Here is a 72,089-nt window from a genome sequence, read left to right as displayed (position 1 = left end):
TTGGGTCTGACCGTGAATCGTACACGAATAGCCATAGCGGTTAAGGCGACTGCTCCCGTAAAGCGGGAAATCCGAGTCACGTGCAAATTTTCGTTGTCGTCATTTCCTTATACAGCTGACGTTTGTTTTTATTCGCAACTGCGAATTCATTTCACGTAAACAGTTTGGGAGAGGGAGGGGGGGTATGTTGAGAGGCCAGACAAAAATGTAGTTCCTGAAGAGGGGCAACAGCCATTTCAATAGTTGCAGTCTGCATGAGTGACTGAAATGGCCATGTAACGTCAGCCAACACGGCCTTGCTGTTCTGGTACTACGAATGGTTGAAAGCAAGGGAAACTACAGCTGTAATTATTTCCAAGGGCATGCTACTCTACTCTAAGTGATGATGAAATCCTATTGCGCAAAATATTCCGGAGGGTACACAGTTCTCCATTCGGATCTCCAGACTATCTAGTGTTAAGGGAGATGAAGGTTTGATTGTGATGAGGGACTGTAATTCGATAGTTAAAAAAGGAAGTGGTGGAAAAATAGCAAGTGAATATGGACTGGTGTAAAGGAATGAAAGAGGAAGCCACCTGACAGAGTTTTGCACAGAGTATAATTTAATCATTGCTAACACTTTGTCTAAGAATCGAGAACGAAGGTTACATACGTGGAAGAGACCTGGAAACATCGGAATGTTTCAGATTGATTATATCATGGTAAGACAGGAAGTACTAAGGAATGACAAGATACACTTGAAACTCTCTAAGGCTATAAGTACAGCAATAAGGAATAGCTCAGCAGGCAGTACAGTTGAAGAGGAATGTACATGTCTAAAAAGGCAATCACTGAAGTTGGAGTGAAATACATAGGTACAAAGAAGGTAACTGCGGAGAAACCAAGGCTACAGAAGAAATACCTCATTTATTCATTGAAAGAAGGAAGTTCAAAAATGTTCAGGGAAATTCAGGAATACAGAAATACAAGTCTCTGGGGAATGAAATAAATAGGAAGTGCAGGGAAGCTAAGACGAAATGGCTGCATGAAAAATGTGAAGAAATCGACAAAGAAATAATTACTGGAAGAGCTTACTCAGTATAGAGGAAAGTCAAAACAACCTTCGGTGCCATTAAAAGCAAGGGTGGTAGCATTAAGAGTGCCAGCGGAATTCCTCTGTTAAATGCAGAGGAGGAAGCGGATAGGTGGACAGAGTACATCGAAGGCCTGTTTGACGGGGAAGGATTGTCTGATGTGACAGAAGAAGAAATAGGAGTCGATATGGGAGAGATTGGGAATCCAGTAATAGAAACAGAACTTAAAAGAGCTTTGGAGGAGTTAAGATCAAATAAGTCAGAAGGGATGGATGACATTCTATCAGAATTTCAAAAAATCATTGGGGGAACCGGTAACAAAACGGCTCTTAACGTTGGTGGTGGTGGTTAGTGTTTAACGTCCCGTCGACAACGAGGTCATTAGAGACGGAGCGCAAGCTCGGGTTAGGGAGGGACTGGGAAGGAAATCGGCCGTGCCCTTTCAAAGGAACCATCTCGGCATTCGCCTGAAACGATTTAGGGAAATCACGGAAAACCTAAATCAGGATGGCCGGAGACGGGATTGAACCGTCGTCCTCCCGAATGCGAGTCCAGTGTGCTAACCACTGCGCCACCTCGCTCGGTCTTAACGTTGGTGTATAGAATGTATGAGCCCAGCGAAATACCATCTGACCTTCGGAAAAATGCCATCCACATAGTTCCGAAGACTGCAACAGCTGACAAGTACGAGAATTATCGAACAATCATAAAAGTTCCTGACAAGGACAAAATACAGAAGATTGGAAAAGAAAATTGAGGATGTGCTAGACGACGTCAGTTTGGATTTAGAAAAGGTAAAGGCAGCAGAGGAGCAATTCTGACGTTGCGATTGATAATGGAAGCCAGACTAAATAAAAATCAAGACATGTTCATAGGATTTGTCGACCTGGAAAAAGCGTTCGACAATGTAAAATGGTGCAAGATGTTCGAAATTCTGAGAAAAGTAGGGGTAAGCTAGAGGAGAGACAGATAATATACAATATGTACAAGAGCCAAGAGAGAATAATAAGAGTGAACGACCAAGAACGAAGTGCTCGGATTAAAACATGTGTAAGACAGGGATGCAGGCTTTTGCCCCTACTATGCAATCTGTGCACTGAAGAAGCAATGATGGAAACAAAAGAAAGGTTCAGTAGTGGAATTAAAATTCAAGGTGGAAAGGGTATCAAAGACATGATTCGTTGATGACATTGCTATCCTGAGTGAAATTGAAGGAGAATTACATGATATATTGAATGGAATGAACAATCTGACGAGTACAGACTATGAATTGAGAGTAAATTGAAGAAAGACAGAAGTAATGAGAAGTGTCAGAAATGAGAACAGCGAGAAACCTAACATCAGGATTGATGATGTAGATGAAATTAAGGAATTCTGCTACCTAGGCAGCAAAATGAACAGTGATGGACAGAGCAAGGACGACATCAAAAGCAGACTAGCACTGGCAAAAATGGTATTCCTGACCAACAGAAGCCTACTAGCACCAAACATAGGTCTTAATTTGAGGAAGAAATCTCTGAGAATGTACATTTCGAGCACAACATTGTATGGCAGTGAAACATGGACTTTGGGAAAACTAGAACAGAAGAGAATCAAAGCATTTGAGATGTGGTGCTACAGACTAATGTTGAAAATTAGAAGGAGTGATAAGGTAAGGAATGAGGAGGTTCTGTCAGAATCAGAGAGGAAAGGAATATATGCAAAGCACTGACAAGGAGAAGGCACAGGGTGACAGGACATCTGCTAAGACATCAAGGAATGACTTCCATAGTACTAGAGGAAGCTGTAGATGGTAAAAACTGTCGAAGAAGTCAGAGACTCGAATATATCCTGCAAATAATTGAGAACGTAGGTTGCAAGTGCTATTCTTACATGAAGAGGTTGGCACAGGAGAGGAATTCGTTACAATTTACTGGTTCTGATCCACACATGAAAACTGAAGAAATTGCAGTAAGGTAGCAAGTTATTGAGAAGGGACACAGATAATTTGAAATAACCAGAGGTTGTTGAGAATTTCAGGGAAAGCATTAGACAACTATTGATTACAATAGAGGACAGGAATACATTAAAACATTAATGGGTAGCATTGAGAGATGACAAAGTGAAGGCAGCAGGGGGTCAAATAGATAAAAAGTCAAGGCCTACTACAAATCATTGGATATCACAGGAGATATTGAATGTAACTCATAAAAAGAGAACATATAAAAATGCAGTAAATGAAGCTAGCGAGCGGGAATACAAGTATCTAAAGCATAAGACTGACAGGAAGGGCAAAATGGATAAGAAGGAATGGCTAGAGGACAGTTGTAAGGATATAGAAGCACATATCACTGGGTGAAAGAAAGATGCCGCATATAGGAGGAGAAGGTGTACCAACCCAACAGTCTATAACGCCATAGACAAAATCTCTATCAAGAATGAGAACTATGTAGGCACACAAGTCATCTTGCACGGTCCATCAGTTTTCTGTGGTGGAGTTCTGAACTTTACCCTTAGGAACAATGATGCCAATCAGCAAGGTAATGGCTGGGTCACTGTTGCTTTAGTATGTTGACCTAAAGTCGATATAGTGGCAGGACTTGAGTCATTCAACAGCCGTGACATCATTGCATATTGGACATTCCTGATTGCAGAGCTCTACAGTAGAGATATGGGTAAATTCTATTACCTGTCATCTATGCCTTTCATTCCCAGGACGAAGAATCATCGTAAAATAAATGAATCTGAATCTGGGTTAGTGTGTGTGAAAGGTGTTGACAAATGTAAAAAAATTACTGTTGTCTGTGATCTCACTCATTATGACAGAAATTAAATAAAGTATTCCCCATCCTCTATTCCTACCAAAAATTTATACTTAACCAGAAGAATGCAGAAGATTGAAATTAACAATACAGATAATCTGCAAAAACCAACAGAGTTCTCTAACTGGGGAGGTATCAAGAATGGTGTCCCACAGGGTTCTGTCTTGGGTCCCTTATTGTTCTTAATATATATTAACGACTTGCCACTCTATATTCATGAAGATACAAAGCTAGTTCCTTTCGCTGATACAAGTATAGTAATCACAACCAAGAAGCAAGAATCAGCTGAGGAAATTGCAAATAATGTCTTTCAGAAAATGGACTCTCACTAAATTTTGAGAAAACACAGTTTATACAATTCTGTACAGTAAATGGCATAACACCATTGATAAATATAGACTATGAATGGAAGTCTGTTGCTAAGGCAGATTATTCAAAATTTCTAGGTGTGTGCACTGATGAGAAATTGAATTGGAAGAAACATCTCGATGACCTGCTGAAATGGTTATGTTCAGCTACTTATGCTATTAGTGTTATTGCAATTTTTAGTGATAAACATATCAGTAAATTAACCTCCTATACCTATTTTCATTCACTGCTTTTCGTATGACATCATATTGTGGAGCAATTCGTCATTAAGAGAGAAAGTATTCATTGCTCAAAAGTGTGTAATCAAAATAATAGCTGGAGCACACCCAAGATCACCTTGCAGACATTTATTTAACGAACTTGGGATAGTCACAGAACCTTCGCAATACATATGTTCGCTTATGAAATTTGTCATTAATAAGCCATCCCTATTCAAAAATAACAGCGAACTGCATAGCTAAAACACCAGAAGAAAGGATGATATTCACTATTCCAGATTAAATATCACTTTGGCACAAAAAGGGATGAATTATGGTGCCACAAAAATGCTTATTCATTTGCCAAATAGTATTAAAAGTCTGACAGATACCCAACCAACATTTAAAAGCAATTAAAAGAATTTCTGGATGACAACTCCTTCTACTTAATAGATGAATTCTTAGATATGAAGTAGTAACTGTCAAAAAATAATAATAATTAATTAATTAATTTGTGTAAAGAAAACTTATGTTAAAGTGACATGTTCCACATCTTTATGAAATGTCGTATTCAAGATCTACAGAACAAGAATTAATATGAATGTAAATGTAAATGTATTACTGCTGTATAAGTTGATGTTGGAACCTCATTATGTGATTTGAAGGATAAGAGATATACTGTACATGATTCTACTGTACATGATTCACATATTATTCAACTTTAATTGTGCTAAGACTTGAGCTGCATATATAGTTAGATGATTTATATTTTGGTCTAAAAATGTGTGTTCTAGAGAAGAAGAAAGAGTACTACTTTAAGGTTACTTGTAGTGCAGCGAAGTAAACAGAGAGGATGTAGAGGATATGTCTTGTAGTGACAGTAGTTACTACAATTGTAGACGATGTTTTAAGTTAATAATACCAGAAACCCTGTTGGTCTATCACCTCGTGGATGGGAAGAATGGCTGGCATTGCCACTGACATGCATTTGCTCGGTGTACATACAAATAATGACAATAATTTTTAGACGATGTGATACACCAGTACTGACAACAAACATTAACTGATTAATTATTTTATTTATTTATTTACTTAACCTGATCTGATTTGTGCCATTATGCTCTCTTATATTGCGCCAGGGTTTCACATATGTGGTATCAGCCTTTTACATCGTTGTTCCCTAAGAAATAACAGTTTTAACACGATAAATAGTATTAAAATGATTTGAGTGTTTGAAATGGCCATATGAGTAAATTATACTGACAGTTAACCAATAAAGTTAATACTGGCAGCTTCTGCCACTAATAATGACGTAATAATAATAATGATGATGAGAATGGTAGAAATAATGATAGTGGCAGATATAAAAATAATTCATAGATGTACAAGATACATGTTTTCTGATGCAGCAAGTTCTAGGAAAAGGAAATTTAAGGAGATTGTACCAGCTAAGAATATTGAAAAATGAGGAAGATCTGATAAGAAGAAAGGATGTACAAGGATAACAAGTGTGTGCAGGGACAATGATAATCCTTAATATTGCTATAATAGATATGGCATTAACTGTTTTCTGAAGCTGGAAATATTATTCATTTCTTTAATATACTGCAGGAGATTTTTTCAGAGTGAGGTTAGTTCTATTGAGAAGGAATGCGAGAAAGTAGCTGAACGATTGAGTAGGATAGGAAGGAATTTGCTTTGATGGATACCTATATTTCTACCATGTTAATCAGGTAAGAGCGTTAAGACGGAGGAGAGACATGAGGGACTGTGTTAGTTGGTAAAACAGTAGATAAGACAGTATGGAAATATATGCACTTTTCTGCACGCAGCCGGGATAGCTGTGCATGATGTTGTTGTTGTTGTTGTGGTCTTCAGTTCAGAGACTTGGTTTGATGCATCTTTCCATGCTACTCTATCCCGTGCACATTTCTTCATCTCCGAGTGACTACTGCAACCTAAATCCTTCTGAATCTGCTAAGTGTATTCATCTCTTGATCTCCCACTACGATTTTTACCCTCCACGTTACCCTCCAATACTAAATTGGTGATTCCTTGATGTCTCAGAACGTGTCCACCAAATTCCTCTACTCCTCAATTATATTCAGCACCTCCTCATTAGTTACGTAACCCATCTAATCTTCAGCATTCTTATGTAGCACCACATTTCGAAAGCTTCTATTCTCTTATTGTCTAAACTATATATCGTCCATGTTTCGCTTCCATACATGGCCACACTCCACACAAATACTTTCAGAAAATGGAATGGGAGTAAGGAATGAAAGAGGAAGCCGCCTTGTAGAATTTAGCACAGAGCATAACTTAATCATAACTAACACTTGGTTCAAGAATCATGAAAGAGGGTTGTATACATGGAAGAAGCCTGGAGGTACTGGAAGGTTTCAGATAGATTATATAATGGTAAGACAGAGATTTAGGAACCAGGTATTAAATTGTAAGACATTTCCAGGGGCAAATGTGGACTCTGACCACAATCTATTGGTTATGAACTGTAGATTCAAACTGAAGAAATTGTAAAAAGGTGGGAATTTGAGGAGATGGGAACTGGATAAACTGAAAGAACCAGAGGTTGTAGAGAGTTTCAGGGAGAGCATTAGGGAACGATTGACAAGAATGGGGGAAAGAAATACAGTAGAAGCTTTGAGAGATGAAATAGTGAAGGCAGCAGAGGATCAAGTAGGTAAAAAGACGAGGGCTAATAGAAATCTTTGGGTAACAGAACAGATATTGAATGTAATTGATGAAAGGAAAAAATATAAAAATGCAGTAAATGAAGCAGACAAAAAGGAATGCAAACGTCTCAATAATGAGATCGACAGGAAGTGCAAAATGGCTAAGCAGGGATGTATGGATGTAGAGCCGCATATCACTGGGGGTAAGATAGATTCTGCCTACAGGAAAATAAAAGAGACCTTTGGAGAAAAGAGAACGTCTTGAATAACTATCAAGAGCTGAGATGGAAACCCAGTTCTAAGCAAAGAAGGGAAAGCAGAAAGGTGGAAGGAGTATATAGGGGGTCTACACAAGGGCGATGTACTTGAGGACAGTATTATGGAAAAGGAAGAGCATGTAGATGAAGATGAAATGGGAGATACGATACTGCGTGAAGAGTTTGACAGAGCACTGAAAGACCTGAGACAACATTCCATTAGAACTACTGACAGCCATGGGAGAGCCAGGCCTAACAAAACTCTACCATCTAGTGAGCAAGATATATTAGACAGGCGAAATACCCTCAGACATCAAGAAGAATGTAATAATTCCAATCCCAAAGAAAGCAAGTGTTGACAAATGTGAAAATTACCGAACTATCAGTTTAATAAGTCACAGCTGCAAGATACTAACACGAATTCTTTACAGACGAATGGAAAAACTTGTAGAAGCCGACATCGGGGAAGATCAGTTTCGATTCCATAGAAATGTTGGAACACGTGAGGCAATACTGACCCTAAGACTTATCTTAGAAAATAGATGAAGGAAAGGCAAACCTACTTTTCTAGCATTTGTAGACTTAGAGAAAGCTTTTGACAATGTTGACTGGAACACTCTCTTTCAAATTCTGAAGGTGGCAGGGGAGAAATACAGGTAGCGAAAGGTTATTTACAATTTGTACAGAAACCAAATGGCAGTTATAAGAGTCAAGGGGCATGAAAGGGAAGCAGTGGTTGGGAAGGGAGTGAGACAGGGTTGTAGAGTATCCCTGATGATATTCAATCTGTATATTGAGCAAGCAGTAAAGGAAACAAAAGAAAAATTCGGAGTAGGACTTAAAATCCATGGAGAAGAAATAAAAACTTTGAGGTTCGTCGATGACATTGTAATTCCGTCAGAGACAGCAAAGAACCTGGAAGAGCAGCTGAACGGAATGGACAGCGTCTTGAAAGGATGATATAAGATGGACATCAGCAAAAGCAAAACGAAGATAATGGAATGTAGTCGGATTAAATCGGGTGATGCAGCGGGAATTACATTAGGAAATGAGACGCTTAAAGTAGTAAATGAGTTTTGCTATTTGGAAAGCAAAATAACTGATGATGGTCGAAGTAGAGAGGATATAAAATGTAGACTATCAGTTAGGTTAGGTTAGGTTAAGGTTAGGTTAGGTTAGGTTAGGTTAGGTAGGCAAGGAAAACGTTTTTGAGGAAGAGAAATCTGTTCCCATCGAGTATAGATTTAAGTGTCAGAAAGTCGTTTCTGAAAGTATTTGTGTGGAGTGTAGCGATGTATGAAAGTGAAACATGGGCGATAAATAGATTGGACAAGAAGAGAATAGAAGCTTTCGAAATGTGGTGCTACAGAAGAATGCTGAAGATTAGATTGGTAGATCGCATAACTAATGAGAAGGTATTGAATAGATTTGGAGAGAAGAGAAATTTGTGACACGACTGGAAGAAGGGATCGGTTGGTAGGGCATATTCTGAGGCATGACGGGATCACCAATTTAGTATTGGAGGGCAGTGTGGAGGGTACAAATCCTAGAGGGAGACCAAGAGCCAGATTCAGAAGGATGTAGGTTGCAGTAGATACTGGGAGATGAAGAAGCTTGCACAGGATAGAGTAGCATTGAGAGCTGTATCAAGCCAATCTCTTGACTGAAGACCACAACAACCACATCTTCAGAATTTCAAAGAGCATATTGCTGTCAATTTTGTCAAATGCTTTCTCTAAATGTATAAACGCTGTATACGAATGTTTGACTTTCGTTAATCTATCTTCGTATATGAGTCGTAGGGTTAGGATTGCCTCCCATTTTCGTAGAGTTCTCCGGACTCCAAACTGATCTTCCCCGAGCTCGGCTTCCACCAGCTTTTTCAGTCTCATGTAAATAATTCATGCCAGTATTTTCTAACCACGACTTATTAAATTATTGGTTCGATAGTATTTACAACTCTCAGCACCTACTTTCTTCGGAACTGGAATTATTACATTCTTCTTGAAGGCTGAGGGTATTTCGTCTGTCTCGTACATCTTGCCCACCAGACGGGATTGTACAGTGATAGTCCATGGTTCTCTCAAGGAACTCAGTACTTCTGAGAGAATGTCTCTGTTGTCAAAATTCATTGCAGTTTGGGAGTAATGGATATATTCGCCAGTGTAATACTATAAGAAAAAAATGATCTGTACTTCTCTTCGGTGAATCTAACTTTGGTACAGAAAAGAGTGAAGTACTTAGCTATAAAACCCTTTGTTAATCAGACCTTTGAAATAAAATATCTCACAGACAGCAGAAGTGTTTTCAACTGTATATTAAAAACGTCTCACCTTAACAACTCCTTCTATACCATAGATGATTTCTTGAATAGAAATAACTAGTCAGTTATAAACCGGTAAGTGGCCAGCATGATGTTTGTCATGAGTGTAATCTATGGAACATGTAGCTAAGTATCCATTTCAAAAAGCAACGACCCTGAGACTCCTTTGGGCACTCCTTCGATCATCTTTTCGTGTATCCATTTTGTTCTGTTAAGAACGATGTCTTTGGTTTTTAACTGTAAGGAAGTCCTGAATCCAATTGAAAAAATCGTACGTTGTTCACTAAACGACGGTGGGGAATTGCTTGGAATGCCGGGCTGAAGTCGAGGAACAGGACACTGAACTGGACGCCGTTGGCTGCAGCGCTCAAACTGAACAAGCTGAGTCCCAAGAGATCTCTGTTTTCGGAATATTTGCTATTTCTTATAGATGAGACGTATTTTTTTGCAAAAAAGTCATAATGTGCGAGTAAAGAGCATGTTTCTTATTTCCTCAAAAAATTAACGTCAGTGTTAGCAGTCTATGATTAAGCATATCTGTCCCAAGACCCTTCTCGAAGAGGGAAATAATCCGCGCTTTTTTTCGATACGCTAAGTACTTTTCGTTTGCTTTAGTGACTGCCATGAATGCGGTGTTGTAATTGGGTTTTTCCTTAGGCGCAGATACTTCCTCGTATTGAAACTTATATTACGAGATGAGTTCAATAAGTAATACATACCACCTTACTGGGAGGTCCAGTATGCCCGTATGCTACCACTCTCCTAGTCGACCTCCCCATCATCCACGTATTGTTTCCCGTGGAGTGCTTTCTTCATTTGCCAAACAGAGGCTCTTTATGGTCTTCCGTTAGGTGGTGAGGAACCCAGCGGGACCCCATATGGTGGACGAGCGTGTCAACACTACCAACAGAGATGTCTAGTTGTACAGTGAGCTGTTTGACTGCGATTCGTCGATCACCTCGGATGAGAGTGTCCGCACGTTCCAACACTGCAGGAGTCACAGATCTCTGCGGCCGGCCGGCACGCGAGAGATCAGACAGGTTCGGGAGACCTTGCGATGACGAGACAGAAGCCTCCCCCAACGACTGGCCGTGCTTTCGTTCACTGCCAGGTCTCCGTAGACATTCTGCAAGCGCCACTGAATACCTGGGATGTTCCGGTTTTCCGCGAAAGAAACTCAATCATAGCTCTGATTGGAACGCATCTACATCTACATGTATACTCCGCAAGCCACCTGACGGTGTATGGCGGAGGGTACTTTGAGTACTTCTATCGGTTCTCCCTTCTATTCCAGTCTCGTATTGTTGGTGGAAAGAAAAATTGTCGGTATGCCTCTATGTGGGCTCTAATCACTCTGATTTTATCCTCATGGTCTCTTCGCGAGATGTACGTAGGAGGGAGCAATATACTGCTTGACTCCTCGGTGAAGGTATGTTTTCGAAACGTCAACAAAAGCCCGTACCGAGCTACTGAGCGTCTCTCCTGCAGAGTCTTCCAGTGGAGTTTATCTATCATCTCCGTAACGCTTTCGCGATTACTAAATGATCCTGTAACGAAGCGCGCTGCTCTTCGTTGGATCTTCTCTATCTCTTCTTTCAACCCTAGCTGATACGGATCCCACACTGGTGAGCAATATTCAAGCAGTGGGCGAACAAGTGTACTGTAAACTACATCCTTTGTTTTCGGATTGCATTTCCTTAGGATTTTTCCAATGAATCTCAGTCTGGCATCTGCTTTACCGACGATCAACTTTGTATGATCATTCCATTTTAAATGGCTCCTAATGCCAGCTCCCAGATAATTTATGGAATTAACTGCTTCCAGTTGCTGACCTGCTATTTTGTAGCTAAATGATAAAGGATCTTTCTTTCTATGTATTCACAGCACATTACACTTGTCTACATTGAGATTCAATTGCCATTCCCTGCACCATGCGTCAATTCGTTGCAGATCCTCCTGCATTTCAGTACAATTTTCCATTGTTACAACCTCTCGATATACTACGGCATCATCCACAAAAAGCCTCAGTGAACTTCCGATGTTATCCACAAGGTCATTTATGTATATTGTGAATAGCAACGGTCCTACGACACTCCCCTGCGGCACACCTGAAATCACTCTTGCTTCGGAAGACTTCTCTCCATTGAGAATGACATGCTGCGTTCTGTTATCTAGGAACACTTGCACCTCTATTATAGACGTCATTTTGAAGACTACGTGTGGCGCCCCACCTACCGCAACTTCATGAAACTACAAGTGCTGAAGCGGGAATGTTCCACGATGTCCCACAACAAATTCAGCATTTTTTCAACCGAAATTGGCCGAGAAAAAAATGTGTCACATGACTTATTGAACGTCCCTCATATTTGCATTCGTAAGTTGGTAAGTCATTATCTGATATTAATCTGTCAGTCACTTCGGAAGGCAGTACATTTCCCTCCCCAGTGGCTCCCCCATCCCTCGCCGCTGACGAGGCAATTACTTAGCGTGGCCGACCAGATTAATAGCTTATTACGTAGCTTTTAATGTGACTTCGTAACGCAGAAGCCGAGGGCGGGATAATTAGCGGCTAATCGAAACAATGGTTACTTGTCTGAGATGGTAGCCCGTCCGGGGTGGCTCTCGCCTGGTGCCGCGGCTGCAGCCGCCGGTCGTGGGAGTGGGTGGAGCGGCTCGGGGGTTCTTTAGTCTGGAGGTGGCGGGTGCGAGCTGGACCCAGGCTCAGTCATCTGATCGCGCGCCCGCCGGCGAGGCAATCGATCGATAGGCGAGAGTCGGGCGCGTCGGACTGGGGGCCGCGCGTGCGCGGGGGCGGCGAGTCGGCGGAGGCGGCGGAGGCGGCGGGGGCGGGCTCGGTCCGGCTGGGCGTCAGTGGACGCGCGCTGGCCGCCCGCCGCGGACCTGTGCCGTGCTCTCCGCCTCCCTGCCTCCCTGCCGCCGCTGCCGCCGCCGCCGCCGCCGCTGCTGCCGCCTCCGAGACGCCGACCGGCGTCCAGCCTGCCGACCGCAGGTACTCTCTCTCCTTGCTCTTCCTCACACAGTCCTCTCCACCTTCCAGCAGCTACTCACAACCTGTCCTGTCATACCATCTTACCTTTGGGCCTTCCTCTCTATTCCTTCACACTTTGCTTGTTGCCTGCTACTCTCCCGGTAATTTCGCTGTTTTCCTTGTGGAACTCAGTTTTATGAAATAGCCTCCGTTCTGGTACGTCAACAGCAAGCAAAGCTTTACCGAGAATGACAAGTAATAGGGCTATTCAGAAATTAACGTCTGATCATCGGTATTAAAAAGAAAGAAGTAGGAAGGCTATTCGGGAAGTATGGTCAGATATGTCGCGAAATGGAATCAACAGCGAAAATTCGACGAAGCTTTGCACGGATGAGTTGGCCAGTGTCTCTAGTACGCCTGTCAGTCGTGTCATACCGCTCTTTTCAGTTCTGAGCACACACTGACCACATAAAGATGCCTAGAACAGTAATGTCTCTCGCTAAGTAAGAGTGACTGCTACGAGGTTTCGCCTGATTTCATGTAAACTCACATATCTGTCACGCATTTCCTTCTTCGTGACAATTCTCGGCCGCAATGACGCCCCTGCAGCGTTTTCGCTGGGAATTGTTTGATCACCCACCCTACAGACCCTCCGATCTTCGTCTCTGCTGACATGAACCGCTGACTATGAAGATAACATTTCAGCACAGACAACGAGCTGTAGAGCAGCGTAGAGAAATGACTGAAAGCACAGCAAACAAGGTTGCAAAATAAGTAAAAATTTTTACTTGTTAGAGGTGTTCATTATTGTATGTCTGCTCTGGATTGTATCTGTCTTCTTGAGCAGAATTTTATGAGACTTGTTATTTTACAGCATATTGTATAGTCCTCATTTGACATAGTAATGTAAGCACTGTAGTGTAGCTGCCACCGCCCGGTTTTATGTGTCTGCAATTTTTGTCACGGAGCTGTTGTATATACCCTACTGCATTTATTTTTCGACTGTAATCCTGTAACCTGGACATATTTTCTTCTTATAGATTCGAGGGTGGCAATACGTAATGCCGAAATTAGTAATCCGGTGACTGTGTTTACATTACGACCTTGGAAAATCAATTACTTTTCAAACGAAGGTTACAATTAAAAAATATATAATTTTTGTTAATATACAATCTGTACTTCCCTTCTGACATAATTTCTCCACATAGTTGCCACTGAAACATATGTCGTTGCGTGACACCAGCATTTTACACATTCATCGGAGAAAGGTGTCACGTGGTGCTTCAGCCAGCTGTTGAGAACATCTGTAAGCTCAACGTGAGTCATGAAGTGTAGAATAGCAAGTTAGGCCTTCATCTTGGGGGAGAGATGAAAGTCGCTTTTTGCCAAGTCCGGAATATAGGGAGAATATTGAAAAATCTACCAGCCAAAAAGGCTGAATTTTTTCTTCGTTCCATTCACAGCGTAGATTCGGGCATTGTCGTGAATCATTCCTTCCGTAATCATCGTGCTTGTTTCGGATTGATCTTCGGAGCTTCGTAAGGGTCTCGCAATGAACTCGAAATGTCAGAGTATTCTCAGGCGTTACTCTCATGAAATCTGTTGTCAAGATTACTCTATGATCTCAGAAAGATTGTTACAATCATTTTACCGACTGACAACGACTGCTTGAACTTTTTTTTGGGGATTATTGGGAAAACGAGTGTGCTTTCGCTATTCGAACTGTTCGTCAGTTTCAAACTTTTCGTACCGCACCCTTGTCTGGTCTCCAGTCAAGGTACTGTTCCGTAAGTCCTGCCCCTCTTCATGGTAGCAATGAACGAATGTCAAGGTACAACTGGTGCCTTGAGTTTTGTGAACATAGGTGAGACATGTTGGTACCCACCGTGGATGAAACAGATGATAGCCTAACTTCTGTGTGACAATGTTTTAGGGTGCTGGTAACTGAAGAAAACTTCACAAGCCAAGGTCGCCAAAAAAAACTTTTTATTGGATGACCGGTTTGGACAGAGCTATACTGTCTTCACTGGATGTAATGCTTAAAAATATGACAGCATATTCTACATCAATGTTGAAAGTCGTTTCACATTGCAAGTACACCTTCCACTATCTTGAAGATGGTACATATGCAATGTGAAACGACTTGCAACGTTGAGGGACAATATGTTGAAATATTTTAAGGAGTAATGCTATTTTAGCGATCTCGGGTTGTGCAGTTTTCTTCCGTGACCATACATTGCAGATGGCCCCATAGTGACCATGTCAGGAGTGTGTTGTAGAGGGGTATCCTGGAAATCTGAGGTAGACCCTCAGAAAGCTTAGAAATTGTGAAGCGACGTCTCAAACATACAATCTTGTCAAAATGTTGCACAATTTCACGTCACATCCGAATGTCTTCCGCGACCACTTCCATCTCGTGCCTCTGTGCGAACAGCCTTGAATTACCTGCAGCACTCCCTCACGAAATCGTCACTAATAACCCTGTTCCGAGACACATGAATAACCGACGATGAATCTCGGCGGCACTGACTCGGTCCACTTGGAGGAAGCGAATGGTAGGACGTACCTCACAACTGGCGGGAGATGCAGCAACACCGTCCATTTCAGTCGGTTGCTGCTCACACGCTGAGAAATGTTTTTCTTGCAAACCCCATTGTGCTTACCATTAACAACAGAAAGACCCACTATACACTTCAACCTCGAGCCTGCATTCGGTACAGTTCGGTTCTGCGTCAAGTTTGTTTTTTCGGCAGTGTTAGTTGTACGTTGATGCATAACGGTATGAACAGGCCTATTGAAGAAGATTTGGCCGATAAATGTCTCGTACATCGATTCACTGAATGCAGTAGAAGAGATACACAACGACACTATTCCGAGTTATTCCCACAGCTACGGGAACAACATTATAGTGCTGTTTTATCAGTGTTGTTGCATTACTCTGTTTTCTGTTGTTCATTTCAGTGGCCAGATATTACAGGCTTTTACACTGTTGTGAGGGTATTTTCGCAGAAACAAAGGAAACTGCAGACACCAATTGAGTAAATAATGTTGTTACTTTGTAACTAGCCATCGAGGACAACACGTCCCATGTAGAAGTTGTAGGGGGAGAGCAGGGCTTGACTACCAGTAAGAAGCCTCAAGAGGCTCCACATTGCAAAGTTTATGTGGAGATAAAAAGCTTGCGCAGGAAAGACTGGCATGGACAGCTTCGTCTTCTGACCAAGGACAACAACAACAACGAAACTGTGGAGTGACCTCAAAGATTCTTTTAATAATTTTGTCTTTAACTATACCAGTATCTTCGTTTCCATCCTTAAAATATTCCTTCTCTACGTTTTATCTTTTACTCTTTAGTTGTGTAGAGTTTTCAACTCTTCCCTCGTATAAGGGCGTGAGCATTAATTCACCATCAGTGGGTATGAAATCATTTAATAACGAATGGGGGCATACAAACAAACTAATGGTCACTCGCAGTACTGTTTATTATATTACATTTCTGACCTAGCGTATTACTGCAATTGCTTTAATTTTATGCGTTTGTGAGAAAATATTAGATCACACAAAATTAGTTTTAAAGTAGAACATATTCTGAAATTCTTTTTCTTTCTTACGTACCCACATAAAAAGTTCAGTAATTTTTGTACATTATTAAGTGGTATCAGACATCCGATAAATAATGGAAATGTTAATTTATTGTTAATGTTTGTATAACTCTTCTCCTTGGCTTATATGACCTGGATAATATAAACATCTTCTGGAACGTTTTTATATTTAAGGACGATATGGGTAGATCGTCCAGCATACTCAGCTGTTGAGCTTAATGCCTTCACTTTTAGCATTGTACGAATACTTTCCGAAGAAAAGCCAACAGATGAAAATTTAAATTTACGTAGTTGCATTTTGTTTCGGACGTTATTGAGTGCCAAATTGCGGAACGGTGCTCACTTTAGCAGACCATGTGTCTCTTCGATTTTACATTTATCTATCGGTTCCTTAACTTAACGTGCATGTTAGAAGTCTGGAAATTATGGCTTGTAAGATGCTAGATGATCTCATTCGTTAGAAAAGTAAAGAATAAGAACACAGAGGCAGGTGGTGTTTACCCTTTCTGTCTACGCAGTGGTATCATTTGAAATGATACATGTGTAAAATTTTATTTTTCAAATAATTAATGACTTTTTACAGAATACATGATAGATTAATTGTTTTGCGAAAACTACGTTGAGAGTAGGATCTCATCGACTGCCACGGCCTTCTCAGAAATGACACCGTTAGGTATGTTTCAAGTTGTATCACTTGTGCCATTGACAATAATTACGTAACACATTTGCGCAGATTTATCTGCTGCTCACAGATGCTCATCGGCGACATCGAACAAAACGAAACGGAGGAATTGTGAATATTCAAGCGTATATGATTCGCTTCAGCAACGGCATGTTTCACTTGAAAAGGTCGAATTAGGAATGAATAAGCACACAACAATAAGCTAATAGCAATGATAGTTTATTAGCATGTGTCAATCGGTTCCACACACTTCCAGTAAGGAAATATGGATTTGTTAATAATATTTTCATTTATATTTAACTTTCTGGTTCGAGGCAACTCATCAGAGGTATTACCGGCACCTGTGCCATGCCTGTAAGCTTACGCAAAGGACAGATGCTTCAAATGGTGGAAAGAGTGGCAGTCTGCTGGCAATTGATTTGTTGACTGTGGCAGGTGCGAAAGCGTCTGATAGCGAAGTTCTGTAATTTATGCATTCATCTTCTTTCACATGCGTCATTGCTTAGTCCAAAAGAAGTAGAAGATCATTTCTGTCAATGAAGGACTCCAAGGGTGGGGATGGGGGAGGGTGGGCTGTTCAGGCCTTTGGGTGGCGGGGAGAGATAATAGGGAGAGGGAGAGAGAGAGAGAGAGAGAGAGAGAGAGAGAGAGAGAGAGAGAGGCGGATACGTAAAACTTAACATCTCGAGTACTACGTTGGTCAGACAAGCCTGAAGTCACCGGAGACTTTAAAGGTCTCCTTCAATAAGCAGTGACCGCAGATATTGTTTCTAGGTACATTTCTTACAGCGACCACAAGCAGCAATGCTTTTTACTTATGTAAATATCTACACATCTAAATTGTCAATTTAGTAGTGCTATGTGGTAAGAAGTCCCCTCCTGTTAGATAGATATAAGACAATTGAGGTCAAGATATATAATTTTCACTTTGTTTCGCATCAGATATGTCACATAAGTAAAATAGACAACAGACGTAAATTACATAAAATAAATTTTTCTCGAGGATGTTAGGGTCGACAATTCGTATTAACCTTGCATTCAAAGGCAATGCACGCTGCTTGGTACTTCAGTGTAATGTGCAGCACGCGTTCACCGAGGCGTAGTGGACTGTGGAAAATATTCAGAAAGCTCTTCACCATAGTGACGCGTCTTGAATTTCTTACACTGGCGCAAAACAGAATAGATGAGGAGGAATTGAAAGAAATGCACTGACATTAAATTATACCACTGAAGTGTGTTTCGAAGAAGGTGAATTGTAATGTAATAAATTCGTCACGACAAACGTAAATCTGTGTGAGGCCGGGATTCGTGTTTTTCGTGAACTGCAGCCTTAGCCATTGGTTTATAAGACCACGCCTCCAAGGTCTCTCCAAATCTTCTTTGTCACTGATGTATCCTCCAATTACTTCCGAACACTACAACCCGAGTTTCTTCCAAGAAGTGTTTGGGAATAGCATCAATGGGGAAAAAGAAATGGAGGAACGTCATTGCTTACACACATCGGCCCTCTATGGATGTTTAGTACATGAATTCAGTTCACTAAAATGAAATGAATTGAGTCAATGAAATCAATGTAGATACAATTTAAAACGATGTCGATTAAAACCTTTCAAATATGCTGATCCTGCAACATAATGAATATGCCGCCACAAACGAAAAGTTTTACCAGATCAGAATTCGAAAAAGCTGCTGTTCCCACATACTGAACTGGACGAAGAGTTCAAAGTAATGGGAGGAATGTTAATGGCAACAAAAATCTGAGGCAGGCTAATGCAACCAGTTATTGCGCGTGAACATGTAACTCCCGTCCTAATCCGACTGATTGAAAACATCGGTCAAGGATTGTAATATCGTATGACCAACATCCATAATCCGGCCTTGAAAACTAGTATGCTATCGGCTTACTACGATGTCGCTAATGAAACCACTTCCACAGCAGAGCTCCTCAATAAACATACCCCCTACTGTAAAGTACGCTGTTTGATCCCTTCCTTGCGGCCGGCCGCGGTGGTCTCGCGGTTAAGGCGCTCAGTCCCGAACCGCGCGACTGCTACGGTCGCAGGTTCGAATCCCGCCTCGGGCATGGATGTGTGTGATGTCCTTAGGTTAGTTAGGTTTAAGTATTTCTAAGTTCTAGGGGACTGATGACCACAGAAGTTAAGTCCCATAGTGCTCAGAGCCATTTGAACCATTTTGAACCTTCCTTGCGCACATCTTTGTCAGTGTAGACCAAACACGCGTGTTGAACTGGACATGGAAAAAATTAATAGTCGTAAACGGAACAGCTGTGCAAGAGCAAATTATTACTCCAACCTGACTGGCATTTGTACCCAGCGACCATACACAACGTATGTGTACCTTGTCGGTCAACTTGTCGTTTAGATGATCTCTACAGAAATTCCAGAGTTATAAGATAGGAATAAGTGGATTTATTTTATTTAGCGTATGGCTGCATCTCAAACAAATAATATTGAAATTATCTCAAACTACAAACTAATATCCAAGCCAGGATTATATCTTCAAAAATCGCTCTGAGCACTATGGGACTTAACATCTGTGGTCATCAGTACCCTAGAACTTAGAACTACTTAAACCTAACTAACCTAAGGACATCACACACATCCATGCCCGGGGCAGGATCCGAACCTACGACCGTAGCGGTCACGCGGTTCCAGGCTGAAGCACCTAGAACCGCACGGCCACACCGGCCGGCGGATTATATCTACCGATCCCTCTGTTATCACCAGGAACTATGTTGGATCGCTACGGAAAGCTGTCAGAGAATATCCTTGAATAACATGGCGGCCAGTCTGATTTTTCAGCGCCACAGTCACAATTTAGTGAAGCTATTTTGTTTCACTTGTGCAAAGAATCGGTACGCCTTCCAGTATTGGTTCTTATTCGGTTAACAGCCGAACATATGTAGCGTGGCAATTCAAAGCCAGGTGGCTTGGTCGATATGCGTGGCATCTTAAGTTGTTTTGACGTAGCATTAATCTGCCTTGTGTGCCTCCAGCAGTCATCAGTATTAACGGCATTATAATTAACATTCTTGCGGTTTCCAGTGATGGGTGATGAGAGCGAAGCCTACCTTTGCTGATGTTTGAAATGTCTACGTGAACTTGCCCGCAGCAGAGATGGAACTGGTAAGTAAGGGTAGCCAACAAATAGGTGTGTGTCTGATGGTACCAGTTGCAAGACGCATAGTATGGCTGAGTTCTATTCATCCAAGCTAGTGACCAATTTTCCGTAATTGGGTAAACAAATCGCGGAGCTGAAATACAGAGTGTTGATGTAGTTGATCCTCACGGTGTGCCATAAGTTTCTGAAGGATGTTATTTCGTGTTTTGATTTTGACAGCTGTTGTTAGCAGATGTTTGTAACCGAGCGTTCTACCAAACGTTCACTCTAGATATTTTTGGTTTCTGTTAAGTCAGAGTGGTCTTCCTTCAAGGCGGACGTCTTATTGTTTAGGTGAAATGTTGAGACTTCTGTGCACTTGGCTACAATCTCCATTCGTGGAAATATTTAACAGGTAGATCATTTGTGTATACGGAGTCAATAACTTCAAGATCTCCACGCCTCGTTGCGAGTGTCCAGTCGTCGGCATACCCAATCTTTCACGATGTTGTTTCGTGCATACCTGCTAAGTGTAAACTGAACAAGATAGGGACCAGGACAGATCCTTTTCGTAGCCCACTGTTTAGCTTCATCTTTAGCCTCATCTTGTTGTCCCTTAGTACTTGAAAACATCGGGTACTGAGCATATCATTGATGAGATTGACAATTTTTAGGCTTGAAGTGACTTGTAGGAGCTTCAGCATGACACCTCGCCTTCAGGCTGTGTCAAACGAGGAAACCACTGACAAGAAGAAGTGAGAGTATGATAAGACATTTATTGAGGGATCAGGGAATAATTCCCATGGTACTAGAGGGTACCCCGCAGAGGTGCATTAGCATCTAAAGAAGACTCAATTTACTGATTCTAAGGAACATGTACGGAACTTTTAAAATGTAGTGTTACCACTTTAACAACCTGACTCGTGGGTGTGACGCTTTTTCTTTTTGTGACACACAGTTTCTAGTTTTTGCTGTTCATTACGCAACCACATCGGAATAATTTTCTTTATTTCTTACATAACATTTGGCCTTCCCACCAGAATAGTAGCAGCAAGAAGATGCCATCTACAGACACATGAGCTTTTGTTTGCCTTAGCTGATTCAGCTCGCAATTGTGGCTCTGACGCAAAAAAAGCCATTTGGTAAGGCCAACTGGTGGATAGTAATTTGAACCCCTCCATGTGTATCTTTAACCTATCTGTCACGTTCTACTGCGGGTTGAGAGCCATATTACAGATGAGGGCTTCTATTGATCTGACTATAATCTTGACGTGAAGCATGGTCTGATGGCTGTGAACCTGGGTTTTAGGTGTTACCTAATTTTTCATGAAAGTGATGAAGAACTACAGAGCTTTATGAATTAAATGAACAATCTAAAGACACACAGAAAAAGGATTGAGAGTAAACCAAAAGAAGACAACATGATTGAAGAGTAGTGGAACTGCCGATAAATTCGTCAAAATTCTGGGCGACCAAGTAGACGATAAGAAGGAATTCTGCTACCTTAGAAGCAAAATAACACACGACGGACGAAGCAATATAGACATAAAAAATACTCAGTAGCTCAGGCGACAAGGGGATTTCTGCCCAAAAGAATCCTACTACTATCAAACATTCGCCTTAATTTGAGGAAGAGATTTCTGGGAATTTACGCTTGAAGAAAAATATGAATCACAGACTCAGAAAACTGGGAAGACAGGTGTGCTACAGCAGGATATTTAAAATGAGAAACGAGGAGATTCTCTGCAGAATCCATGAGTAAAAGAGTAGGTGGAAAACACTGATGAGAAGATGGGACAAGATAGATTTATTAAGAGACCAGCGAAAAATTCTCATAGTCCTAGAGGGGGCTGTAGAGGGTAAAAACTGTAAGGGAAGACAAAGAACCCAATATATTCAACAAGTATTTGACGATATTGGGTATAAGTGCTACTCTGAGATGAGGAATTTGGTGCAGAAGTCGCGGTGAGCTCAGTCAAACCATCCAGAAGACTGATAACCAATTTTATTCTTTCTTTGGAGATGATGATGTGTTTGTCGTTAAGTAACTTACTATTCCGCTCTAGTTCTGTCACCATATCTCAGATCTTGTGAGGTTTAGGGGCCCGCGTCCGTCACCTGTGTTTGAATGGCACTACAGGTCCGCCTATGCGTTAAAACTTCCAGGACCATGTGTTTGTACCAGCTTCTGTTGACAGTTTTCGTGTTGAGCAACCTTTCTTCTGGCATCCTTTTTCTCACCACAGAAGTGAAAGCTGTAGCAAACATCTACGTCTACATCTACATCTACGTGATTACTCTGCTATTCACAATAAAGCGCCTGTCAGTGGGTTCAATGAATCACCTTCAAGCTGTCTCTCTACCGTTTCACTCTCGAACGGTGTGCGGGAAAAACGAGCACTTAAATTTTTCTGTGAGAGCCCTAACTTCTCTTATTTTATCGTGATGTTCATTTCTCCCTATGTAGGTGGGTGCCAATAGGCGGAGAAAACTGGTGATTGAAATTTCGTGAGAATATCCCATCGCAACACCTTTGTTTTAATGAATACCACTCCAATTCACGTATCACGTCTGTGGCACTATCTCCCCTATTTCGCGATAATACAAAACAAGCCGCCCTTATTTGAACTTTTTCGATGTCATCCGTCAGTGCCACCTGATGCGGATCCCACACCGCAGCAATACTCCAGAATAGGGCGGACAAGTGTGGTGTAAGCAGTCTCTTTTTTGTAGATTTGTTGCACCTTCTAAGTGTTTTGCCAATGAATCGCGGTCTTTGATTTGCTCTACCCACAACATTATCTATGTGGTAGTTCCAATTTAGGCTATTTGTAGTAGTAATCCCTAAGTATGTAGTTAAATTTACAGCCTTCAGATTTGTGTGACTTATCGCGTAATCAAAATTTAAATTTCTTTTAGTACTCACATGAGTAACTTCACACTTTTCTTTATTCAGGGTCAATTGACACTTTTCGCAGCATACAGATATCTTATCTAAACCATTTTGCAATTCGTTTTGGTCATCTGATGACTTTACAAGACGGTAAACGACAGCATCATCTGCAAACAATCTAAGACGGCTACTCAGATTGTCTCCTAGGTCGTTAATATAGATCAGGTACAATATAGGGCCTATAACATTTCCTTGGGGAATGCCGGATATTACTTCTGTTTTACTCGACGACTTTCCGTCTGTTACTACGAATTGTGATCTTTATGACAGGAAATCACGAATTCAGTCACACAACTGAGGCGATATTCCGTAGACACGCAGTTTGGTTAGAAGACGATTGTGAGGAACGGTCGAAAGCCTTCTGGTAATCTTAAAATATGGAATCAATTTGTATAAAGAGGTAGTTGTGTTTCGCAAGAACCATATTTTCTGAATCCGTGCTGACTATGTGTCAACAAATCGTTTTCTTCGAGATACTTCACAATGTTCAAATACAGTATATGTTCCAGAACCCTACTGCAAATCAACATTAGTGATATGGGCCTGTAATTCAGCGAATTACTCCTATTACCCTTTTTTGGTATTTGTGTGACTTAAGCAATTTTCCGGTCCTCAGGTACGGATCTTTCTGTGAGCGAGCGGTTGTACGTAAGTGTCTGTGAGCGAGCGGTTGTACGTAAGTGCTAATAATGGAGCTATTTTATCAGCATACTCTGAGAGGAACCTGACTGGTATACAATCTGGACCGGAGGCCTTGCCTTCATTAAGTGATTTAAGCTGCTTTACTACACCGAGGATATCTACTTCTACGTTTCTCATCTTGGCTGTTGTTCTTCATTGGAATTCAGGAATATTTACTTCGACTTCTTTGGTGAAGGAGTTTCGGAAAACATAGTTGGTGCCTACCAATTTCCTTGAATTCTCAAATCTGAATTCAGTTCGTAGCTTTTATCTCCTGGATGTTCGTTTCTTTTATGAATGCCTTACGTCCCGATCCCACAGTACGTACCTGTTTCTTGTGCGAGTTGACCGCAAATTTTACGTATACCCTGTCCCACACATGCAGCGGTCGTGCGCTCGTAGCGCTGATATTTGTTATCTACGGACTCCCATTCAGGTGTATATGCCCCGTATTCAGGCAAAGGAAGTGAAATTAATGTCACTACAAATGTAACCGTATTCTCTAAATCGCCACTGTTCCTCTTCTTTACATTCCTCACATCAGTTACGTTTTACCTTTCCCATTCATCGCCGGCCGGTGTGGCCGTGCGGTTCTAGGCGCTTCAATCTGGAACTGCGTGACCGCTACGGTCGCAGGTTCGAATCCTGCCTCGGACATGGATGTGTATGATGTCCTTAGGTTAGTTAGGTTTAAGTAGTTCTAAATTCTAGGGGACTGATGACCACAGCTGTTAAGTCCCATAGTGCTCAGAGCCATTTTTTTCCCATTCATCCCTGAGCTCTTCCATGTTTATGTGCCCTAGGTCTCTGCTTATTTGAATACCTTTGCTACACCTGTTTTCTGAAGTTTCGTGGCTACTAGATACGCGCTCCATTATTTTCAGTTCTGCATTACCATCGTCTGATGTTTTATAGGTGTCCCGACTTACAACATACCATTTGCAGATGCTTCTCAGATTTCAAGTGCGTCTGTGCATGGGAAACTTATTTGTGCAAAACGTGGACATATTATTTCCTGAGCTGGAGGGCTCTCAATTGTATGAGTGTTAATGCTCCTAAATCACAGGCTCATACCATTATTGTCGATATGCAGCAGGATTTTGGAACATATATTGTGCTCGAACATAATGATTTAGCTCGAAGAGAACGGTCTAGTGAAAAACAGTCAATATGGTTTTATAAAACATCGTTCTTGTGAAACACAACTATGTATTTACACACACGAAGTATTGAGTGCTATTCACTCGGGATTTCAAATTGATTCCGTATTTCTAGACTTTCAGAAGCCTTCCGACACCGTACGTGACAAACGGCTTGTAATCGATATGCATGCATATGGAATGTCGTCTCAGTTATGCGACAGAATTCGTAATTTCTTGACAGAGAGTTCACAGTTAGTACTAGTTGACGGCAAGTCATCGAGTAAAACAGAAGTGATTCCTGTAGTTCCCCAAGATAATGTTATAGGCCCTCTGCTGTTCCTTCTCTACATGAAAGATTTAGGAGACACCTCTGAGCAGCAGATGATGCTGTCGTTTACCGCATAGTAAAGTCATCAGAAAATCAAAACAAATTTCAAAGTGGTTTAGGTAAGATACCTGTATGGTGTGAAAATAGGCAACTGACCTCAGGCGAAAGTTACAATTATTTCATTCAGGCAGTGAACACTAAAGAAAATATGGCCTGAGTTCAAGTAAATATTTCACAAAGCTCTAGAACAAATTTGACCTAACCCAGTTATAAAAGTTGGTACACATCACTCTCGGTATACAGACAATATCAGGAAGCTGTGTAAAGGAAGGCGACTGCTGCACAAAAGATACAAACAAAGCAAAATACGCAAATAGGCAAATGTTAACTGGAAGGGCAAACATCAAATGTTCAACGGTTACCCTAACGAAATATTGTCGCATTACTTCGAAACTATTTCTCTGGGTGAGAATTCCTTGACATCAGATATATTAGGATAACTATATTACGTAATAGTGGCATACGAAAATTTGTGCCGGACCGGTACTCGAACTCGAATATGTGGTTTATCGCGAGAGGTTGGTTTAAGTACTTTTGAAACTTATTTTTTATTATTTTAATTTTTTTAATATAACGAAAGTCAAAAGAAAACAATCACCTGCACCACATTCCCAGCAGCCCGCGGTGATGCATCATTAAATCTTGCGTCAAGTGCGGTAAACTTAATTATCTCCGCCAATGGGGTGGCACCTCTATTTTGGCTGCCGAACATTTATCGGACCATTATGTGTGTCGTAGTAGCCGTGCACCATCGTTCGTAGGATTAGCAAACACTATCCAATCACATAGGGCGCCAAACGCAGGACGCCAGTCATCTTCTCAATGTGCTATATGTCAACACGCATAAACCGTGTACATTATCTTCTTTAAACGTTCGGTCTCACGAGTCGTCTCATTCTTGGGACCCCCAGCTATCAGGTGGATTGTGAAATACTCTTCCTAGATAATTGGCAAAGTAAGTTCTGTATCTCGTATGACAACGTATGAGCTCATCACAGGAAATACATCTCGATAAAACATGTATTGCATCGCATGTCCAGCGATCCAGCTCACTGCATGCGTGTTGTGTTTGGGAAAGAAAGTCGTGTCCGGGAGAAAAAGTGCGTCTGACATGACTTCTGCTTCGGTGGTGCTCCGAAGGAAGTCCAGTATAACACGCGTCAGCACCCAAACGTCCCTCGCCGCGCCGCACACAAAACCATGTTCCTTCGTGTCCAGAAAACCATAGGTTATGCAAAGGGGAGACTCAACGATAAGAATTTCATGCAACCGGTTCCGTGTGACAGTTTTATGGCTGACGAGGATATGCCACTTAGATCGCGCTGCCGTTGACAGCAGTGGCGCACGCACTACGTGCCTGATATGTTGCCAAGCTCTAGTTGGATGTTTGATTTCCATGACATTGCGGCCGTGGTTATTCCTCAGGTGGCGATAGATATCCTGAGCCTTGGGTGTTCTAATGGAAGATACTTCCGGGCAAAATAGCTATAATTCACTGAAAATGAGGCTATGTGAGGAAGTGAAGGCGAGATTTTTCCCACCGCTGTCGAAGTTCATCTATCAGAGCCGATGTCACGTTGCCAATTCCGGACGACCTGATACTTCTGGTCCGCTGCGTCAGGCTATTGAGCATCTCAGTACGTACAGGATGGCGACAAATTCAAAAAAATGGTTCAAATGGCTCTGAGCACTATGGGACTTAACTTCTTAGGTCATCAGTCCCCTAGAACTTAGAACTACTTAAACGTAAGTAACCTAAGGACATCACACACATCCATGCCCGAGGCAGGATTCGAAACTGCGACCGTAGCGGCCGCGCGGTTCCAGACTGTAGCACCTTTAACCGCTTGGCCACCGCGGCCGGCTGGCGACAAGTAGTGTCGTTGCAATGCCAAGCACGACAGGTGAATAAGGTCTCATGTAGCGTTATTCCAGCGAGAGAACGTCACACAACATGCGTCAGTGGCTAGAGTGATATCGCAAAAAAACACCTTTGAAGGCGTGCCACCTTGTTGGACAGTGTTGTTAATGAGATTTGAAACCACTTCCCACATCAAAGGTGATGGTAAACGTTAAGGTAAAATCATGGTTTACCTTGGCGAATGCACGATCAAAATCCACTGATATTAGAGCTGCTCGCATTCGAGGCATTTTTGCAAGGGCTATATTTACTTAAAGTTGAGTGGATGTTGCTTCGCACCCACAGACATGCATGATCAGGGGAGACAGTACGCAGATAAGCTAGATGGTTTGTAAAGGCAGTGAGCAGTCGTGCAAAGATTTTTTCTTTAGCGTGGTGGGCGGCCGTACTGCGACTCCTTTCATATCCAAACACTCTGGGATGATAATGGCATTGAAACAGAGGATGACACGCGTAAAGCTGAAGTACTAAACACCTTTTTCCATAGCTGTTTCACAGAGGAAGACCGCACTGCAGTTCCTTCTCTAAATCGTCGCACGGACGAAAAAATGGCTGGCATCGAAATAAGTGTCCAAGGAATAGAAAAGCAACTGAAATCACTCAACAGAGGAAAGTCCACTGGACCTGACGGGATACCAATTCGATTCTACACAGAGTACGCGAAAGAACTTGCCCCCCTTCTAACAGCCGTGTACCGCAAGTCGCTAGAGAAACAAAAGGTTCCAAATGATTGGAAAAGAGCACAGGTAGTTCCAGTTTTCAAAAAGGGTCGTCGAGCAGATGCGTAGAACTATAGGCCTATATCTCTGACATCGATCTGTTGTAGAATTTTAGAACATGTTTTTTGCTCGCGTATCATGTCATTTCTGGAAACCCAGAATCTACTCTGTAGGAATCAACATGGATTCCGGAAACAGCGGTCGTGTGAGACCCAACTCGCTTTATTTGTTCATGAGACCTAGAAAATATTAGATACAGGCTCCCAGGTAGATGCTATTTTCCTTGACTTCCGGAAGGCGTTCGATACAGTTCCGCACTGTCGCCTGATAAACAAAGTAAAAGCCTACGGAATATCAGACCAGCTGTGTGGCTGGATTGAAGAGTTTTTAGCAAACAGAACACAGCATGTTGTTCTCAATGGAGAGACGTCTACAGATGTTAAAGTAACCTCTGGCGTGCCACAGGGGAGTGTAATGGGACCATTGCTTTTCACAATATATATAAGTGATCTAGTAGATAGTGTCGGAAGTTCCATGCGGCTTTTCGCGGATGATGCTGTAGCATATAGAGAAGTTGCAGCATTAGAAAATTGCAGCGAAATGAAGGAAGATCTGCAGCGGATAGGCACTTGGTGCAGGAAGTGGCAACTGACCCTTAACATAGACAAATGTAATGTATTGCTAATACATAGAAAGAAGCATCCTTTATTGTATGATTATATGATAGCAGAACAAACACTGGTAGCAATTACTTCTGTAAAATATCTGGGAGTATGCGTACAGAACGATTTGAAGTGGAATGATCACGTAAAATTAATTGTTGGTAAGGCGGGTGCCAGGTTGAGATTCATTGGGAGAGTCCTTAGAAAATGTAGTCCATCAACAAAGGAGATGGCTTACAAAACACTCGTTCGACCTATACTTGAGTATTGCTCATCAGTGTGGGATCCGTACCAGATCGAGTTGACGGAGGAGATAGAGAAGATCCAAAGAAGAGCGGCGCGTTTCCTCACAGGGTTATTTGGTAACCGTGATAGCGTTACGGAGATGTTTAGTAAACTCAAGTGGCAGACTCTGCAAGAGAGGCACTCTGCATCGCGGTGTAGATTGCGGTCCAGGTTTTCCAGAGGGTGCGTTTCTGGATGAGGTATCGAAATATTGCTTCCCCCTACTTGTACCTCCCGAGGAGATCACGAGTGTAAAATCAGAGAGATTCGAGCCCGCACGGAGGCTTTCCGGCAGTCGTTCTTCCCGCGAACCATACGCGACTGGAACAGGAAATGGAGGTAATGACAGTGGCAGGTGAAGTGCCCTCCGCCACAAACCGTTTGGTGGCTTACGGAGTATAAATGTAGATGCAGATGTAGATGTTTGGAATGGAAAGAATAAAATCCATCACAAAATCCTGCGACACGCTCAAGTCAGTGTGCAACAGTTCACTGTAGATCTACACCCATTGTGGCATTATCATTTCCGAGAATATCCGATAAAATTCTAACTTTATCCCATCCGATCCTGCGGATTTATCTGCCGCACCTTTCTTTAGTGTTCCCATTATTTCATCTTTTATGAGTGGTTCCTTTAGTGCAGCCTTATCCATCGCAATCAGACTTGTTGACAACTGTTACAATATGTCCGCCCCACCCCGTGGTCCGTCAGTACATCGGCATTGAGGTGGCGGAAATGCTAAAAAAATCCAGCCACTATGTCCTTTTGTGTCATCAGCAGATGTCTCTCTGAGTCATGGAGCACTGTGATTAATGATCGGCGGTAACGTTTGTGTTCTCGCATCACATGGTGCATCTAGGTGCGTTCTCCAGCGATGTTGTCCAGACACCTTGCCCGGATCGGGTGCATTATATTTGACGACGGATTATCTAGAGGATGCGTGCCTTGATACGATGAACTCTTGCATGATGCTCTGGAGCCGGATCCCGAAATGAAACTCACGGAGCTCGTTTGATGATAATCAAGAGTGTCCCTTATCCATCTCGTCTCACCCCGACCGTATTCTACAAGAGCTCTTCATACCGTCGGTTCAACACATTTTAACCACCAATGCAGCGCCGAGGCGTAAGCTGCAATGTGGCGTTAGCACGTCACCCTTACATCCTATACTTGCTGATGACATTCGGAGTCCGTCAATAGCGACGAATAGAGCTTTCATGTCCCGCGGCTTCCCCACACATTTTGTTGAGAAAGGGACATAGTACGCAGATAAGCTAGATGGTTTGTAAAGGCAGTGAGCAATCGTCCAGCATCGACAACCTTATCTCGTAGTCCAACAGAAATAAAGCAGAAGCTTTGAATTAAGGTTTCGGGTTCGAGTCCCGGTCTGACACAAGTTTTCATATATCACCACCGGATGGTAGATCTGTCATATAAATATTATTTCTTGCTCAACATTCCTCTTTCCCAACACATACTAATCGCACAGAGATGAATGATGTGCCGTTAGAAAGGTTATTTAACCGGCTTGTGACATTGCATACCGATTTTACGCTGAAACTTACTATCTGTAGAAAATTTTAACATAAAAGAGACTGTTAACAATCATAGGAAAATGGGAATCATGGATTCTCAGCTTCATACCTGTATTTTATGAAGCTAACTTATTAGTCACGAAAGAGAGATACTCGATTTTCATGTTATCTTACTACAGATACCATTTTATTTCTTTTAAAGTGCTTGATAACGAGATAATTTGTATACATCAATGTCAAAGATAATAGCCGTGATCGCTGGGATAGTCCATCATCTGTGCTAGTCGTACAAATTGACTTTTCTCAAAGTATATACTTCTCGACAGAACAAACATATTTATCATCGTCGCCTTGAATTGTGATTTACCTATTTCTACTACGGCCTAATGTGCTTACGTAAAGTGCGAAGTACAATTAAAATAGCAAAATACAGATAGTTATCGAGGTCTTAGTGATGTATTAGGTAAGATGTGAACACTACGTTCTATCCTAAACATTTCGCATTTATTTACTTCTTTGTATTCTGTAATCGTATTTCTCATTAAACATCTCTTCAACAACATGTAAATATAAATATTACGGTTGACAGTTAGAAATCACTTACAATAACGCCTAGAAATGTATGTACAAGGATCCATCATAAATGCATGGTTATTATTTCACGTTTCGGTTCATTTTTATAGATGTTTCTCTTCATTCTCACAACTACCCTTATCCCAACGGCTCTACTTATTCCAAATACGGTCATTACACTGAGGTGACGAAAGTTGTGGGATAGCGATATGCGCATATACTGATGGCGGTAGTATCGCGAACACAAGGTATAAAAGAGCAGTGGATTGGCGTAGCGCTCATTTATGCTCAGATGATTCATGTGAAAAGGTTTCCGACGTTATTATGGCCGCATGATGTGAATTAGCACACTTTGAACGCAGAATAGTAGTTGGAGCTAGACACATCCATAGCGTCGAGAGTGTACCAAGAACACGAAATTTCAGGCATTATCGCTCACCACGGACAACACAGTGGCCGACGGCTTTCATTTAACGGCCGGGAGTAGCGGCGTTTGTATAGAGTTATCAGTGCTATCAGGCAAGCAACACTTTGTGAAACAGCCGCACAAATCAGTGTGGGACGTGCGAAGAACGTATCCCATAAGACAGTGGGGCGGAATCTGTTGTAAATGGGCCACGGCAGTAGACGACCGACGCGAGTGCCGCTGCTAACTGCATGACATCATATACATCGCCTTTTCTGAGCTCGTGACCATATCGGATGGACCCTAGACGACTGGAAAATTGTGGCCTCTTGAGATGAGTCCGGATTTTAGTTGGTAAGAGCTGACGGTAGGGTTTGAGTGTGGCGCAGACCCCAGGAAGCCACGAACCCAAGCTGTCAACAAGGCAGTGTGCAAGCTTGTGGTGGCCCCATACTGGTGTTAAGTATTTTATGGCCCAACTGAACCGATAAGTGACTGGAAGTGCTTATGGTCGGCTCCTCGGGAACCATTTGCAGCCACTCGTGGACTTGACGTACCCAAACAACGATTTCATGCGGTTGGTTTGAAGAACATACTGGACAATTCGAGCGAATAAATCTATTTATGGGACGAAACGGAGAGGTCAATTCGTGCCTAAAATTCTGCACCGGCAACACTTTCTCAGTTATTGACGACTGTAGAGACAGCGCGGCTCAGTATATCTGCAGGGGACTTCCAACGACTTGTTGAGTCCGTGCAACATCGAGTTGCTGCAATAGGTGGGGCAAAAGGAGGCCCTAAATGATATTAGGAGGTATCCTATGACTTTCGTCATATCAGTGTATTTTAAAGTACAAAAGTGTGAAAGTTTCACACGAGTCCGTTGGTACCTGATACAAATGACGTCAAGGTATTCTCAGTTAGCGAATTAATTCCCATATCTTTCGTACATCTGTCAATCGTCAACAGTGCCTCTTCTTTCAGACATGAGTGTGATTAATACATTATCTCAAAATCAAAAGAAAATGAATTGTGGGTAGTTCTAGACGTTCCCTCCAGTACACCAGGTAGCACATTTGCACAGTATCTCTTCAAATTTGAATTTAATGTCTTTGACTTTTTACATACAGTTCAGTATTCAGTGTGGAAATAATGATTAATAGTTCGAACGGATACTATACACAGATCACATAACGAAACGCAGTAAGCACGTTATGAACACAACTAGTAATCTAATCGCGCCACCTCGCAGTTAATGTGTTTTCAGGGACTGTGAAAATCAAGTCTCATTTTACGCTTCATTAAAGTAACATTGCATATTTAATTGATCCCCGCACTCCACTGCGCTTCTCGTTAGCTCTGCGAATCATGTCCCCATTCTTATTTTACTGGTGGCCAGGAAAGTACAGGAGGCACTCTATCTTGAAATCCTGCTCCCTACTTTCGTCATTCAGGCGCCCTGATGGGAGGAGATTGGATTCCCTGAAGTGACAGTCTTGTCGATGAGGAGATCACCAGCGATGGAGCGCAAGCTCTGCTTGGGAAAATGTACAGAATGTACAGGATACCGCACAAAGTGGTTTACGCTGTTTGAACTTTAATAATTGAGAAGGTATTAACGATAACCTGGTCCAGTTGTGATTATATGAGGCTCTCATGAATAGTGAGCATATTTGTTTCTTTTCAGTTCCCAATAACCACATGTAAATAACGAAAAGGATGAAATACACAGAAAGTGTATTTTCAAGCGTCTCTGGAAATTTGAGAACATGAAAAAAGTGCAGGACGATGGCGGGCAGAGTTTGATGCTGCGCCATCGTCACGTGTAACGAGAACAAAATTACGCGACCAATTTGAGAGTGAATACAATGTACGTGATCTGAAGAAGTGACTGTTTAGGAGGGAGGAGTCATTAACGGATGAAAGAATAGTGGACGCAAAGGTACAAGCTTTCACAAGATCTCTAAGTAAGTTCATACGGCAAGCTGCGCATGATCAGGTGTAAGTAAATCAAGTGTTTACCGCATTTCAATGGAAGCCCTGGACTGATGTCGTTGTTCGGTCTAACGTGGCAACGTTTACATTCAATGGAACCGTTGATCGCCATAACTGTGTGTACTGGGCAACAGATAATCCCCATGTTATGGAAGCTGTTAATCTTCCTGGATTGTCAGTGTGGTGCGACACGTCTGTGAGAAGAACTGTAGGGCCATTCTTTTTTGAAGTCACTGCGACAGGTGCAAAGAACTCTACCGTGTTATAGGGTCGAACTGTATCAGCTATTCACCAACTGCAAAAATGTTCAAATGTGTGTGAAATCTTATGGGACTTAACTGCTAAGGTCATCAGTCCCTAAGCTTACACACTACTTAACCTAAATTATCCTAAGGACAAACACACACACCCATGCCCAAGGGAGGACTCGAACCTCCGCCGGGACCAGCCGCACAGTCCATGACGGCAGCGCCGTAGACCGCTCGGTTCACCAACTGCACCAAAATGAAAATCGTATTTTTTTTCCAACAAGAAGGTGTACCGTCACCTTGCCATCGCTAAGAGCAGCAGTTCCTGGATGAAACATTGAGTGAGAGTTGGATAGGCCGATAAGGGAGTTCTCCATCTCTAACGCCGTTAGATTTCTTTCTCTGTTTGGGGATGTTCGAAGGACAGCATTTACGCCACAAAGCCATGTACACTGGATGACATGAGGTAAGTGATTGCGGCTACATATGGATCCATTCCAATGGCAGCCGTAGCACATGTGTGTCGATCTGTTCCGCAGCGGTGCAGATGCCGTATTTTGCTGGCGATGGAGGACATTTTGAACCTTCAGCAGTAATACATCATCTCTAATGTCGTGATCATCTATGTGACTTAAAAATTCATAGTTTTTGTTATTTTTCTTCGAGAAACTTCAAACAGTGCTAATAAGTTTTTTGTGTGTAAGGAAATTGGGCTTGATATTTTTAAAGTAAGCATCCTAGCGTTTGCTGTAAGTGATTTGGAGAGTACACGGAAACCTGAATCTGGATGGTCTGACGACGATCTGAACCACCGTCCTTCAAAATCGAGACCTGTGTCACCTCCTTCATTGAAATTGACATAACTTCACATTTTAATGGAAACTGATTGGATTTCCTAACTTTTGGATCTTACAGGAAGGAATCATAACCTTCGATACTGTTATGTTTCCTGACGTGTGGAGACATTCATTTTCCTGCTTCCAGTTTATCGATGTCATTGTCAATGACTGCTGATACATGATGACACAGTTCATTCTCAACGGCTACACTGCCAGTTCGATACTGTTCGTTATTCAATACCCTGAAGATGACGTTAGGTGTGCAGCGAACTGTTAGCTCATCCATAGTTCAACCACATCATGTCAGACAAATACTAGAAATTAGTAATGGCCCTAGAGCACCTACGACGTCTTATTTTAGTGTTTCGAGAATAATGTATTCCTCTGCTAGTAATCACATCGCTGCACCGCCCTATTTCTTACATTCTAGTGTATATTCAAGATCATTCTGTAGCTGATAAGGATTACAGTAAGAAAAATAAGACGTGCGTAGTGAAGTGTGCAGACAATCCGCCTCTTGTATTGCCATCTGGTAGTGGTTGTCATGTGATAAAAGGTAGACCGGGATACTGAGACGATAAATGATGAGTATTAATCACATTAGATATACTGCTTGTTCCATAGACCCGTAATGAAGGGATTTTCAAGAGCATGATACATCTTAGAAAAAGCAAAATTCTCCTCGGCACGATGGGATGAAGTAACAGGCCAGTACAACGTATCACACAGCTCGCAGAGCACATGGGTGGTTCGAAGATGAGTATACCGTATACTCCTGGCCACCAAACTTCCCGGATTTAAACCCAATCTACAATCTGTGGAACCACCTCGATCGGGCTGTTCCCATCATGGATCCTCAACGGAGAAACCTAAGCGCAACTCGCCGTGGCACAGGAGGCGGCATGGCTCCACCACATCCCTGTCGGTACCTTCCGGAACTTCACTGACTCTATTCCTGCACGTCTCGCGCTGCAGAAGATGGTTATTCAGTTTTTAACAGATGATCACATTAATTTGACTGGACAGTGCATACACGTCTGGGAATTAAAAATGCAACACCAAGAAGAATAACAAATAACGAAGAATGCATTATTAAATTTGCAGGGGATTTGAAGGTGTACAGTGCACGAAATTTAGTACATAGATCTGTCGCCTCTTGCAACAACCTGGCTGGACATCCAATGGAATAGAGCATCTATGACAGATACAGGTACGCCCTACAATGCTGTTTCACATCTGTGGCAGTGTCTCAACAATCCATAACCAGAATTATTAAATGATGGAGAGATCTGGAGAACATGCTGGAGAGGGAAATGATCGAACATCTCTGTGCTGAAGTGGTTAATGACAGCACAGAAAACATGTGGTCTTACTGATGGATTAAGTCAGGGAGACTTCGAAGACTGGCTACAGAGACTAAATTTCAGACTTTATAAAAGTAACGGCTGTTCTCCAAATGTTGTGCTACGTGAATCAGAGGTGATTACGTCAGGTACTGTGCTCGTTTGCAGTTTGGCAACGTTATTTCGCCCACATGGGCAAGTCTTTCGTGATGCTGTAAGCAGAAGTGAGACTCGTTTGCAATGAAGACGTGCCATTCCAGCGTCCAGTATCGTTGTTGTGCGTACTACTATCTGCACGCCTCTGGTGCCACGTCAAAGGAAGCGGCGATAATGGTCGTCACACTGTCCTTATGAATACTTGTCTTGCTGCAAACAACCTAGCCTCGTTGTACGGTCCTGCACAACAGAGTGAACAATGTGTGTGTCCTGTCGGGCGCAAGTCGCGTTGAGCTGTTTGCCCGTGCATGGCGTTTAGTTTGAGCCTCTTGAACACATCGGTTCCATATTTGCATGACAGTCGTGGGATCCCGACCAATGCGAGCAGCAGTATCGCATAACGATAAACTGCAATCTCAATAGGCTCGAATATTGCAATTGACGAATTCCAGTACGTGCTGGTAAAAGTTTTCTGCAGGCCGTAGTCGCCGAGTGGTTCTAGGCGCTTCAGTCTGGAACCACGCGACCGCTACGGTTGGACGTTCGAATCCTGCTTCAGGCATGGATGTCCTTAGGTTAGTTAGGATTAAGTAGTTCTGAGTTCTAGGGAACTGATGACCTCAGATTTTAAGTCCCACACGAGACTTAACGTGAACTTCTCACAAGCAACTAACACTCAAATTAGACGTTTCAATGAGAAACCCGCTGCGTCATCTTTCTTTACGTACAGAGTGATGGTCTGGTTACTCCTATTTACTTTGTGTTCAGGACTGAAATGCTTGTCATTTCAACCAAAAGCAGGCATTGCCAGCAGATCCATACACCTAGTGGATGTCATGCTAATTTGACGGTTGTTTATGTAGTCTATAAAATGCTGCAATTTTAATGGCCAGTCATGTATATGTGCAAATGAACTAATATGCTTATTTCCTTTCCATAGTTCCAACGTGAACTGGTAGTGAAGGATGTGCTATAGGTAAAAATATTAAGTATATTTTGGTATAGAAATTAAAAAAATAGTTAACACAAACATAGACGTAATTGTATGTATATTAAATTTGGTAACCCCTGGGGTATTATAGACACACACAAAAAAGAAGAAACTGATCATACTACTACGCAGACGAAGTGGCATGGACAACTTATTAGGTTGGTGCATAAGTTCGTCACATTTTTCCACAATTGTAGTAAACGCAACAGACACACATAAGAACGACTTTACTCATCAATAATATATTCTTCTTCACTATTTATAACAGCCTAATTTTTCGATTCCCTGACAGTAGAAATCACGTGATTTTGAGGCGAACTACTCGTCTAGCCATGTTCGGAATATATTTTCATCCAGAAAGGAAGTTTCTTGAAGGTTGTTCTACAAAGAGTGGAAAAGGTAAAAATCTGAGGGCGCAATATCAGGTGACTAACGTGGGTCCCGAATGACTTCCCAATCCAACTTCTGTGTAATGTTAGTCTAGCAAAATGTTGACGGGCGTTGCAGTGGAGTAGCATCAATTCACGCCGCCTTCCTGATCATTGTTCTTAAATTGCGTCTGCAAGACGTCTCATTTGTTGACAATCAATGTCAGCATGTCAGTAGTGATGACTACTTCTTGGAGAAGCAATTATTAGTAGATCACACCATCGCTGTTCCACCAGATACGTAACATTACCTTTTGTGGATGCATGCAGGTCTTTGTACGGGAAGTTGCTGCTTTGTTTGGGCTCAACCATTCCTTTCTTTTCCTAATGTTAACGTAAAGACACCATTTCTCGTTACTACTAACGATACGGCATAGGAATCCTCGGTGTTGTTCCGAGATAGTTGATGAGGAGCAAGCAGAGATGCATACATGGCCAGCTGCTTATTTTTGTGATTTTGACTTAGAGCAGGCAGTGCCCACACACCCGTTTTTTGAACCTTCCCCATTGAATGAAAATGTTGCACGGTGGTGGAATGATCACACTTCATCAAATTTGCCAGTTCTTGAGAACAATGACTCGGATTGTGGTTTAATGCGTTTGAACGATCTTCAACAAACCCCAAAGGTGTTCCTGAATGTGGAGAGCCATTAATGTCAAAACAATCCACTTAAAACGAGAAAACAGTTTTCTTACCGTGCTCTGTCCAGTGGCATTATCCCCATACACGGTGCAAGTGTCTCTGGCTGTCAACGCTTTGGACACCCCTCTGTTGAACTCAAACAGAAGAATATGTTGGAAATTTTCCGACTTCTCCTCCTAAATTTCAATTTTGCAGCGTGCACAGCTTTACTCACTATCTCTAGATGACAAAATGCAATATGTAAACTCAAATAGCAACAGTGAACTATAAATAAAAATGACAAGGGATAGATCGACCATGGCAACTGGAATACCAAGATGTAAAGAAAAACGCTACGAACTTATGCACCAACCTAATACATTCTAACATACTATAACCTGAATCTCGTAAAACAGAAATGTAAGACTACATCTTAATGTGAAACAGAAGCTGCTACGATGTTCAAAGTGCTTCTGTCGTAAATTACAGAAATCATAGCTCTGTTGAACCTGTGGGGTGCCGTTCCAGTATCGGTCTGAGTGACCTTATTTTCTTTGTCAGACATCCACTTGACATTCTACACCAGTATAATACATTGCACAGCGTATTTCATTTCCTGGATCTGTCCTCAATAATTAAGTTGCTGTTTACATTAACGGTTCACTGCGTGGTGCTCGGCCGCCCCGTTAAATTACCTTTCCCATTTTGTGTAAATGAGATAACTAATCAGCGCGGCACACAGAGTATTCGTGAAATTACAGTATTTTACTTTTAGTCTATTCTGAAAAAAAGTCCAGGTCAGAGGAATTTCAGAAAAAATCATCCTTTCTGTTACGCATAGTGTTATATCAACAGGTAAGTCACTGGTGTACGTGTTTTAAACAGAATAAGAAATATACTCAAACTGAAGTTTAATAGGAAATCGTAAAGAAATAAGAGCCTTTCATCTTACAGATTTTTATCCTCCGAGATTCACAAGTTAACAAGCGTCATTTGAAATGTAGATCTTATGTATCTGAGATCGTCTAACCCTAAAGAGATCTGGTCGTATGGAGCAGTTTTGAATTGATTTATATACCTTTATTTGTTCTCGTGCATTACCTGGATATTCCCAATTACACAGCGACCACTTTGATCACCACTGCATCCAGAAAGTCAACGTTAAACGTATGTACAGAGCGAGCAGTTAACATATGCTAACTCGATACAGTGTAAATCTTTGGGACAGATAAATAGGGTCACATATGTGTAATGTAGTTGCTGCAGTGATTTCTGTGGATGCCAGGTGTCCTGGACCATTGCGACTTGAAATGCATAGAGCAGTGACGAAATGGAACCACTACCTATTTACCAACAAAAACTGGCAGACAGGTGAACGTTTACAACGAGAGTACCAAAACAAAGGCCTTTCTGCGAGTACTTGCTTTTCCACATAAACAGGAGAGTGGCAGCCTTCCCAAGTGCTTAGAACCTTATAAACTTTATCTAGAAGCAGTTTGTGTGCCAGTAATTATCATTCGCATGGCAGCCAATGTCGTGCTAACCTGTTCTCTGTTGTGTTTTCCATAGATTTCTATTTTCACATATTATTTTTAATACCTATTAATTTCTTACTTCAACGTCAATTTAATTTTTAACATTCTTCGACAACATTATATTTCAAACGCTTCCAGTTTTTTCCTCTTTTTATTTCGGTTGGCCCTCACACCACTTTCATACAACGTTGTGCTCCAAACGTACACTGTCACGAACTTTTGCTTTACTTGTGTATCAACATCTGACAACATCTTTCACTGATGAATGCTAGCCTCGCCTGTACACATATATTTCCGACATACACTGATGAAAAAAATCACAATACCAAAGAATAATTAAAGTAGAGAAAGAAATTTCGGGAATGCATTAGTCCAGGTAACATATTAAAGTGGTTAAGATTGCAAGATCACAGGTTAATGTAAATGCGAGACAAGCCATTGCAAATGTGAAATGGTGGTACGTTAATGACCAGCGCAATCGACAGAACGTTGAATGGAAGCATGCAAATGTGCGTGCAGTGTTTTGTACAGGTTTCGGATGTCAATTTGTAGGACAGAGTTCCACTTGGTGGGTCAAAACAGGGACGGTTAATGCTGGTTATGAATAACGCTGAAGTCGTCGTTCGAAGATCTCCCATGCGTACTCGATTGGAGACAGATGTGATGATGTAGCGGAAGAAGGCAACACATCGACACTCTGTAGACAATGTTAGGCTACAACAGAGGCATGTGGGCGAGCGTTATCCTGTTGGAAAACACCCCTTAGAATTGTGTTCTTGAATGGCAGAACAACAGATCGAATCGCCAGACTGACGAACAAATTTGCATCAGGGTGCGTGGGATTACCACAACAGAGCTCCTACTGCTATACGAAATCACGCCCCAGACCACAATTCCAGGTGTATCTAGCACACAGACACGTTGTATACAGGCCCTCAACTGGCCTCCTGCAAACCAATAGACGGCCATCACTGAGACCGAGGCAGAACCAGCTTTCATCAGAAAACAACAGACCTCCATCCCGACCTCCAATGAGCTCTCGCTTGACACTGCTTAAGTCGCAAATGACGGTGGATTGCACGCTACGGTGCGTCTGGCTCGGGATAATACACTTCTGGAAATGGAAAAAAGAACACATTGACACCGGTGTGTCAGACCCACCATACTTGCTCGGGACACTGCGAGAGGGCTGTACAAGCAATGATCACACGCACGGCACAGCGGACACACCAGGAACCGCGGTGTTGGCCGTCGAATGGCGCTAGCTGCGCAGCATTTGTGCACCGCTGCCGTCAGTGTCAGCCAGTTTGCCGTGGCATACGGAGCTCCATCGCAGTCTTTAACACTGGTAGCATGCTGCGACAGCGTGGACGTGAACCGTATGTGCAGTTGACGGACTTTGAGCGAGGGCGAATAGTGGGCATGCGGGAGGCCGGGTGGACGTACCGCCGAATTGCTCAACACGTGGGGCGTGAGGTCTCCACAGTACATCGATGTTGTCGCCAGTGGTCGGCGGAAGGTGCACGTGCCCGTCGACCTGGGACCGGACCGCAGCGACGCACGGATGCACGCCAAGACCGTAGGATCCTACGCAGTGCCGCAGGGGACCGCACCGCCACTTCCCAGCAAATTAGGGACACTGTTGCTCCTGGGGTATCGGCGGGGACCATTCGCAACCGTCTCCATGAAGCTGGGCTACGGTCCCGCACACCGTTAGGCCGTCTTCCGCTCACGCCCCAACATCGTGCAGCCCGCCTCCAGTGGTGTCGCGACAGGCGTGAATGGAGGGACGAATGGAGACGTGTCGTCTTCAGCGATGAGAGTCGCTTCTGCCTTGGTGCCAATGATGGTCGTATGCGTGTTTGGCGCCGTGCAGGTGAGCGCCACAATCAGGACTGCATACGACCGAGGCACACAGGGCCAACACCTGGCATCATGGTGTGGGGAGCGATCTCCTACACTGGCCGTACACCACTGGTGATCGTCGAGGGGACACTGAATAGTGCACGGTACATCCAAACCGTCATCGAACCCATCGTTCTACCATTCCTAGACCGGCAAGGGAACTTGCTGTTCCAACAGGACAATGCACGTCCGCATGTATCCCGTGCCACCCAACGTGCTCTAGAAGGTGTAAGTCAACTACCCTGGCCAACAAGATCTCCGGATCTGTCCCCCATTGAGCATGTTTGGGACTGGATGAAGCGTTGTCTCACGCGGTCTGCACGTCCAGCACGAACGCTGGTCCAACTGAGGCGCCAGGTGGAAATGGCATGGCAAGCCGTTCCACAGGACTACATCCAGCATCTCTACGATCGTCTCCATGGGAGAATAGCAGCCTGCATTGCTGCGAAAGGTGGATATACACTATACTAGTGCCGACATTGTGCATGCTCTGTTGCCTGTGTCTATGTGCCTGTGGTTCTGTCAGTGTGATCATGTGATGTATCTGACCCCAGGAATGTGTCAATAAAGTTTCCCCTTCCTGGGACAATGAATTCACGGTGTTCTTATTTCAATTTCCAGGAGTGTAGTTCGTTGTGTCACTGTCGTTCCAATGCTGCACAAATCTCTGCTGCAGGTGCAGTACGATGTGACACACCCATACGCAAAACACGATGATCTTCCTTCTCGGTAGTGCCAGGTGTCCGTCAGGAGCCTGGTCTTCTTACGAGCAGGCCGCAGTGGCCGAGCGGTTCAAGGCGCGTCAGTCTGGAACCGCGCGGCCGCTACAGTCGCAGGCTCGAATCCTGCCTCAGGCATGGATGTGTGTGGTGTCCTTAGGTTAGTTAGGTTTAAGTAGTTCTAAGTTCAAGGGGACTGATGACCTCAGATGTTAAGTCCCATAGAGCCAGAGCCATTTGAACCATTTTCTTCTTGCGAGCAACATTCTCGTGGCCACAGCTGCCAGCTATCATGCTCAGTGGCTGTATTCCTTCCAGAGTCTTTCTGCAACATCGCAGAAGGAACATCTAGCTTCACGTAGCCCTTTTACACGACCTAATTCAAACTTAGTGTGTTGTCGATAAAAACGTCTTTGTCGTCGTGAAGGAATTTTTGACCAACATCAACTCACCACTTTCAATCCCAATGGAAGTTAACGGTCACGACTGTAACAGCGTGAATTTATAGCAAATCTGATTTGCATCCTCATAGCGGCACTACTAGCGCCACTCTTATGCGACCGGCGCAAAATCTGAACAGACATCATCTTTCAGATGTAGAAACACGCCTACCAACTTTCGTTTATGTAGTACAACTCAATCTTGGTGTTGCGATATTTTTTTCGTCATTGTATTCAGCCATTATGTGTAATCTTACCTTCCTAGGTTGGAGACTTCTTTCTCCTCTTCCACTCCTCTCTCGTTCCTGGTGTTGATGTTCAACTTGTCTTACTCTCCTTCCCCGTACGTTTCATAATATCTTTGTTTAGCAAAGTGATATTCCGTGCTAAGTAGACTGTCATTCCAAAAATTTTCGAGACCTGATAATAAAGAAATAGAGAAACGTTAAGATGGTTCTTGCTGTACTTCGGGTGCTCTACATAGCCTCGACTTGAGTACTACGCACAGAGCACTTCTACAACCATGCGAAACAGCAAGAAATGTCCTTGTTTGGGACTTGTTCAGCTCGCACGTCACGTTAGCTTGAGTGACGGTTATGCTTTCAAACCATTGACCTTTCATGTGAATTCCTGCTCTTTGTCGTTTTGTGTAAGTTCGTATTGATAACATCAGGTCTCGCCACTCGCGATAATTTTTTCCAGAAAAGAATTTTCCAAGTATTGCATATCAATTAAGTCCCGGAAGATGTCATATCGTCGTTGTTTGGGAGTGAATGTGTAGGGGACAAACTTTGCACAGACATTTTTCTTCTTCAAAACATTTGAGAGAATGTAATAATACTGTAGCAACAGCCGTTATTTTGGTATTCTTTGATCAGGCAGCCTGTTCCGAAATTTCAATCACGTCACCGTCAAAGGAAGGTAGGAAGGAAGATTGGGTCTGACGCCCGTCGATATCGAGATCATTAGAGACGGAACACAAGCTCGGGTCGCATGAATGATGGGGAAGAAAATCGGCCGTGCCCTTTTAAAGAAACCATCCTGGTATTTGCCTGGAGAGATTTAGGAAAATCGCGCAAAACTTAGACCTGGGTGGTCAGATGCAGGTTTGTACCGTCATCCTCCCGAATGCGAGTACAGTGTGCTAACAACTGCCCCACCTCGCTCGGTCACGTCATCTTCAGGCATGAATGACACCAAGTACCACTCGTGCATGTACAAGACAAGGCATCAATATTCCTATCTGGTTCCATAGATATCCGAGTTTCATGAGGAAGCGTGCTCTTCAGACATGCGATAACGCCTGTAACATGATGTGACTGGAAGGTCGAAAATGGTTTCCTAATGAAACAATATAAAAATAATGGCTGTTGGTACAGTATTATTACATTTCATCGGCCAGCCGCTGTCCCGCGCTTTTGAGCCCAAGATGGTGGTACTTTCCGGAGAGTGTCTCGAACACATGATTTAGAGATGTTGCCCTACTGCAATTTGTTACACAACAACGTTGGCTCACTACGGCCGCGCGACCTCTACCTGTCACTGCCTGCCCACAACTGACTGGTCGAACGCACTACTGTTGTTTGTAGTTGTTAGTTCAACTCCTTCAACTCCACCGTAATTGCGGCGCTGCCGTCGCTTGCACGCCAGGAATAAAGTCAGTCTCGGAACTTTTTGATCAAACGGTGCACGTTGTCCACTCTTTTCTTCATGTCTAACACTTTTTTTGCATCTGGAAAGCAGATCCGTGTCGTCTGCAAACCTTAGCAATGATATCACCTCCCCTTGCAGTTTACTCCTATTCAGAGAATTTTATCGCTTATTTTTGGCATGTGCAGAATATAATATGAAAATATCTTCTAGTGAACCTAAGTCAAATTTTGTAAAGCTGTCGCATTGCCAACTGTATTACATGGAAGTGCATCGTGGCTACTGAATAAAAAGAAAAAAAATACAAGAAGTAGAAATGGGGTTTGTTACAGCGGCGAGGGGATGAAAAAGAAAAGATAAAATGGGAAACGAAGGTATTCGACAGGAGCTAAAAATTATGGTGTGTAAAAGGAAAGCTGGATAAAAACAAAAATAAATGGGATCAACATCTACAACGAATGGATCAAGAGAGACTACGAAGTCAGATTAAAACCTTTAAACTAAAAGGGAAAAGAGATTCTGTCAGACTTAGAAAAAGATGGGAATCGTAACACACCACAACAGGCTTAATACAGAAGGTGGAGAAGAAGAAGAAGAAAAGTGTTATTATTATGGCAATGGTTATTGAAATGGAATTTGATTTCTGCGTTAACACTGGCTGTAATTGCAGTTTTTACCAGGTGTCTTTAAACTGCAGAACATTATAGTACTAAAAATTTGCAAATGATATTTTTTGTGTAGAATTGATAAACGGTTGCCTTAACACCTTTTCCTTTTTAGTTTTATGTGACCGACCTTGACGACATTCGAGTTCTCGACTGTGGAGTTGACTACAGTAACCCGTAGGACGCTCATTACTGTATGAAACTTTAATGCGCGGTCTATAAAATTTCTCGTCGCTTTAGCTCTGAAATTACGCTCGTTTGAAATTACACTGAAATTCAAGACGGGGCCTCCCAAGGTATCACTTTACATCCGTAGCGGAGAAGAGCGGAGCGGGAAGACTGCAGCTACCATGCAGTTGCCTACACGCAGCTTACGTACAGAACGAGACCACGAGACCAGACGGTGTATAAGCATGCATGTCGGCGTACTTAATAGGAGTAGCTCTATCGCTAAATATCCAGGCGTTACCCAGAAATAACAGTTGGATATATTGATAAGAGGAGCTCACGGTCAATAACACGTTACGTCATAGGTGGCGGTGATGTTGACGACCTACACATGTCTTACGCCACTTTCAATGAATCTGACAGATTCTGATAAACTGTGTGAAAATAGTTATACATACAATGCTACTGTGTCACGACCCAGTGAAGACCATGTGTCTCTAATAACAAAATCTTCAGAAAATTTCCTGGACTATTCCCGAATTTTCGTTTCTGTGAACTTCGGCTTCATCCTGTTGATAAGGGTTAGATGAAATTCTCAGACATAATAAACCTAAACGAAAATGCTATGAGCAGTTTTGTACAATTAACTTTGGCATGGGACATTACTATGTAAGTGGAATGAACGACTTAATAGATTCAATCTATCGTTTCGCTGAATAGACGTGTACCCAAATAAAATGTAGCACTAGTGGTATGTATGACTTTATAAATTTGCATTTGCTACCTGCCTCTTTGTATACCGGTCTCACATTGCTCCTGATTTGCCATATTACCTCCGACTACGTAAGTTAACCACGATTGCTAGGAAAGATGAGCCACACAGTGCGACAGTGAGATATCATTCATACTGCACAAGAGCTAAATAAAGAGCATATTTTTGCAAATTATATACCTAAATATAATGCATTTGTATACCACTCTTATTACAGTCTATAAGGCGTAATAACTGCTAGCATAAACTCTTAAATAAGTTTCCAGTTAAATGAATAAATTTTCATATTTTGTGTAATTTTGAGTAAGCGCCTTTAGCTGTCCTAATCGAGTGCTAGATCATATATGTTTTAAAATTTTGTTTATTTATCATCTGATCTTGTTGTTAACAAACCGTTTTATTGCAATGGTTGTCAGACATTGAAAATACTGCTTTAATTTCAAGGTTCTTTCCTTTAGCCCGTATCAGGTTTTGGGCTCTTATACGCCCATCTTCAAGTTGTTGTTGTTGTGGTCTTCAGTCCTGAGACTGGTTTGATGCAGCTCTCCATGCTACTCTATCCTGTGCAAGCTTCTTCATCTACCAGTACCTACTGCAACCTACATCCTTCTGAATCTGCTTAGTGTACTGATCTCTTGGTCTCCCTCTACGATTTTTACCCTCCACACTGCCCTCCAATGCTAAATTTGTGATCCCTTGATGCCTCAAAACATGTCCTACCAACCGATCCCTTCTTCTAGTCAAGTTGTGCCACAAACTTCTCTTCTCCCCAATCCTGTTCAATACCTCCTCATTAGTTACGTGATCTACCCACCTTATCTTCAGCATTCTTCTGTAGCACCACATTTCGAAAGCTTCTATTCTCTTCTTGTCCAAACTGGTTATTGTCCATGTTTCACTTCCATACATGGCTACACTCCATACAAATACTTTCAGAAACGACTTCCTGACACTTAAATCTATACTCGATGTTAACAAATTTCTCTTCTTCAGAAACGATTTCCTTGCCATTGCCAGTCTACATTTTATATCCTCTCTACTTCGACCATCATCAGTTATTTTACTCCCTAAATAGCAAAACTCCTTTACTACTTTAAGTGTCTCATTTCCTAATCTAATCCCCTCAGCATCACCCGATTTAATTTGACTACATTCCATTATCCTCGTTTTGCTTTTGTTGATGTTCATCTTATATCCTCCTTTCAAGACACTGTCCATTCCGTTCAACTTTTCTTCCAAGTCCTTTGCTGTCTCTGACAGAATTACAATGTCATCGGCGAACCTCAAAGTTTTTACTTCTTCTCCATGCATTTTAATACCTACTCCAATTTTTCTTTTGTTTCCTTTACTGCTTGCTCAATATACAGATTGAATAACATCGGGGAGAGTCTACAACCCTGTCTCACTCCCTTCCCAACCACTGCTTCCCTTTCATGCCCCTCGACTCTTATAACTGCCATCTGGTTTCTGTACAAATTGTAAATAGCCTTTCGCTCCCTGTATTTTACCCCTGCCACCTTCAGAATTTGAAAGAGAGTATTCCAGTTAACGTTGTCAAAAGCTTTCCCTAAGTCTACAAATGCTAGAAACGTAGCTTTGCCTTTTCTTAATCTTTCTTCTAAGATAAGTCGTAAGGTTAGTATTGCCTCACGTGTTCCAACATTTCTACGGAATCCAAACTGATCTTCCCCGAGGTTGGCTTCAACCAGTTTTTCCATTCGTCTGTAAAGAATTCGCGTTAGTATTTTGCAGCTGTGACTTATTAAACTGATAGTTCGGTAATTTTCACATCTGTCAACACCTGCTTTCTTTGGTATTGGAATTATTATATTCTTCTTGAAGTCTGTGGGTATTTCGCCTGTCTCATACATCTTGCTCACCAGATGGTAGAGTTTTGTCAGGACTGGCTCTCCCAAGGCCATCGGTAGTTCTAATGGAATGTTGTCTACTCCCGGGGCCTTGTTTCGACTCAGGTCTTTCAGTGCTCTGTCAAACTCTTCACGCAGTATCTTATCTCCCATTTCATCTTCATCTACATCCTCTTCCATTTCCATAATACTGTCCTCAAGTACTTCGACCTTGTATAAACCCTCTATATACTCCTTCCACCTTTCTGCCTTCCCTTCTTTGCTTAGAACTGGGTTGCCATCTGAGCTCTTGATATTCATACAACTGGTTCTCTTCTCTCCAAAGGTCTCTTTAATTTTCCTGTAGGCAGTATCTATCTTACCCCTAGTGAGACAAGCCTCTACATCCTTACATTTGTCCTCTAGCCATCCCTGCTTAGCCATTTTGCACTTTCTGTCGATCTCATTTTTGAGACGTTTGTATTCCCTTTTGCCTGCTTCATTTACTGCATTTTTATATTTTCTCCTTTCATCAATTAAATTCAATATTTCTTCTGTTACCCAAGGATTTCTATTAGCCCTCGTCTTTTTACCTACTTGATCGTCTGCTGCCTTCACTACTTCATCCCTCAGAGCTACCCATTCTTCTTCTACTGTATTTCTTTCCCCCATTCCTGTCAATTGTTCCCTTATGCTCTCCCTGAAACTCTCTACAACCTCTGGTTCTTTCAGTTTATCCAGGTCCCATCTCTTTAAATTCCCACCTTTTTGCAGTTTCTTCAGTTTCAATCTGCAGTTCATAACCAATAGATTGTGGTCAGAATCCACATCTGTCCCTGGAAATGTCTTACAATTTAAAACCTGGTTCCTAAATCTCTGTCTTACCATTATATAATCTATCTGATACCTATTAGTATCTCCAGGATTCTTCCAGGTATACAACCTTCTTTTATGATTCTTGAACCAAGTGTTAGCTATGATTAAGTTATGCTCTGTGCAAAATTCTACAAGGCGGCTTCCTCTTTCATTTCTTCCCCCCAATCCATATTCACCTACTATGTTTCCTTCTCTCCCTTTTCCTACTGACGAATTCCAGTCACCCATGACTATTAAATTTTCGTCTCCCTTCACTACCTGAATAATTTCTTTTATCTCGTCATACATTTCATCAATTTCTTCATCATCTGCAGAGCTAGTTGGCATATAAACTTGTACTACTGTAGTAGGCATGGGCTTTGTGTCTATCTTGGCCACAATAATGCGTTCACTATGCTGTTTGTAGTAGCTAACCCGCACTCCTATTTTTTTATTCATTATTAAACCTACTCCTGCATTACCCCTATTTGATTTTGTATTTATAACCCTGTAATCACCTGACCAAAAGTCTTGCTCCTCCTGCCACCGAACTTCACTAATTCCCACTATATCTAACTTTAACCTATCCATTTCCCTTTTTAAATTTTCTAACCTACCTGCCCGATTAAGGGATCTGACATTCCACGCTCCGGTCCGTAGAACGCCAGTTTTCTTTCTCCTGATAACGATAACGACGTCCTCTTGAGTAGTCCCCGCCCGGAGATCCGAATGGGGGACTATTTTACCTCCGGAATATTTTACCCAAGAGGACGCCATCATCATTTAATCATACAGTGAAGCTGCATGTCCTCGGGAAAAATTACGGCTGTAGTTTCAAGTGTTGTACTGAAAATAGCAAGAGACGAAAGATAATAGTTTTTACACGCAGCAATAGTACTAAAGTTACGCACTAAAAGTGGAGTCAATTTAAAACCTGCTAATTAAAAAGTCAACTAATCGATGCTTACATAGGATAAGACCCGCGAAAATATGTTACGCGATGTGAAGTACCTTTGCCACTCTGGTTTACGAGTTCGCTTCCCCCTTGGCATACGCTACACCGTGCTCTGCGCTCGCTGGTAATACACCGCGTCCTCCTCTCGTCCATCGCGGCGCCCGGGGTCACAGCACGCCAAGTGTCGTGGTATTCATTGCATATTTCTTTACACAGGCAGTCGTCCATTGTACTGCCTTGGGTCCCTTTGCCTCTGACTTAGGTTTTACAGCACCTAGCCCGACCGGTGGTTTCTAAAATATTTTATGGAACTTTTTTAGTTTTTTGTGTGTATTGCCGCGTGTAAATTCTATTATCTCCCGTCTCTTGTTATTTTAAGTATAACACCTGAGCACGGACGTGTAACAGCCCGAAACCGTTCGTGTTCTAAATAAAAGAACCTTATAACTGTAGCGGTATTTTCAACCTCTGGCGTTAATGCTCAGTTGCGGATGTTCCTCCGACAGGATTGTTTGCAATGGGTATATTTAAATTACTTTGTATCATACATTCTTCTCCTGCAGTCTGTTGCCTTCTGTGTACGGGAAGTGGGAATTTGTGTATATTATCAGGGGTTGATAATATGTGTTCCAGTACAAGTTTAATTTGGAATCTTCTTTGAGTTTATTTGGTCTGTTGCGCAGAGTTCCGAATGCCTTATAACCGAGATTTGGGTACTACATCTACAAAGTTATGAGAGAATCTGATTGTGTCTTTTAGTTGATCCATACCCACGGTGACGTCCATATTTGACTATCCCGTGACAGTATATCTCATCCGACATACTGTGCACGAAATATGCAATCATTCCTTGGTTATGATTAATTTTGAGACAGTAGTGAATTATGCCATGTCATGTGTTTCACATTTCCCTGAAGTTCGTCTGCATTTGGCACATTTGACGTATTTGCTCTAGGAATCGTTAATTTCGTAATTTTTTCATTGTTTTAGCAGAATGGAAGATACTACCATGAGCCATTGTGGTGGTGCTAGTCTTTCTCTACACATCCATCCTTCGATGCGACATACTCTCAACGAGAGACGTCTTTGCGGAGACTGTGATTATAGATGTCTTAATCTTGGTTGTTCAGGAAACGTTACAGCTTGAAAACCACCTCTATGTCATTCTGAAATTGCCTGTCACGCAATGGTTTCCTCATCTTAGGAAAGAAGGGGAACTCACTGCGTGCTACGTCCGGAGAATACTGGTACTGAGAGACTGAGACAATATTTGATAGCTCAAAAAAGCACAACTTATGACCGTGCCGTATACAGAATCAACTGGGACACCATAGTGGAGCAAAAACACTCCACTGCACAGCTTTCGGTGTCGTTTCGTCTTCACAGCTTCCCATAATCTCAACAGACGACTTAAGTAGTATGCCACTGTGGAGACGACCTTTATTAGCATAGTCTGTTTGCACCACATCAAGGCAGGCCCAAAAAGCACTTGCTGTTTTCATGCTCCATGAGGGTTATCTGTGGGTGTGGAATCTGCATGTGCCCACTACCCGCTTTCCTCCTCGATCTCCTCTCGGGGTAGTAGCGACACACTCAGCATTCGTCCCTGGTAACGTGGTGGCTGAGAGATAATTTGGATTGGACTGACACAGCTACAGCATTTCCACTGCTTCCTCATTTTGTGGGCTTTCTGAATGGGTGTGAGCAGTCGGAAAGCACTATGGCTGGCGATGTCTGTCACGTTCAAAATACGGAGAAAAACGTTGAAAACTGATTTTCAGTTTCTGCTCTATTGCCTCGATTGTGATACATCCGACGGACAGGATGCGACCCTCAATCTTATAAATCACTGGTTCTCTGTCTGTTAGTCTAGGGGCACACTTCTTCCTAAGCTTCATTCGCTTTAAATTTAATAAAAATACTAATAAAATACTTACTGACGACTAGCCATAACTTTAATGTCTACTAGGTTGAAAGTAGATGCCGCTACAAAATCACGTGCCGAACTACCGATAGTTAACTTTTAATAAAATACTCTGTTGTTACAATAATGTCTCACCAAACTGTTGATTGGTGATCAACACAAGTCATTATGATTAACTGATAAAAGAGCTTGAGCCTCCAGTATAATAGAAGCAACTCTCTATAAAAATTAAATAAATTAACAAAGTAGCTGAAAAACACCAGACCGTGTTCACAGCCATAGAACTACTGAATTACCTTCATCAATAAACTGATTACCAGTCACAATGGTGCACTCTTCTAAATACTTATTAGCTGAGAAATTTAAATAAACTCCTGACGGCTCTGTCTCAGTCCAACTCTGTTCAAAATAATCAGTGTGAACAGTACCTGCATATTTCTAAGCCCAAAGAAACGCGAAATATTTCAGACATGCGGCTGTACCACCGCCCATGCCCATGCAGACTGATCATGAGTAATATGGCCGCCTTCCCATGGTGACTGATCATGAGTAATCTGGTCGCCGATCTTAAAAAGACTACATCATACCCTCCAGAAAACTGTCACCCATCTCCAACTCTTGGCACCCAACCTATGAAAAGTGTGGACATTGACGACGCATAAGGGCCTCATGTGATCACCAGTCCTTGTATACAACTTTCGATACACAAATTTGCGTAAATTCTGTTTGTGGCACTAGCTACGTGCTAAAATTCCACACTATAAACGTATCTAATAATAATTTTTACCTGCCATAATTTGCTCCCAAATCAAAGTTTAACTATTTACAATTTGTGCTTGCAATGGTGAAAATTGTTTATTCTTGTGGTACCTTCACTATTTATGGTATATTCTATGAATGGCACACCATTTTTCAAGGGTTTTGTCTCTTCTTCCCATTTCTGTTATTAGAATTCATGTAGCTTCAAGAAAATTTAAATTATGGGCAAAACTATGCAAATTTTAGATAAAACCATAAAAACAAACTATGAAAATAACAGATATAAACAACTGAATGATGTACGAAGTGAATAGTAATCTTTGCAAACACATTCTGCCGTGCTGTCGGTGCATCTGTCTTCATTCAAAAGGTATGTTGATTTTAATTAATTTTCCAACTAAAATTTCTCTCTCAGCTTATACCACTTAACTCCGTGTCAATTGACGGTAGATTATTGTTTTACATTTTCCCTTACTCAGCACTGACATTTGGACACAGTTGGACACAGGCTACGAATTACTACACGATACTTCAGATTTTATTCTGGCTACACTAATGAAACGCTATGGTACTGTGACACCTGGACTTCAATGTGTACCGGGACTACGGACATTCGATTGCAAGCGAAGAAATTAATTATATAATTTTATTGCTTCGATGTGATAATGAAAACATTATGAGCATCTCTTAAATTATAACACCTACGATTTTTTTTTCTCACAAACAAAAACACACAATAACTAAAATTTCCTGTCACATCTCGAAGTAATTTCATTGCAGCCTTACACATTTTTCACAATGTCAACACCTGATTCCATGTCTGCTGCGAACGCTTCTTTAGGAGTTTGGTTTCACCACCGGAAAACTGCTGATGCAATTTTGACATGGCTAGTGAATGTGCGACTACAGAGAGAGAAAACAGCTAAATGTCGCCAGGAGCCAAGTCTAGTGAGTGGGAAGCACCAGAAATCACTTCATAGTTATAGTCACGAGGAAATTGCAGCGTCGCTTTCGTCCTGTACGATGGTGTGTTGTCTTGGTGAAAATGCTCATGTGCAGCCTTTGCTGGTCGTACACACGCAATACTGGAAGATGGTTGTTCTTCAGAACATTTTTCTACAATGTTCCTATCACTGTAGTACCCTTTGGAAAGCAATGAGTAAGATTATGATATCGCTGTCCCAGAATATGGCCACCATCGTGTTCTCAGCACTGGCGCTTTTCCGAAATTTTTGTGGTGGCATGACTGAGTGGGTTTCCACTGAGCTGATTGAAAACCGGCATCCATATCTCGTCCACTGTCACAGTCGATGAAAAGAAAGTCACCGTGCCACATGTGGAGCCTTACGGTCGTCGCCTATCGGCATTCGTGGCACCCATCTGGAGGACACTTTTCCCATTTTCAGTTCTGCATGCAGGATTGTGTTCGTAGATCCCATGCTTCCACACTCATTCCACGATCCTCGAAAATAACTTTTTTCGCTCGCTCGACCATGTATGAAACCAGCTGGTGGGAAGCCAAGATTGTCTTGGTTTGCTATCGCATGATGATCTGCCTTCTTTGAACTGTCGCACCCGCGATCACACATTAGACACATCTATGACAGTATGTGTTACTCAACTGGCGATGAATTTCAGTCGGTGTCACTCCACGCAATTGGAAAAAAGACTGATCACACGCTGTTCTTGCAATGAAACCGCCGCCATTTTAAGTATCAAAAACAGACCTCATATTCGCCGCTGCCTCTACAGTTGTGTGTGCCATACAGTGCTGCCACCTCTCTCATACATTCACAACGAGTGAACGTCTGTTTTAATGCAAACCTCATATATATATATATATATATATATATATATATATATATATATATATATATATATATATATATATATACAGGGTAAGTCAGGATGAAAGGTACATACTTTGAGACGCGATAGTATTGGTGATTCGGAACAAAAAGCTTCATATGGACATATGACCTATTGCGAATGGTTTCCGAGAAAGAACATGCTTAATATGACTTTTGTATATTTTTCTTTAATAATTCGAAAACCGTACAGTCCAGCGAAAACGTGTCTCAGTACACAATTAAACTAAATTAAATTTGCTACGAAAAAGATCCGATCTATTTTTTATCTTGGACTAACAGTTTGCGCGGAGAGATCGCGAGAATATTGAAAATCTCGCGCGACGCGCGTGCACTGTAGCTTAGGTACTTTGTGTAGGCCAGTTTGAGGTAGTTTTCCGATTTGACAGACCACAAGCGTTCTGTATCGAAATGCATCAAAATGTTCGTCTCAGCTTCCTCTATATTGCTGTGGTACCTCGTAAACAATGACAATGAATAATACAGAAAATAAATAGAAATGTACATGTGTTCTATCTCGGAAACTATTCGGAACTGGGCATAAGGGGAATTTGGCTTTGTTAAACTCCTTAAATACTTTTAAGAATTCTGTTTCAGAATATAAAATGGCAACTATCATTTCCACTGATTTAACATGCCACTGCTGTCTATTAATCTTTATAATGTAGGTTAACACCATCTGGAAGTTCTAGGGAGGAAAAGAAATATGTAGTGTGAAATCTGCTTGCATAAAAATGTCTGGACACAATGGGACTGACACGTTATTTAATGGCATACATTAGCAATTAATGGTTTATTTCACGTCGAAATTCACCAAAAGTTATAAAAATACAACTGGATACAAGAACAACAACCATTCACTTACAAGTCGCAATTCAAAACAAGTGAAAATAGTTATCGGACCTTCCCTTCCATTCAGAGACGTAGCTACATGTCACTACAATAGCTTGAAGCACTCACGTGTGCAGAAAACAGCACAATCTCGTACTGACCCGTTTCCCTGCAGTTAGGGACAGGAAAATGTTCTGTAAACGATAACGCGAAATTGGCTATTTTTATCGAAATATCACGACAGCGATGGTTTTTACGAAACAATGCGAAATCGGCGATTTTTATTCAATATCACGAAATTTGTCTTTTGGCGTATAATAAATGTTAGAAATCTGAGAATGACAGTTTACCAGTTTTCTTATCTGCTATTTTGAGAATCGTGTATAATCTTATAACGTATTTCTTATGTTACTATGATGTGATGTCAAATCTAATAGTGCAATTTGCAAAAAAAGCTACAAACTGGCAAAAAATACACCAAAATTGCAGAAAGAACAGAAAAAAGAAAGAAACATCGAAATCGGTATAAAAACAATGAATATAGCGAAACAGTTTCACCAAGTTCGGCATAAAACAATGAATATGACGAGAAAAAAACTGAATTTGGCAAAAGATATCGAGTTTGGTAAAGAAACGAATGAGTTTGGCAGAAAAGGTAAAAGCGAACTTGGCAAAAAATATAACTCCTAATTCGGCAAAAAATAACTCCAAATTTGCCAAAAATAAAAACAAAAAGGTAAAATACGAAACTGACAAAAACAGAGGAATTGGCAAAACTCAAAAATGAGCAAAAATGCCAAAAATCGCAAAAAACGTGACATTTGCATACAGCAACGAATTTGACAAAAATTACACCGAATTTAGCAAGAGAATTTGACAAAAATACGAATACATTGGCACAAATGTGACACCAAGTGTGGCAAAAAAAGTAACATCAAATGTTTCAAATGGCTCTGAGCACTATGGCACTTATCTTCTGAGGTCATCAGTCTCCTAGAACTTTGAACTACTTAAACCTAACTAACCTAAGGACATCACACACATCCATGCCCGAGTCTGGATTCGAACCTGCGATCTCGCATTCGGGAGGACGATGGTTCAATCCCGCGTCCGGCCATCCTGATTTAGGTTTTCCGTGATTTCCCTAAATCACTCCAGGCAAATGTCGGGATGGTCCCTCTGAACGGGCACGGCCGACTTCCTTCCTCGTCCTTCCGTGATCCGACGAGACTGATGACCTCGTAGTTTGGTTTCTTCCCACAAACAACCCAACCCAACCCAAACCTGCGACCGTTGCGGTCGCGCGGCTCCAGACTGTAGCGCCTAGAACCGCTCGGCCATCCCGGCCGGCAAAGTAACATCGAATCTGGCAAAAAACGTAACGAAACCGGCAAAGAACATAACACAGGACCTGGGAAAGAAGAACACCCTACGTGGCAAAAACAAAACACCGAATTCAGCAAGAAATAACACCGAATTTGGCCAAAAATAACACCGAAATTGGCCATAAAATAAAACGATTTCTTCCCGTCCCTACCTATAGTGGTTTGTTTGCGGTTAAGACATTGTGACAAAGGATATTTGCAGACGCAGATGGAGATGTGTGGGTTTATCTGGAGAACGCTTTGGTAAACGTCCATTACAGCGGTAGAAAGAACGCGGTGGAGAGCTCGTAGAGCAACAAAGCGCCGCGGGCGTGCAGAGCGCCACCCACGCACCGCCTCGTGCTGCAGCAGCTGTGGGGCTAGAGCTGCCGCCCACACGCCGCCTAGCCCGGGCCGGGCGGTGCCTCGCCGCCCACGCCGGCACCTACGCCGACCGCAACCCACCGAGCATGTATCGCGTGTTGCGGGGTCTGCGGAGCGCAGGCGCTGGCCACACGGCGGCGCGGCGTCCGGTTGCAGTGCATTCTCATACTGGCAGACGCGAAGACGGTGAAGGTGTATCAAAGAAAGCGATCACGTTGCTCGGTACTTGTCACAGGGCAAAACACAAGACAGAGGTATCCGTTTCTGCGGGAACATGGTTCATTTGACATAAATAGATCTGTTTTTGAGATTGGTTTTGCAGCTACTGAATTTTCCCTCTCTAATGCAGTAAGTGAAGCACGCAAAAAGGAATACAAACGTCTCAAAAACGAGATCGACAGGAAGTGCAAAATGGCTATGCAGGGATGGCTAGAGGACAAATGTAAGGATGTAGAGGCTTATCTCACGAGGGGTAAGACAGATACTGCCTACAGGAAAATTAAGGTGACCTTTGGAAAAAGGAGAGCCACTTGCATGAATATCAAGAGCTCAGATGGAAACCCAGTTCTAAGCAAAGAAGGGAAAGCAGAAAGGTGGAAGAAGTATATAGAGGGTCTATACAGGGGCGATGTTCTTGAGGACAATATTATGGAAATGGAAGAGGAGGTAGATGAAGGTGAAATGGGAGATATGATACTGCGTGAAGAGTCTGACAGAGCACTGAAAGACCTAAGTCGAAACAAGGCCCCGGAAGTAGACAAAATACCATTATAACTACTGACAGCCTTGGGAGAACCAGTCCTGACAAAACTCTACCATCTGGTAAGCAAGATGTATGAGACAGGCGAAATTCCCTCAGACTTCAAGAAGAATATAATAATTCCAATCCCAAAGAAAGCAGGTGTTGACAGATGTGAAAATTACCGAACTATCAGTTTAACAAGTCACAACTCCAAAATACTAACGCGAATTCTTTACAGACGAATGGAAAAACTGGTTGAAGCCAACCTCGGGGAAGATCAGTTTGGATTCCGTACAAATGTTGGGACATGTGAGGCAATACTGACCCTACGAGTTATCTTAGAAGAAAGATTAAGGAAAGGCAAACCTACGTTTCTAGCATTTGTAGACTTAGAGAAGGCTTTTGACAATGTTGACTGGAATACTCTCTTTCAAATTCTGAATGTGGCAGGGGTAAAATACAGCGAGCGGAAGGCCATTTACAATTTGTACAGAAACAAGATGGCAGTTACAAGAGTCGAGGGGCATGAAAGGAAAGCAATGGTTGGGAACGAGTGAGACAGGGTTGTAGTTTATCCCCCATGTTATTCAATCTGTATATTAAGCAAGCAGTAAAGGAAACAAAAGAAAAATTCGGAGTAGGACTTAAAATCCATGGAGAAGAAATAAAAACTTTGAGGTTCGCCGATGACATTGTAATTCTGTCAGAGACAGCAAAGGACTTGGAAGAAAAGTTGAACGGAATGGATAGTCTCTTGAAAGGAGGGTATAAGATGAACATCAACAAAAGCAAAACAAACATAATGGAATGTAGTAGAATTACGTCGGGTGATGCTGAGGGAATTAGATTAGGAAATGAGACACTTAAAGTAGTAAAGGAGTTTTGCTATTTGGGGAGCAAAATAACTGATGATGGTCGAAGTAGAGAGGATATAAAATGTAGACTGGCAATGGCAAGGAAATCGTTTCTGAAGAAGAGAAATTTGTTAACATCGAGTATAGACTTAAGTGTCAGGAAGTCGTTTCTGAAAGTATTTGTATGGAGTGTAGCCATGTATGGAAGTGAAACATGGACAATAACCAGTTTGGACAAGAAGAGAATAGAAGCTTTCGAAATGTGGTGCTACAGAAGAATGCTGAAGATAAGGTGGGTAGATCACGTAACTAATGAGGAGGTATTGAACAGGATTGGGGAGAAGAGAAGTTTGTGGCACAACTTGACTAGAAGAAGGGATCGGTTGATAGGACATGTTCTGAGGCATCAAGGTATCACCAATTTAGTATTGGAGGGCAGCGTGGAGGGTAAAAATCGTAGAGGGAGACCAAGAGATGAATACACTAAGCAGATTCAGAAGGGTGTAGGCTGCAGTAGGTACTGGTAGATGAAGAAGCTTGCACAGGACAGAGTAGCATGGAGAGCTGCATCAAACCAGTCTCAGGACTGAAGACCACAACAACAACGTTGGTAATTTTGCGCAGTATCACAAGTCATGCGACCACATCCTACAAAGTTGGGTAAGTATTATTAGGAAACTATTCCTCCATATTCGTCAAGTGCGAATCGTATGACTGGTTTCAAAGGGGACAGAAAGATACGTACCTAAAGACTGGATAATTGCTCAAGTCACACCAATACCCAAAAAGGGAAGTAGGAGTAATCCGCTGAATTACAGTCCTATATCACTAACGTAGGGTTTTAGAACATATGCTGTATTCGAACATTATGAAGTACCTCGAAGAAAGCGATTTATTGACATATAGTCAGCACGGATTCAGAAAATATCGTTCTTGTGAAACACAACTAGCTCTTTATACTCATGAAGTAATAAGTGCTATCGACAGGGGATGTCAAGTTGATTCCATATTTTTAAATTTCCAGAAGGCTTTCGACACCGTTCCTCACAAGCGTCTTCTAATCAAACTGCGTGCCTAGGGGATATCGCCTCATTTGTGCGACTGGATTCGTGATTTCCTATCAGAAAGGTCACATATCGTAGTAATAGACGGAAAGTCATCGAGTAAAACAGAAGTAATATCCGGCGTTCCCCAAGGAAGTGTTATAGGCCCTCTATTGTTCCTGATCTATATTAACGACATAGGAGACAAAATGAGTAGCCGTCTTAGATTGTTTGCGGATGATGCTGTCATTTACCGTCTTGTAAAGTCATCAGATGATCAAAACGACTTGCAAAATGATTTAGATAAGATATCTGTATGGTGCGAAAAGTGGCAATTGACCCTGAGTAAAGAAAAGTGTGAAGTTATTCCCATGAGTACTAAAAGAAATCAGCTAAATTTCGATTACGCGATAATTCACACAAATCTGAGGGCTGTAAATTGAACTAGATACTTAGGGATTACAAATAAACTAAATTGGAAGGATCACATAGATAATATTGTGGGCAGAGCGAACCAAAGACTGCGATTCACTGGCAGAACGCTTAAAACGTGCAACAGGTCTACCAAAGAGACTGCTTACACTACGCTTGTCCGCCCTATTCTGAAGTACTGCTGTGCGGTGTGTGATCCGCATCGGGTGGGACTGGCGGATGACATCGAAAAAGTACAAAGAAGGGCAGCTCGTTCTGTACTATCGCGAAATAGGGGAGATAGTGTCACAGACATGATACGTGAATTGGAGTGGCAATGATTAAAACAAAGGCGTTTTTCTTTGCGACGGGATCTTTTCATGAAATTTCAATCACCAGTTTTCTCCTCTGATTGCGAAAACATAATGTTGGCACCCACCTACATAGGGAGAAATGATCTTCACGATAAAATAAGAGAAATCAGGGCTCGCACAGAAAAATTTAAGTGCTCGATTTTCCCGCGTGCCGTTCGAGGGTGGAAAGGTAGAGAGACAGCATGAAGGTGGTTTATTGAACCCTCTGCCAGGCACTTTATTGTGAATAGCAGAGTAATCACAGTGCAGAGAATAACATCGAATAAGTGGACAATATAAAACTGAACTATCGACGATTAACGATGTATTAAGTAGTTTATGCCACAGGTATAAGTAAGAGCAACCTGAAATATCTTTTATTACATCTGAAAGTTAGGAAATACAACCTTGAACATAAACGCAGATGCTAACCACGTCCGCGGGTGGCGCAGTTGTTTTCGACCACGAACGGCGCCTGTGCAACTACCTCAATGTAATGCGAGTATCTGTCGTGGTCAGGGCAGTGTTCTGTGCAGTTGGGAGTGCACTGTGTCGGAGTTAAGTGAGTTCGAAAGTGGCCAAATTGTTGGTGCTCGTATGGGGGGTGCCTCCGTAACGAAGATTTTGTTCTTTCAAGAAGCACTGATCCGAACATTTATAGCACAAACAGAAAAAGCGGAAAACATCATCCGATAAGTCACAACGATAACGAAAATGTGTGCTCAGTGATCGTGACAGACGGTCACTGAAGAGGATCGTATTGAAACGTAACTGGACGATAGCCGCAAAAGTCGCTGCAAAAGTACACTACTGGCCATTAAAATTGCTACACCACAACGATGACGAGCTACAGATACGAAATTTAACCGACAGGAAGAAGATGCTGTGATATGCAAATGATTAGCTTTTCAGAGCATTCACACAAGTTTGGCGCCGGTGGCGACACCTCCAACGTGCTGACATGAGGAAAGTTTCCAACCGATTTCTCATATACAAACAGCAGTTGACCGGCGTTGTCTGGTGAAACGTTGTTTTGATGCCTCGTGTAAGGAGGAGAAATGCGTACTATCACGATTCCGGATTGTAGCCTATCGCGATTGCGGTTTATGGTGCCTCGACATTGCTGCTCGCGTTGGTCAAGATCCAATGACTGTTAGCAGAATATGGAATCGGTGGGTTCAGGAGGGTAATACGGAACGCCGTGTTGGATACCAACGGCCTCGTATGACTAGCAGTCGAGATGACAGGCATCTTATCTGCATGGGTGTAACGGATCGTGAAGCCACGTCTCGATCCGTGAGTCAACAGATGAGGACGTTTGCAAGACAAGCATCTGCACGAACAGTTCGACGACGTTTGCAACAGCATGGACTATCAGCTCGGAGGCCATGGCTGCGGTTACCCTTGACGCTGCATCACACACAGGAGTGCCTGCGATGGAATACTCAACGACGAACCTGGGTGCACGAATGGCCAAACGTCATTTTCTCTGATGAATTCAGGTTCTGTTTACAGCATCATGATGGTCGTATCCGTGTTTGGCGACATCGCGGTGAACGCACATAGGAAGCGTATATTCGTCATCGCCATACTGGCGTATCACCCGGGGTGATGGTATGGGGTGGTTACATGTCTCGGTCACCTCTTGTTCGCATTGATGGCACTTTGAACAGTGGACGTTATATTTCAGATGTGTTCCGACCCGTCGCTCTACTCTTCATTCGATCCCAGCGAAACCCTACATTTCAGCAGGATAACGCACGACCGCATGTTGCAGGTCCAGTACGGGCCTTTCTGGATACAGAAAATGTTCGACCGCTGCGCTCGCCAGCACGTTCTCCAGATCTCTCACCAATTGAAAACGTCTAGTCAATGATGGCCGAGCAACTGGCTCGTCACAATACGTCAGTCATTACTTTTGATGAACTGTGGTATCGTGTTGAAGCTGCATGGGCAGCTGTACCTGTACACGCCATCCAAGCTCTGTTTCACTCAATGCCCAGGCGTGTCAAGGCCGTTATTACGGCCAGAGGTGGTTGTTCTGGGTACTGGTTTCTCAGGATCTATGCACCCAAATTGCGTGAAAATGTAATCACATGTCAGTTCTAGTATAATATATTTGTCCAGTGAATACCCGTTCATCATCTGCATTTCTTCTTGGTGTAGCAATTTTAATGGCCAGTAGTGTAACTGGACGACAGCCGCAAAAGTCTCTATAGAAGTAAATGTCGCACTCGCGTACCCTTTCAGCATCAAAACAATACGAAGTTTGTTCCATAAGTAAGGGAATCGCAGGGTGAGACTCAATTCCAAAGCTACACATCAGTGATGCAGAAACCGTAAGAGGAAAACGAGGTGCCGAGGCTACAAAATATGAACTATGGAGCAGTGGAAGGAAGTCGTTTGTTTGGACTATTCTTGTCCCACGCTTTTTCCGTCTTCTGGCTGTGTTTACGTCCCAAAACTGAAACATGACGGAAGATCGGTGACTATTTGGGCAGCCATATCGTAGTATTCCATGGGTTCCATGGTTACTCTGCAATGCTCCATTGCTACCAAGGATTATGTGACAGTTTTGGCTGAGCATGTCCATCCCGTGCGACAATATTTGCTCTCAAATGATGTTGATGTATTCCAACACGTAAAGGCCCCCGTTAACACAGCTCGCATCGCTCTCCCCTCTCCCATTTCCCCTTCCTCCTCCTCCACCTCCTCTCTTGGCAGGTCCCCGGACTCGTACACGCTGAGTGGACATTCGCGCGCCGGAGATCATCGCCATCAGTGTCTCGTGAGTGCCGTCATGTTTAGTGTTCAGTGTTCCCGTCATACTCCATCGTTCACCTGTGCCATCGCCATCTTCAGTGTTAGTGCGTCGTGACAACAGTTTGTAGTGAATTATCGTCGAGTGTGAACGGCTCCGTGTTTGTCTTTATGTGTCGACTGTTTTACTACCCACCGTTATGTCACATTTGTGTATTCTTTCTGTTCTTTCTTTATCTCCTCTACGGCTGAAGAGCGGCGTACCATGCTGCTGACAGCCTGCCTGTTTGTACGGGTTTGAAAATAACAATAAAGAAAAAAAAAAAAAAACAGCTCGCATCGCGTAAGACTGGTTTGTGAGATCGACGATTAACTGTCGCTTGTCCACTGGCCACCACAGTCAACAGATAATATTATTCAGGCTTTGTGGAATACTTGGGAGAGAAGGATGCTTAATAGCTACACAACACCATCATTGTTACCTGAACTTGCCGCCATTTAGCATGAGGAATGCTAGAGGATTCCCTTAAAAGCCGTACAGAACCTGTGTGTATCCATTCCGAGAAGGTTTTCATATTTTTGTCTGCCCCCTGTACTTACATACTCAGAAAGCCTTTAATTTGTTTCTAACTGACCCAAAGTATTATAACCTATAATTTATTAGCGACAAGTGCGATTTAATATAGTTCATTACAGATTTAGGCCGTTAGGGTTATCTTAAAATCCTCAAAACTGAAACAAAGGTGAACACTACAGTATGAAGTCTATGAATAAAAGTATACATTTCATTTTGATTTCAGGTAACAACATAGCTTTTCAGCCATGGACGGTTGCCTCAGCTTTAAAGTACTGCATGAATTTACATCACTGTATTTGATTCATACAGACCTGTTATTTTGGCGAGAAAATACTAAAGGGCCATTTAAAGCGTAGTAGTAACTATTGTATTTTTTAGAATATTTCATTTAATTCATGTCTAGTTGCGGACGCAGGTACGGCTTTTACCTGCTTCATTTTCTTGTCACACCATAATTAAGATCATTGTGCCGCTTTGTGCTTTGTTCACCACTACAATCTCTGTTTTGTGTAATGACCTACATAATATGTTTATCAAGCTGGGAGTAGGTATGGAAGACTTAAATATTCCAGTATCAGAATGAGAGCTTAACAGAGCTTTGAAAGACTTGCGACAAAAATTCGGAACGCGTAGATGACATTCTTTCGAAATTTCTAAAATCATTGGGGAAATGGCAGCCAAACGACTATTCAAGCTGGCGTGTAGAATTTGTGAAACCGGACACGTACCATCACAATTCGGAAAGATATAATTTATACAGTCCCAGAGGTACAAAGGCAGATAAATGCGAGAACCATCTCACAATCTGCCTAACGGCTCACGCTTCTAGAATGCTGACAAGAAAAATATACAGAAGAATAAAACAGAAAACTGAGGATTTGTTAGGTGATGATCAGCTTGGCTTTAGGAAAGGTGTCGGTGGCAGAGAGTTCTGACTTTGCACTTGATAATGGAAACAAGACCGAAGAAAAATCAAAGCACGTTTAGATTTGTTGAGCTAAAAAAGCGTTCGAAAAATATGAGAAGGTTTCTGGGAAGAACGGGTAACATGCAGGTTGTCTCACGAAAGACGCCCGGGAGGGGTCTGCGGGTCGTGCGTTCCGTTTGCCGGCTGTTGCGCTGGTCTGCCGGTTTTGCTATGTGTAGTTCTCGGATACCAATACTTCGCGCGTGCCCTCTACACTGTGCAACTGAGTGTATTGGTGTTTTCTTTTTGAGTTTTTTTATCAAGTTTAATGGCACCAAATATTGATGCTAGAGGTCATTACTGTAACTGTGCCGAGTCCGCAGCTTTCTCTGCCCATATGTCGCTGGGCCCGGTCCTCACACAGAGACACCGTGGGCATGTCTTCTGTACTGTGTGACGGAGTGTTCGCGTGTTGTGCTTTGAGTTTCCTGTCGTGTTTCCATTCGGTATGGTATACACGAAGGATCAGTGAGTGTTTCTTGTGTTGAACTATGAAAAAACAGCATCGTGGAGTGCCGGCTAGAATCCATCCGAAAATTCCCCGGCGTGCTTGTTCTCTATGAATCGACGATACGCAGATTAGTGAAGAAATTTCAAAAGGCTGGATCTGTGTTAAACAAACGAAGGCCTAGAGAACCTAATGTTTTAAACTAAAATAAAGTAAACGAGATAGGGGAGGCCTCGGAAAGAAGTCAGAGAAAATCTCTGCTCAATTGAAGACATAGAGTCTGAAAATGTGTCCGTGATCATATTTTTGGCACTTTGTTTTACAGGTCCGTCTTGATCACATAAATTTATTTGATTATGACCGGTTTCGGCCACTGCCATCTTCAAATCTGTTAAAAAAACGCAATAGTTACAGGACTTATAAAATGGAATGAATTGAGCACAAAATATGGATTGAGAGTAAACCGACGAAAGGCGAAAATAATGAGAAATAGTACAAATTAATCTAGCGATAATCTTATAATTAAAACTGGGGACCACAATGTAGACGACGAGAATAAATTTTGGGATCTTGGAAGCGAAATAACATATCGTGGACGAAGGAAGAACAGAGTGCCCACAGCATTCTCATCATGAAGCTGTAGAAGAAAGGGCAACAACTGATCACCGAGGAATTTCAAATAGGAGTTCTGGTTCATGTTCACAGTAGCTTAAATAGTCATCAAGAAATTCTCCAAACAGCAGTGCAATTGAGAAGTTACTTTATTTTCGCTTCCAGTTTCGGTAATTCATTACGAGATCTTCAGGCCCCATATGCACCTCTAAAAATGTTCGAAATTGGCCTGCAGGGGCCATAAGTTAGTGGACCTCGTGATTTCATTCTCAGATGCTTCCTTCGAAGACTTGACAACAAGTCTTCGGGGGAAGTCAAGTCATCGAAGGAAGCACTTGAGGACGAATTCGCGACTTCCAGTAACATATGGCCCCGTATGCCAATATCGATTGTTTTTGAGAGGTGCATATGGGGCCTGAAGACGGCGTAATGAATTGCCGAAACTGGCAACGAAAATAAAATAACTTCACAATTGCACTGCTTTTTGGCGAATTCCTTTGTTAAATATTTGACCATCCGCTGTTCCATGTCCACAATGGCTCAACAGTAAACTAAATCGCACGACCGCTACGGTCGCAGGTTAGAATCCTGCCTCGGGCATGGATGTGTGTGATGTCCTTAGGTTAGTTAGGTTTAAGTAGTTCTAAGTTCTAGGGGACTGATGACCTCAGATGTTAAGTCCCATAGTGCTCAGAGCCATTTGAGCCAAGTAAACTAAATAAGTGTGCCCCGAGTTATAGTACTGAAGCGAAACAAGCGCTGTATCGTGTGTGATATACAGATGCGAGCGAGTGTGCCGGGATTTACCCCAGTTCACTGCTACTAGCGCCACGTCATCTTGAAGCGTCTGCGCTTAGCGCACAAGTATTGTACCATAATTAAGTATAAGATTAAAAGTCAAAATTTAAATTTCAGGATTTGTCAGTATATATGTTATTGTAATAACGTTTCAATATCAAGTCCTAAAGTAATTAAATCAATATTTTTCGTAAAAATACAGTTTTAAGAAAAAATAAGTGGCGCTAAATAAAAAGCCAGAAAGCCAGTATTTGGTCAGAATGTGCCTATGGAGGTCAAAATAAGTGGTGCAAGTTTCAAAGCAAAAGAATTAAAATTACAGCCAGAGTCCAAATTTTTAAGAAAAATTGAGGGTGCTAAATATTAAACCTAGAAACGTAAAAATTTGTTTTGTGCTTGAGTTCAACTTAACAATTTTAACTAAGAGACCACGTTAAGCTACCTCTTATATTTTTTGAGTAATTTAATGAAAACCAACTTTAATAGTGTAAAGATTTGGTTTCAGTATCTGATAAAACCTACCAAATAATAGAGCTACAACAAATTTTAGAAAAACAACCACTACAAGATCTATTAACGTTATAGTTTAGAGGTAACGATCTACCGTTAGTTCCACCATAAAAATTCTAGAAGACAAAGTTTTTATTCAGCGAGATGAAGCTTTTTCTGCACTTTCAATCAACTTACCTGAATGCGGGTATAGATAAAGAACATTCTAAATTAATTCGTAACTTTGTTATTACAGATTAAGTGTCCGAGAAAGCGGTTGTTCGGCGGCTGCTGCCGTGTGCATAATGCAGATGACAACAGATGTTCCCCTGGTCGTCCGCTGCGGCACATATATAAATACAGCCCGAGAGGCAGGATGACGTCAGAGGCGGACTGTGACAAATCGCGTATTATCTGTAATAACTGATAGTGAACTCGCGAGGACTGTATACCGCGTGAATTACCGATCCATGTGGCAAGTGCAGACTATTATTTTCAATTTTGTGACGAGCATTTATTTTGAACGTTTATTTGAGCGTTAGTAGTCAGAGCGAAAGACAATTTGGTAGGAACTGCCGTAGAGGTCGTCTCTGAACTGAAAATAATGCTGTTTAGAATAAAAAGATTTACTTTCAATTGAACATAGTGACTTTCAAAGTGTTGTACGTGAGATACTTTACTCAATATATATATGAACTAGAACTTTATTCGTAATTTATAATCACAGTCCTGATCACGCTAAGTAGAAAATAGAAACATTTCTTTCAGTGGGCTGGACCAAAATGTGGTCGTGCAGACTGGAAACTAAGGTTAGTAGGTTCGCTATCGCTTTCTTGGTGATCACAAAAATAGTTGCCAGGCTCGCGTGAGAAAGACGGAGAACAAAGACAACAATTATAAACAACCATCGCTAATATTAGACGCGTCGCCCCACAATATGATGAACACCAGCAAAACTTCGCAGAACCATCAATTCTAAACAATGTACAGCGCTCTTTTAAGGAGGTGACCAACATTATCTGCTGTTTGCTTACATTTATCCTTGAGTATTCTGCAAGAAAGAGATGAGACAGCAAGGACACATGAGCAAGGATGGAATGGATGATCATATCGGAAAGTAAATGCCTCGTACTCATCATTCCGGAAGTGAGCACTGGTACAGCTAAAGACTCACGCCAAGTAATATAAAACAGTGATTTTTTTATTTTAGTTCCTGTGAACAAGTTTCGTTTCTAGTCACCGAGACTGTTGAATGAATGAAGTGTTGAATAAGTTGGGAGACGGAATGAGTCATCTCCCATCGAAGAACTCATAGTAGTAATCTCCTAGACCCATTTAGGAACTCAAGCAACGATGTAGCCGGAAGGGTAAAAAATTCCGAGTCTTCCATTCTTCTCTTTCACTCTGTTCCACTGTGTACTGCGTTTTTCATAAAAATTTGCTTTGAAACATTTTGTGTTTATAACGTTTCCTCTGAAAGTAATTAGTTTCTGAATCAGTAAATAATTTATTACTCCACTACTTGTCCCGTTGGCTCACACCTTCATCATCAGGTGGAAAAAAGCATAATTTGCATTTTTATTAGCAACTAAGATAAACGCTTGTTTCCAGCAGTAAGAGCATTGACAAACTGACTGTCTCATTGATTTCCGACGAGATACAGACAAAGAGACGTTGCACAGCGCTGAAGGTTACACGTCGTTGTACTTTACTGTTCCATTTAATACTTGAGATCTGAAGTAGCTCCCACAATGCTATCCATTAATGTTTAGAGAGTTATTAAAATTTTGTTCTTTGAAAGCAAGTTAAAGGTGTAGCATTGCAATGAAAGCATTTACAAAAGTTGTCTTTGACTTTTACAACTCTTTTCCGAGTGTACATGTCAATTATTCCCCTTTTTATTAGCACTGTTAGCTCTTCCTCACTCCTTTATCCTTGTTATTATTGCACGATTTCTGTAAGCAATGGAGAGGGATGCATTAGTTCTTGGGACACGATGCAGAATATCACATCATGTTTAGTTTCTTTCTATATCCAATGGTGCATGCATTACTTCTTGCAACGCAATGATTTTGGAATTGTTGTGGCAACTGTTTATGACAATACTTGCAATTTAAATACGCCCAAACATCAATTTTAATTTAAAATGCTGCAAAGAAACTACTTTTATTAACCAACTGCTTTCTAGCCCTGTAGTTGTTTTGTGCCAGTACCATCAATCATATGATCTTAAGCTATCACGAATGTTAGAAACACGCCTGCAGCTGTGGTTTATGTAGCTGTATCGGTCAAAAGGTGACTGTTTTGAGAGCCACATCGCCATCCTTTATTTATTTGCTGGATTTATATTAGTAGAATCATATAATGTTACTTACAGCTGCACTTCGTTAAACAAACAGTTCATTAATCTGTGTATTAAATGATACGCTTCCAAACTTCGTGTGTCTCTATGATCTGACACAAAAAATACTCGTATCTGCAGAATTTATATAAGGCGTTCAGGATTACACTATAGAGAAGTGTTATTAAAACACCTTAAACGTGTCGGTCTTCAGCAAGAAGGACGTCACTATGAAGAAGACGATATTCAAGGTACATGTACAAAGATACGTGTACACAGTCTCATATTAGCTTTACCATTCACAGCTTGAATTACTTTAATGTTGAGTGTTTTATAGTTATGTGTAAGTAGTAAGAGTAATTACGTAGTAATTTTATTTTAAAAAGGAAAGACCTGTGTTATGAAAATGTCGTAAAAACAATTAAGCCAGATTTTAACGCTGTATATGAATTTCCTATTCCTGCATTAAAATCATTTACAGCTCTTAAACCTTCGTAGCACTGCTTTTGTAATATGAGCTGGCACTGGCAAACTATTATCCTACACTTTTTCTAAATAACGTTGCTACTATTTCTTAAAAATACTCCAGTGCACTACGTGAACTTAATCTGCGTGCTCATCCAGACGATTTTACGTTTTAGTGCATATTACAATTGACATTACTACACAGAGCTTTTTTTTTTTTACAATGAAGGTTCTGAAAACCTGTAGGATGAGTTTCATGAGTTAAAAGATGTTGTATCATTTCTACTTTGCTTTCTATTTTAACAATCGCTTGTTGTTTTTATTTTCTATTTTCCATTTTGTGAGCCTTACATTGACTACAAAAGCTTTATTGACGTTTTCAGAATTTTTCGCCGTCTAATGTGCATCTACTGTGAAAAGTCTATTTTATGGAAAGTTTCTTTTTTATTTCAAATAGTAAATGTAACTGAGGTTTCTGATTTCAAACAGTAATTCTTATTCTACATAATGGATGAAAATTGTATTGGTAAATCCATGCTCAAAAAGATTTTTTGTGTCACAAACACCACACCTTATGTGACACAGGTTGCTAATCTAATTCATTTCAAACCCATCGTATCCTGTCTCGGTCAATAAGATCAACAGATGTGGGGATTGTGTTGGTAGGTTTATTTAGCACATGGTGATGTTTTCTTTATGAAACACATGAAGAGGAAACCACAAGTTGTGAGATCTGATGAGTGTGGCGACTGGCGCAACGATGTTTTATCTCCAGGGCGGCGAATTAGTGGAAGTTACAATAGGTCATCGAGGCTGCTCTGTAGATTGTGACGAAAATTTGGAGCGCTGCCAGCCTGTTAAAAGACAGAGTCACGTTCGTAAGTGAAAGAGGGCCATTCTTGCAGCATGTCTATGAAAGTAACCTCTGAAACAAAAAACGTAATTCTTCTGTTAGGAAATGAATAAAATTTTTTTTGCAAAACCGCGTTTGTGCCCCATAGACGAGCAGAGAGTTTATGATCCTTAAATACCTGCTGTTCGCTTGTTCCTATCTCCGATAGGTTGAATTTTGAGTAACTTTTCATGAATCCGCTTTCTTCCTTTAGTTTAGCATAACATTACAGAAAGACTGTCACTATCCTTTGCTGGTGTTCCTAAGTTTGTGACTCAAGTACCATAATGTACAGAGTTCGTGGTTAGGTTTCCACTTGGGTTTATGTGAGACAGTTAAGAAACACGGGCGTAATTATTTCGCACTCTCTTCTTCTAGCAACGCTCTTCCATTCAGTTTTCGATTGCAAATACAAATCGTTTCTTGAATCTGATCATATTATTTCCTTATTGACATAACAGTGGATGGAATAAGTTGAAATTTAGCGCAAAAATTCGGCGAATGGCAACAAAAGAGTGAAAATGAAGAAGAAGAAAGCAACTATACTTCTTGCTTGAGGCCATTTCTATAACCGCACTGTTGGTGATACCTACAATTCTGACAAGTGAAGAAACATGGTGACAACAGATTCTATTTACCGTTACCACTTGGAAAATGTGAACGCAAATATCACAGTGCTGGGGAAGTCACTGCTCGTGATTTGTAGCGTCGTTTACGGGGCTGATTGCGGCATTCTAATTTAAACCAGAGACCTCGTCAACTCTACGACGCTCTTGGGTGAAAGAATTTTGACTAGCGCTATTACAATGGACTCGCAATCGGGAGGACGATGGTTCAATCCCGCGTCCGGCCATCCTGATTTAGGTTTTCCGTGATTTTCTTAAATCGCTTCAGGCAAATGCCGGGATGGTTCCTTTGAAAGAGCGCGGCCGACTTCCTTCCCCGTCATTCCCTAATCCGATGAGACCGATGACCTCACTGTTTGGTCTCTTCCTCCAAAACAACCCCAACACCCAACTAGCGATATTGAATGTAGAATTCTAGTGTCCCCCTAAAACGGTCAGGCGTCCACTGTATTGCGGAAGTAGCTACTCGGGCAGCAAAGTATGCATGATGTATCGATGTTTCTTGTGCATAAAATACGAGCAGTTACGTGTAGTTCATCAACGGACAAAGTGTGAGTGTGATATGAAGTTGTATATGTGTCATGGAGAGGTAAAAGCATCACGGTATGTCATAACAAGAAAATGTAAACGTAATATTAATTATCTACAGAAATATGTGGGTATAGGTCACAGAATTAGCGGTATTCATTAACGGCGACAACACACTTACAATATTTTAAGTTACAGATGGTAGCAGTGAAATATAAAATTTCATATGGAATGCACGGCGAAAGAACAGACTTGATACAAAAGGTGTCGGCGTATTTTTTGTCTTGCAGAATTACATAATGTCTAATGAGATAAATACTGTGTCAATACGCGAGAAAATCTGAATGAAGATAGCGCCAAAGTGGTGGAACGCTTCTGAGAAAGCGTAAATTCTCAGACCTTGTAATTCCGCCAGGGGAGGCATAAATTTATCTACAGACTGGCAAACGCACGTGAAGGCAGAGACAGAGGAACTTGCGATGCTTTATTAAACTTTTATTCTGAAAATTATTTGAAGCAGTTTATGACTCAGCGACGAAAACTTATTG

The sequence above is a fragment of the Schistocerca piceifrons genome, chromosome 4 (assembly GCF_021461385.2).
Source record: "Schistocerca piceifrons isolate TAMUIC-IGC-003096 chromosome 4, iqSchPice1.1, whole genome shotgun sequence".
Classification (NCBI taxonomy): domain Eukaryota; kingdom Metazoa; phylum Arthropoda; class Insecta; order Orthoptera; family Acrididae; genus Schistocerca; species Schistocerca piceifrons.
The sequence above is the reverse complement of the archived record's forward strand: the minus strand, read 5'-3'. Positions refer to the sequence as shown.